Source organism: Mobula hypostoma, chromosome 7, assembly GCF_963921235.1.
Source record: "Mobula hypostoma chromosome 7, sMobHyp1.1, whole genome shotgun sequence".
Taxonomy (NCBI): domain Eukaryota; kingdom Metazoa; phylum Chordata; class Chondrichthyes; order Myliobatiformes; family Myliobatidae; genus Mobula; species Mobula hypostoma.
In genome coordinates, this window is record NC_086103.1 from 73,977,748 (window position 1) to 74,049,836 (window position 72,089).

The 72,089-nt window shown below is 42.0% G+C and overlaps 1 protein-coding gene across 1 annotated transcript; it reads right to left on the bottom strand.

The window, feature by feature from the left end:
• Positions 1–3,863: 3,863 nt before the first annotated feature.
• LOC134349386 (zinc finger protein 346-like) lies at positions 3,864–58,481 on the bottom strand. The gene is made up of 7 exons (XM_063053605.1): positions 58,284–58,481; positions 47,961–48,064; positions 46,783–46,872; positions 39,541–39,700; positions 29,091–29,306; positions 23,343–23,442; positions 3,864–5,546 (listed from the first exon to the last, which is right to left on the bottom strand). Exons 1-7 carry the CDS (start codon positions 58,366–58,368, stop codon positions 5,471–5,473), a joined length of 831 nt encoding a protein of 276 aa, XP_062909675.1. The 5' UTR covers positions 58,369–58,481; the 3' UTR covers positions 3,864–5,470.
• Between the last annotated feature and the right edge of the window lie 13,608 nt (positions 58,482–72,089).

The window sequence follows — 72,089 nt, forward strand, 5'->3', positions numbered from 1 at the left end:
CCCCCAAAACTACGGTGAAGGCATTAGGGTGCGCTGGTTCGTGTGTGTTAATCCTATTGCTCAGATCATCTAAAGCCTGATTGACATTGGCCTGAGATGGAACATATACCTCTATCAAAATGATCCCGGAAATCTCCCGTGGTAGGTAAAATGGACAACACTTAACTGCTAGATATTCCAGGTCTGGTGAGCAGAATTGGGACAGCACTGATATATTTGTGAACCAAGAAGAGTTGATCATGAGCCATTCTCCTCAATCTCTGCTTTTGATAGACTCTATAGATCTATGCTGATGATGTATAGTAAACCCGTTGATCTGAATCGCTGCTTCCAGTATGGAAGGAGTTAACCAGGATTCCTACCGTTTAACCTGAGTCCAGTATTTTCATTGGTGAAGGGCTAGTCGTGTCTATTCTGGGACAGCTCACTCACCTTTGGGCCCACTGTACACTCATCTCTCACCTGTGGTTCCAAGCATCTGTTTGCATGTGACAGTGGGCATACCCCAGTACACCACTTCAACAGGTAGGCTAAGCCAGATGAGGATAGCCTACGGGCCTCATACCCTGGTGAGATAGGGACATGACTGTCCTAGCATGTTAAGTCAGCTCCAGCAGACCGGGGGGGGGGGGGGGGGGAAGGAGTTAGAAAACAGTATAATGTATGAGGCTGCTGTTCATCAATTACAAATGAGTGTTCAACAGTATCATTAACCAACAAGCTTCCAAATCTGGGCCTTTGTACCTTCCTCTGGCAATTTTTGAGGATGTAACTGGATCCCTGACATCCTCATCAGGAGACTACAGTCAGTGTGAATTGGTAATAACATCTCCTCCTTGCTGACGATCAATACAGGCACACCTCAAAGTAAACATTACTACATTATGTATGTCACCATATACAACCCTAAGATTAATTTACTTGTGGGCATTTATAGTAAGTACGAAGAAACAAAACAGCAAGCAAATAATAATAATAAACAATAAATATTGAGAACATAAGATGAAGAGTCCTTGAAAGTGAATCCATAGGTTGTGGGAACAGTTCAGTGTTGGGCTGAATTAAGTCATCCCCTCTGGTTGAAGAGCCTGATGGTTGAGGGGTAATAACTGTACTTTAAACTTGTGGTGTTGGTCCTGAGCTATTATTCCTCCTTCCTGATGGCAGAAGCGAGAAAAGAGCATGATCTGGATAGTGGGTGGTCTCTGATGATGGATGCTGCTTTCCTGCAACAGCACTCCATGTAGCTGCGCCCAATTGTGGAGAAGGCTTTATCCGTGATGGACTAGGTTGTACCCATTACTTTTTGTAGGCTTTTCTGTTTGAGGACATTGGCGTTTCCATACCAAGCTGTGAGTCAACCTGTCAATATGTTCTTCACCACACATCTAGAAGTTAGTAAAAGTTTTAGATGATGTGCCGAATCTTTGCAAACTTCTAGGAAAGTATAAACACTGCTGTGCTTTCATTGTAATGGCACTTATGTGCTAGATCCTCTGAAATGATAACGACACCAAGGAATTTAAAGTTGCTGAACCTCTCCACCTCTGATCCCCCAATGAGGACTGGCTTATGTATCTCTGGTTTCGTCCTCCTGGTCAATGATCAGCTCTTTGGTCTTGCTGACATTTAGTGAGAGGCTGTTGTGGCACCACTCAGGCAGGTTTTCAATCCCTCTCCTATGGACTGATTGTCACCACCTTTGATCCAGTCAATGATAAATCAACAAACTTAAATATGACATGGGATCTGTACTTAGCCTCACAGTCATAAGGATCAAACAAGTACACAGCCTTGTGGTGCACCTGTGTTAATGGGAGATGTTGATGCCAATCTGAACTGACTGGACTGTGCAAGTGAGGAAATAAAAGGATTCAGTTGTGCAAGGAGGTATGAGGCCTAGATCTTGGGAGCTTATTAATTTTGAGGGAACAATATTATTGAATGCTATGCTTAGTATGGGATGCATGATTAGCCCATGCTCTACTCTCATGACAATTTGTCCTGGTCTAGCCACGAGGACACTGACCATCAGAGCACATCAGCACCTCTCCTTCCTCAAAAGGCTAAATAGATTGGGAATGTCCCCATTGACGGAGTTTGGTATGGCAACTGCTTCTGCCAAAGACCACAGGAAATTGCAGGGTTGAGAATGCAGCCCAGTCCATCATGCAAAGCAGCCACACTTCCATTGTGTTGTCTCAGGAAAGTAGCCAACCTAATCCCAGCCCAATCATTCTCTTTTCAAATCCCTCCCACTACACAAAAGATAAAGTACAATCATGCTCAAGGACAGCTTCAATCCTGCTGTTGTGATTCTTAAAAAGAGCTCCTATATGTTGAAGATAAACTCTTGATTTCTCAATCTACCTCAGTACAGTCCTTTTTATTTGCACTACACTTTTTCCATAATCATAACACTATATTCTGCATTTTCTCCCCTTCTCTCAATGGGCCAAAAGGCCTAATTCTGATCCTATGCCCTATGGTTTTATGTATGAAATGATTTTGTCTGCACACAAGAAAGCTTTTCATTCTATCTCAGTACACACAAACCACTTACCACATCTATGTCAATCAACACTTCAATACTAATTGCATTTCCCAATACTTAAACCATGGTGATTAACATGTTCACTGCTTAAATGCTAGAGAGTACCTGACCTATCAGTGCTTCAGGTCTATCCGAATTCCTGATGAGTTTGAAAAGATGGTTGATGGCAGACTCCCTACAACTTTTCGGATGATTTGTATAGCCAGCACCTACATGTGCTGATGACATCATTTTCTTCCTTTCAGATGCTTGGCATGGAAAGTTTTGGTTTTATTTTTTTGGCTGTGCTGTTTCAGGATAGAATGTGGGGGAAAAGGACATAATTGAAGATTCTGACTAATGCTTTCATTATCTATAAGGAAACACAAGTTTGGAAAAAAAAAACATATTTTGAAAAATATTAATGCCAACTTTTAACTGTTTGCCCCAAACATTTCTGCCTTATCAAAGAATTACAAGGGCAAGTAATTATTGCCAAATTCACTTAGACCCGCCTCTCCCACTTCCTATATTTTCTCCCCTCATGGAGTTCCCAGACTGAGTCAAAGAATAGGCTTCCCACCATACAACAATCGTGCTGCAATACCTCAAAATTGGATTGCTGAAGCTGTTCGAAAGTTCTCTAGTTAAAATTGACCAGTTGTTCAAAAGAATGTTAATAGCAGTTGAAGCTGTGACTTTTTGATTTACTATGACGATTTCTTAAGACTCTAGCATTGTAACTTGACAGTGTCACCAAAAAAATGGATTATCCTGACAGTTCTCTAAAGTGCCTTTTATTTCAGGATTTCCAAAGCAATTCATTTTTAAGTGCAATGATGCCTCTGGGTTAAATTTTGCATGATATTGGGAAGAACTCGTCATTCTTTGAATAACAGGTCTGTTGGATCTGTTACATCCATCCAATGGGGCCTTGACTTTAATGGTTAGATTACTGAAGATGCAGGCTGACAGTACTGTATACTAAATTCATATTTAAACCCTGGAATGGAAATTCAGCCCACAATTTTAACTCGGGTGCAACACTGCTAACAATGAATAGCAAGTGCTATGATTGAAGATTTTGTATCCATGATATGGCTTACATCTTGTAATGGATTACAGAAATTATGTCAAGCAATTTGCAGCTTGCACACCCTCAAAATTAACTTAACTTTGATGTAATGGTAATTTTAAAAAAATGTAATAAAAGGCTTTTTCAAATGTAGAATACAGAAAATTTAGAGCATTGCTGATGGTTAGAGGTTTCAAACAGAAAAACAGATATTCAGGGTAAAAGAAAACAGACCAAGATTTTGAAAGTGAAATTTGACATTTATTATATACGAGAAGAGTAAAGATACAAAATTGTCAAGGGTCACAGATTTTTCAACAAATCTCTTGAGGTCCAACTAATTATCGAGATGAAGCAAAGAAAAAAATGCAAGACTAAGTGTTTAAAAAGCTCAAATTACAGAGATGCAATAGAATAGACTGAGCTCCCGGTTCCATCCTTGCACAATATCTCTACACAATTCAGTTGTTTTCAATTACAATGACAATTAAAGCAGCTTCTCTTCTTCTGCCCAGTTTCAGCCAAATTCATTTTTTTAAAAAAGCAAATGCATACACAATAAAATATAGCATCAGAAGACAAACATTTTATGCCATTCTAAACATTTAACATTCATTACACCTGTATTAACTTCTAGTCTTCTCCCCATTTTCCCCAATATAGGTCATGCACTCTGGAAAAAATGTTCAAGTCTGGAAATGTATGAATATTTAATTTTGAGACATGTTTCAATTAGGATTGCTGAGTTCAGGGTAGTCTTGCAGGTGCTACAAAGTGGACAAAATTTATTGACAAACAAGGTAAAAGAAAGTTTTGAACTGCAGCCTTGGTTTTCTCTACAACTAAATTGCCAATTTAAAGTACAAACTCAAATCAACAGGACAATTAAAACATCAAAAATATTTTTGTTAAATGTAACATTAAATCATGAATGCTATGTTTTTTTTTACCAGATCCTTCACTGAACTATTTGCGTAAATGTAAATAGTTACTAATGAATGCATTTTCACATGTTGTTTCATCAGTTTGAAAAGATCACATTAATATTATTTACAATAATTAGCTCTATATGATCATCAGTCACACCCAGACCAGAGTGGCCATTCAAAAGTCAAACACAGCAATGAGACAGATATAGACACATTCAGGTATTTCCAGAGTAGAATTTATATTGCAATCATATACACAGCATCTACATCAGCAATTTCCAAATTGGTTTGCGGGCTCAGTAACGTGCAATAAAAGAATCTGCATTTTCAACTGCCATCAAATGGCTCCTCAATTATTCAAGGATCAGAGAAATGCTTGTTAGACACACCCAGGACAAAACTGTCAGAATTACGTTCATTAATTATGGTAGTGACAAAACTACATTCCATTGTTGAGCATATTTGTAATAATTTATAATTACAAGTCAGAGATTGTCATCTCACCTAGGCTGCAATTCAAGGGCAACCAAATTAGTTACGTTGCAATAATCTGCAACAGCACTTCTATAGCACTGGTTCATATATCATTCCCTAGAGAACTCACCAACTTAACAGGTGAGATTTAAGAAACAAAACTGTGCAAGAGGTAGGGGTACAAGTTTCTCAGTTATTAACAAACCAAGCCAATAAAGCATGACTACAGCACCACTTACTATTCTAAACCTAGTTCTCTTAGTCTGAAACCTTCAGTCACTTTAATGAACATAAAATCTGAGAACAAAATACATTGCATCCTAGAGCTCAGAATTATTGACTGTTTCAGTAAAAATGTCTTGCTTAAAATTATGCAGATCCAAACATGAACATAGGCAAACTGGCCTCCATTCTGAGTAACATTCACTGACTGACCCAGTGATGACCATGCCAACACTATTAGATGACATCTTCTTTAAATAACTCAAGGCCTTCTTCATTATCTTCTGCAGCAGTAAATTCATTAGGTTTCAAGCTTAAAAAAAAGCAAGAAGTAAACAGAGAAAAAAATTAAAATAAGCCCATGCATTCATTGTTACGGTAAACACAGAAAAGCAGCTTTTAGAATCGTTCTTGCAAAGTATTATCACACAATTCCTTTTAGGCAATAGACTAATCTAAGCTCTTGTCAAAACACTGCACGAGTCTAAATACAAATACTATGATCTTGTTAGAAAAGTCCAAATTACATATTTTGGGAAATTATCTTGTTATTGCATAATGGAATGCATATAAAACAATGGATATAAAAGTTGCTGGTGAACGCAGCAGGCCAGGCAGCATCTCTAGGAAGAGGTGCAGTCGACGTTTCAGGCCGAGACTCTTCGTCAGGACTAACTGAAGGAAGAGTGAGTAAGGGATTTGAAAGTTGGAGGGGGAGAGGGAGATCCAAAATGATAGGAGAAGACAGGAGGGGGAGGGATGGAGCCGAGAGCTGGACAGGTGATAGGCAAAAGGGGATACGAGAGGATCATGGGACAGGAGGTCCGGGAAGAAAGACAAGGGCGGGGGGTGACCCAGAGGATGGGCAAGGGGGATATTCAGAGGGACAGAGGGAGAAAAAGGAGAGTGAGAGAAAGAATGTGTGTATAAAAATAAGTAACAGATGGGGTACGAGGGGGAGGTGGGGCATTAGCGGAAGTTAGAGAAGTCGATGTTCATGCCATCAGGTTGGAGGCTACCCAGACGGAATATAAGGTGTTGTTCCTCCAACCTGAATGTGGCTTCATCTTTACAGTAGAGGAGGCCGTGGATAGACATGTCAGAATGGGAATGGGATGTGGAATTAAAATGTGTGGCCACTGGGAGATCCTGCTTTCTCTGGCGGACAGAGCGTAGGTGTTCAGCAAAGCGGTCTCCCAGTCTGCGTCGGGTCTCGCCAATATATAAAAGGCCACATCGGGAGCACTGGACGCAGTATATCACCCCAGTCGACTCACAGGTGAAGTGTTGCCTCACCTGGAAGGACTGTTTGGGGCCCTGAATGGTGGTAAGGGAGGAAGTGTAAGGGCATGTGTAGCACTTGTTCCGCTTACACAGATAAGTGCCAGGAGGGAGATCAGTGGGGAGGGATGGGGGGGACGAATGGACAAGGGAGTTGATTAGGGAGCGATCCCTGCGGAATGCAGAGAGAGAGGGGGGGAGGGAAAGATGTGCTTAGTGGTGGGATCCCGTTGGAGGTGGCGGAAGTTACGGAGAATAATATGTTGGACCCGGAGGCTGGTGGGGTGGTAGGTGAGGACCAGGGGAACCCTATTCCTAGTGGGGTGGCGGGAGGATGGAGTGAGAGCAGATGTACGTGAAATGGGGGAGATGCGTTTAAGAGCAGAGTTGATGGTGGAGGAAGGGAAGCCCCTTTCTTTAAAAAAGGAAGACATCTCCCTCGTCCGAGAATGAAAAGCCTCATCCTGTGAGCAGATGCGGCGGAGATGGAGGAATTGCGAGAAGGGGATGGCGTTTTTGCAAGAGACAGGGTGAGAAGAGGAATAGTCCAGATAGCTGTGAGAGTCAGAACAATGGAACAGTTCTTACCCATATTAGAGTGTGCCTATGAAGTTTTAAATATTCTTATCAAATTTATTTAAATGTACATATATAGAGTAATATATTATATATATATCAATATGTGCATATTAAAAGTTGGTGAAAATCTCTTCAATCTACAAGACCATAAGACATTGGAGTAGAATTCGGCTACTTGAACCATCAAATCTGCTCCTCCATTCCATGATGGTTGATTTATTATCCCTCCCAACCCCATGTTCTTGACTTCTCCCCATAACCTGACACAGTAATCAAGAACCCATCAACATTCACCTTAAATACAAGACCTTGGAGCAGAATTAGGCTATATGGCCCATCAAGTCTTCTATGTCACTCTGTCATGGCTGATATATTATCCTTCAAACTAATTCTCCTGCCTTTTTCCCATAACCTTTGACGCCTTGGTTATCAAGAACCTATCAACCTCTGTCTTAAATATACCCAACGATTTGGCCTCCACAGCCATCTGTGGCAAATAATTCCACAGATTCACCACCCTTCGGCTAAAGAAAAATTTTCCTCATCTCTGTTCTAAATGGATGTCCCTCTATTCTGAGGTTGTGCTCTCCAATCTGAGACTCTCCCACTATAGGAAATTTCCTCCCTAAATCCATTCTATCCAGACCTTTCAATATATCCCCCACCCTCAATTCCTCTGAACTCCAGCAAGTAGAGACCCACAGTCATCACACACTCCCCAAATGACAATCCTTTCATTCCTCGTGAATCTCCTCTGGACCCTCTCCAATGTCAGCATATCCTTTCTTAGAAAAGGAGTCCAAAACTTCTCACAAAGACTCCTGGCAGCATAAAGGATCAGAGGGATCTTGGGGTCCGAGTCCATAGGACATTCAAATCAGCTGTGCAGGTTGACTCTGTGGTTAAGAAGGCATACAGTGTATGGGCCTTCATTAATCGTGGAATTGAATTTAGGAGCCAAGAGGTAATGTTGCAGCAATATAGGACCCTGGTCAGACCCCACTTGGAGTAGTGTGCTCAGTTCTGGTCGCCTCACTACAGGAAGGATGTAGAAGCCATAGAAAGGATGCATAGGAGATTTACAAGGATGCTGCCTGGATTGGGGAGCATGCCTTATGAAAACAGGTTGAGTGAACTCAGCCTTTTCTCCTTGGAGCGACGGAGGATGAGAGGTGACCTGATAGTGGTGTATAAGATGATGAGAGGCATTGATCGTGTGGGTAGTCAGAGGCTTTTTCCCATGGCTGAAATGGTTGCCACAAGACGACACAGGTTTAAGGTGCTGGGGAGTAGGTACAGAGGAGATGTCAGGGGTAAGTTTTTTAAGCAGAGTGGTGAGTGCGTGGAATGGGCTGCCTACGGCGGCAGTGGAGGCGGAAACGATGGGGTCTTTTAAGAGACTCGTGGATAGGTACATGGAGCTTAGAAAAATAGAGGGCTATGGGTAAGCCTAGAAATTTCTAAGGTAGGGACACGTTCAGCACAACTTTGTGGGCCGAAGGGCCTGTATTGTACTGTAGGTTTTCTATGTTTCTAAATGTGGTCTGACTAATGCTTATAACACCTCAGCATTACCATCCTTGTTTTTATATTCTAATCCTTAATCCAGATATTAGCTTTATTAAGGTAATAAATTCTTGATTGGCTCTTGATTAGTAAGGGTATTATAGTTTATGAGGGCAAGGAAGGAGAATGGTGTTTGAGGGGGAAAATAAATCAGCCATGATCATGATCAAATGGCACAGCAGACTTGATAGGCTAAATGGCCTAATTCTGCTCCTATGTCCTATTGATAAATTAGCAACCACATGTAAAATATTTAGCCAGCAATATGCATAACCTCACTATTCCCTAAACAAAAAAAGTGAAATGAAACAGTTATTGTTGTATCCATGGAAAACTAAACAAAATTACTTCAACTATATTGGCAAAATGCTCAAAAGATGCTGGTAAACTTGCAGCTTTGCATAAGGTAATGTCAAAATCTATCCATTTGCATTAAAAAGCAGAAAAGGTACTGTTATACCCTGGTTAAACACAACTTAAAAGAAAGAAATTAATGTGCAAGGATCAAACCAATAGGGGAAAATTTCATTTAATATAGGTTAGGGGTGGGAAATGTAATAGAGAGGAGGAGAAGGAAACCCCTGAGCAATTTGAGAAGGAGAAGCTAAAGTCAGATGTATCAGTATTACAATGGGGTAAAGGGAATTACAGAGGAATGACAGGGGAGCTGGCCAAAATTGATTGGAAAAGAACACCGGCAGGGATGACAGCAGAGCAGCAATAGCTGGAATTTCTGGAAGCAATTCAGAAGGTGCAGGATATATACAACTCAAAGATGAAATAGTATTCTAAAGGCAAGATGACACAACTGCAGCTAACAAGAAGTCAAATCCAACATAAAAGGGGAAAGAGGGGGCATATAATAGAGCAAAATTAGTGGGAAGTTTACATAAAAACAACAGAAGGCACCAAAAAAAGTCATTAAGAAAGAAAAAAAAAGGAATATGAAGATAGACCAGCCAATATTACAGATGATACCAAAACATTCTTCAGATGCCTAAAGTGTAAAAGAGAGGCAAGAGTGGATATCAGATCACTGGAAAACAAATGCTGGACAGATAGTAATGGGGGACAAGGAAATGGCAGACAAACAGAATAACTACAAAGTTGGTATTTTGCATCAGGCTTCATTGTAGAAGACACTAGCAGTATGCCAGAAGTTTGAGAGCGTCAGGGGACAGAAAGTCTGAAGTTGCCATAAATAAGAAGATTCATGGGAAACTGAAAGGTCTGAAGATAGATAAATCACCTGGACCAGACAGTATACACACCAGGGTTCTGAAAGAGGTGTCCGAAGAGATTGTGGAGGCATTAGTAGGGATCTTTCAAGAATCAATTGATCCTGGCATGGTTCGGGAAGACTGGAAAATTGCAAATGTCACTCCACTCTTCAACGAGGGAGAGAGGCAGAAGAAAGGAAACTATAGGCCAGTTAGTCTGACATCAGTGGTTAGGAAGCTGTTGGGAGTCTACTGTTAAGGATGTGGTTTTGGGGCACTTGGAAGCACATGATAAAATAGGCTGTAGTCAGCTTGGTTTCCTCGAGGGAAAATCTTGCCTGACAAATCTGCTGGAATCCTTGCTGACAAATCTGCTGGAATTCAAGCAGAACCTGTGGATGTTGTGTACTTGGATTTTCAGAAGGCCTTTGACAAGGTGCCACACATGAAGCTGCTTAACAAGTTCAGAACCCATGGTATTACAGGAAAGATACTAACACGGATAAAACAGTGGCTGATTGGCAGGAGCAAAGAGTGGGAATAAAGGGAGCCTTCTCTGGTTAGCTGACGATGTCTAGTGGTGTTCCACAAGGGTCTGTGTTGGGATCGCTTTTTTTTAAACATTATATATAAATGACTTGGATGACAGAATTAATAGCTTTGTGGCCAAGACTGCAGACGATACGAAGATAGGTGGAGGGGCAGGTAGTTTTGATAAGTAGAAAGGCTGCAGAAGGACTTGGACAGATTAGGAGAGTGGAAAAAGTGGCAGATGGAATACAGTGTTGGAAAGTGTATGGTCATACACTTTGGTAGAAATGAAAGGGTTAACTATTTTCTAAACAGAGACAAATTTAAAAAATCGGAGGTGCAAAGGGAGTCTTTGTGCAGGATTCCCTGCAGGTTAATTTGCAGGTTGAGTTGGTGGTGAAGAAAGCAAATGCGATGTTAACATTCATTTCAAGGGGACGAGAATAGAAAAGCAAGGATGTAATGTTGAGGGATTACAAAGCACGGGTGAGGCCTCGCTTGGAGTATTGTGTACAGTTTTGGGCCCCTTATCTAAGAAAAGATGTGTTGACGTTGAAGAGGCTTCAAAAGAGGTTAACGAAAATGATTCCGGGATTGAAAGACATGTCTTATGAAGAGCGTTTAATGGCTCTGGGCCTGTACTCACTGGAATTTAGAAGAATGAGGGGTGACCGCATTGAAAATATTGAATGGTGAAAGGCCTTGATAGTGTGGCTGTGGAGAGGATGTTTCCTATGGTGGGGAAAGTCTAAGACCATAGGACACAGCCTCAGAATAGAAGGGCATCTTTTTAAGAATGGAGATAAGGAGGAATGCCTTTAGCCAGAGTGGTGAACCTGTGGAATTCATCGGCAATGGAGGCCAAGTCATTGCTTATATTTAAGGCAGAGGTTGATACAGATTCTTGATTCCTCAGGGCATTAAGGGATACAGGGAGAAGGCAGGAGATTGGGGCTGAGAGGGAAAACAGATCAGCCACGAAGAAATGGCACAGCAGACATGATGGGCCAAATGGCCTAATTCTGCTCTAATGATCTTAAGTGTGTACAAGAGATCTTGCTTGATCTTTCTAGTAAAAGACAATAAATTAAATGATGCATATATTCAGTGGGTTAGATTTGGAAAAATTGAACACAACCAGCATTTGGTGTAGAAAAGTTCAGGTGCATTGAAAGATAAACAAAATCAATCAGGAAAAGTAGTACATGTACAATAAAGATACTGCAAAGGTGAGACACTTTAAATCAAAGAGGCACCTAAATGAAGGGGGAAAGGGCGTACAAATCTCGCACTCCCTGGAAGACCAAAGGAATGAAGAGTGCCAGCTCCATAAAACAATTGAGTGTTCAGCTGGATACAAAGAACACAAATGAAAATTAAACAGGAAAGCAGTGAATCATGGAAAAAAATAGCAAACTTAGTAAGGAAAATAAAATGGAACAGAAGTGAAAACAGCAACAAAGATATGGTTAACTAAAGATCAATAAGAAATTTTTCTAAGGACAGCATCCATCTAAAATTCTAAAGTTAGTACTCTGCCTCAGCTTTATTAGAGAGGAGGATTTGGCTAACAATACACTGAAAGAGGATAATTCATAAATAGCACAGAATTAAATTAGTAAGATATTCACAAGTTCTTCATTACAAGAGGGAAAATTGAAAAGTCAGTTAAAACAGCATATGGTACCTTTTGGCACTGAGTACAAAGAGTCATTAAACTAAAGCTTTGTTTGAAGAATTAAAAGCCAAAGTGTAATATACTGTAGCTGCAAGACACACCAGAAGCAAAGACAAATACTTCAGTAACAGAGGCACAAGAGACTGCAGACAATGTTATCAAAACAAACTAATAAAAGAACTCAGGGTGTCAAAGCAGCATCCATGAAATGCAGAGGGATAGTTGACATTTTGGGTCAAGACCCAGCATTGTGGAATTGACTGTAGCGTGGAGAAAACCAGTATAAAAAGGTGAGTGGGAAGGGTAAGGCAGAGACTAGCAAGGAGACAGGGAGATGATGAGCACATGAAGGAGATGAAAGTGGTGGAGTCTCAACTAAACTTGCTGACTTTCCTTTTCTCTCCCCATCTGCTGCTTGACCCAGAGTTCCTAGAGCACCTTACATTTTCTTTTAAAAACACTAAAGATAGATGGACATTTGTTTATAAACAGTAAAGCCAGACGTTTAATCCTGCATTCATTCCACTTCATGAAGGATACAACAGGACATTTGTGTTGCCTCCCAGAAAGCAAAGGACTGGTTTGATAACAATAGCTCTTTTATTAGTTAATTAATTGTAAAAGCTAAGCATCATGGATAGGAATCTCCACTTTACTAAGTAAAAACAGCTTTAAGACATCTGAAGTCCAAGGTCCAAACCTAAGACACAAGGAACATATGTGGGATGTGAAGACATCGTTGAGGTTGTCCAATACGTCTAAAGGGAAACCCTACCTAACAAATCTGTTGGCATTCTTTGAGGAAATAACAGGTAGGATAGACAAAGGCAAGTCAGTGGATGTCGTGTACTTGGATTTTCAGAAGTCATTTGACAAGGTGCCATACATGAGTCTGCTAAAGAAGGTAAGAGCCCATGGTATTACAGGCAAGATAACTGCATGGATAGAAGATCGAATGACCGGCAAGAGGCAAAGAGCAGGGGGTGGGGCGGGAGGTCTTCTCTAGTTGGCTATCAGTGACTTGTGGTGCTCTGCAGGGGTTGGTGTTGGGACCATTTCTGTTTATACTATATATATATAGTATAAACAGAAATATATATATATATCAATGACCTGGATGACAGAAGTGATGGCTTAGTGGCCAGGTTTTGTGGACAATACAAAGGTAAGTGGAGGGGCAGATAGTGCTGAGGAAGCAGTGAGTCTGCAGAAGGACTTATGCTGATTAGGAGAATGGGCAAAGAAGTGGCAGATGGAATACAGGTATCCCGTGCTTTTCGAAAATTTGCTTTACGCCACTTCGCTTTTACAAAAGACCTACATTAGTACCTGTTTTCGCTAACCGAAAGAAATCCGAAGAGGATTTTCACTTTCACCAAAAAAGGCAAAAAGCAAAAATAGCGTTCAGTGTTTGTTTTGCAGCGAGTCTTTATAGAGGCAGCGCGTATCCCCAGTAGCAAGAGTGGCGCCGCCAAGCCCCTTCCCCGGGAACTACACTCAGCATCAAGCTGCCATAGCTTTGAACTGTGCCTGTGAGCATCTGTGGTTTATCTCAATTTATTTTGTGCATCCGTTAGCAAGATATGTCCTAAGGTATCAGAAAAGCCTAAGAGAGCTCGTAAGGGCATTACGCTTAGCGTAAAACTGGACGTAATTAAGCGTTTCGATTGTGGTGAACGAAATAAAGACATTGTGCGTGCGTTGAACTTGCCTGCGTTCACCATTCGTACAATTTACATGGAGAGAAAGAATCTAGAAAGTTGCTGATGTTACTACTGGTTCTGCTAGTAGCAAAGTGGTCTCTTTTAGTCAGCATCCAGTAATGGATAAAATGGAAAGTCTATTGCTTGAGTGGATTGATGGGTGTACAAAGCATGAGAATAGGGTTAAGTAAATCAGCCATGACGTGCCAAATGATCTAATTCTGCTCCCATGTCTTATGATATGATCATCTGAGTGTTTCAGTATTCTATTACTAGCAATTTCCATGCTCTGTTCTCTGAGTTCCAACACCCCTATCTGCTGTTTTCATTCACATACCTCTATTGACATCAGCTGCAATTATCAGCATATTACTCAGCCAGCATCTATGCTATCTAATCATTTATTTCTCTTGGCTTCACCTTATCACAGACATTTCGTTGTTCACCATATACATGCCATCATCACCATTGCTGTGTCATTTTAAATGCTCATTTCCTACTTGAGAAGGAACATTAACACACTTTACCTTCATAGATGCTGCCTAACCTGCTAACTTGTTTCATCATTTGTTTCTTCTTTGGATTTCATACATAAAATTTGTTTTTCTTTCATCTTCTTGGTCATCTTAAGTGAAGCACAACTGAACACAATTAAGTTTTGTATTACTGCTTTTAGACCACACGACCATGAGACATAGGAGCAGGATTAGACCATTTGCCCATCAAGACTGCTCTGCCATTCAATCATGGCTGATTTATTTTTCCTTTCCAATTCTCTTGCCTTCTCCCTGTAACCTTTGACACCCTGACTAATCAAGAACCAACCAACCTCAGCTTTAAGTATACCTAATAACTGTGCAACAAATGCACGTGGAGGCCATGAATTCTACAGATTCAACACCCTCTGGCTAAAGAAATCCCTTAACTATCCAAATGAAGAAAGAAGAAAAAAGCCCTTAACTCCGAGTGGAGTCATCAGCACGCTGTCATGACGGCGTTTTTTTTTAAAGCAGGTTTTCTTACTTTTACGAGGCCGAGGTGCTAGATCGACGCTGAACCCAGCACGGATGGAAAACGAGCAAGGGAGCCAGCAGGATTCGAACTTGGGAGCCTTTACTCCAAAGTCTAGCGCTGATGCCACAATGCTACCAGCCGGCAATCTATCTCAATGGCTGGCCTCTTATTCTGAGGCTGTGACGTCTGGTCCAAGACTCTCCACGTCCACACTTATCTAAGCCTTTTAATATTTTGTAGATTTCAATAAGATCCCCCTCATAGTTCTAAACTTCAGAGAATACAGGCTCAGAACCATCAAATGCATCTCATACGTAATCCTCTCATTCCAGAGATCATTCTTGTAAACCATCTCTGGCCACACTCCAATGCCATCTGCAAGTTAACCTTTAGGGTATCCAGTACGATGACACCCAGTCACTTTGTACCTCCCATTTACAAATTTGCTCGTCATTGAGAAAAATCTACAGCTTTATTCCTTCTGTCAAAGTGCACAGCCATACTATTCTCTTCACATACCACGAGCTCTTTCCTTGTTTAGCAGTCTCATGTGCTGCATCTTGTCAAAGGCCTTCTGAAATTCTAAGTGAACATTCATGGACTCTCTTTTGTCTATTCTGCCCATCATTTCCTCAGATAATTCCAACAAATTTATTAGGCAAGATTATCCCCTAAAAAAACAATGCTGACTTTAGCCTATTTTACCATATGCCTCCAAGTACCCCCAAACCTCATCTTTAATATTGAACTCAAACATCTTGCCAACCACTTAACTCAGGCTAACTGGCCTATAATTTAATGCCTTTTGCCTCCTTCCTTTCTTAAAGAGTGACATTTTCAATTTTCCAATCCTCTGAAACCATTTCAGAATGTAGTGATTCAGGAAAGATCACTACTAATGCCTCCACTATTTTTAATAACCTTGGGATGTAGTTCATCTGGTCCAGTCATCTTAGCTTCCCAAGTACATTCTCCTTCAGCAAGAGTAACTAAACCCACCTCTGCCCCTGACACTCAAATTTCTGGCACGCTACTGGTATCTTCCACAATGAAGAATAACACAAAACACTTATTCAGTTCTTCCGCCACTTCTTTGTTTCCCATTACTACCTCTGCAGTGTCATTTTTCAGCAGTCCAATGACCAGTCTTGCTTCTCTTTTACTCTTTATTTCAGAAAGAAACTTCAGGTATCCTTTTATATTATTGGCTAGTTTACCATCACATTTCATCTTCTCTATCCTTATTGCTTTTTTTTTGGACCATAAGACTATAAGGAACATTCTCTTCACATCCATTCTACCTATGGCTTTCAACATTCGATAGGTTTCAATGAGATTGCCCCTCATTCTTCCAAATTCCAGCCCAGATGTACAGGCCCAGAGCCATCAAAAGCTCTTCATATGATAATACAGATTCCCGAATCATTCTTGTGAACCTTCTCTGAACTCTCTTCAATGTCAATCTATCCTTTTTTTAAGATTAGGGGCCTGAAACCACTCAGAATACTCCAAGTGAGGCCCCACAAATGCCTTATAAAGCCTCAGCATTACATCCCTGTCCTCTCAAAATGAATGCCAACATTGCATATGCCTTCCTCACCATCGATTCAGGCTGCAAGTTAACCTTTAGGGAATCCTGCACGAGGACTCCTGCTCCTGGGATTTTTGAATTTTCTGCCCATTTAGAAAATAGACTACGCTTTTGTTCCTTCTACCAAAGTGCATGACCATACACTTCCCTGCAGTGTATTCTATCTGCCACTTCTTTGCACATTCTTTTAATCCAGGTCCTTCTTGCAGCCTCCCTACTTCCTCAACACCACTTGCCCCTCCATCTATCCTCATATCATCTGCAAACTTGGCTACAAAGGCATCAATTCTGTCAACCAAATCACTAACATACAACAATAAAAGCAGTCCCAACACTGATTGCTGCAAAATGCCATTAGTCACTGGCAACCAACCATAAAAAGCTCCCTTTATTCCCACTCTGCCTCTTGCCAATCAACTAATGCACTATCCATGCTAGTACCTTTCCTGTAATATAATGAGCTCTTACCTTGTTAAGCAGCCTCACGTGCAACACCTTGTCAAAGACCTTCGGAAAATCTAAGTACACAATATCCATCAATACTCCTTTGTCTATCCTGTTTGTCATTTCTTCAAATAATTCTAACAGATTTACCAGGCAAGATCTTCCTTAAAGGAAACCATGCTGACTTTGGCCTATTTTATCATATTCCAAGTACCCTGAGACCACATCCTCAACAAAAGACTCCAACATCTCCCCAGTCACTGAGGTCAGGCTAACTGGCCTACAATTTCTTTTCTTTTGCCTCCCTCCCTTCCTGAAGAGCAGAGTAACACGTGCAATTTTCCAGTCCTCTGGAACCATGCCAGAACCGAATGATTCTTGAAAAATCATTATCTATGCCTCCACAATCTCCCCAGCCACTTCTTCCAGAACCCTGGGGTGTACTCCGTCTGGTCCAGGTGACTTATCCACATTTGGACTTTTCAGCTTCTGAAGCACCTTCTCTATAGTAAAGAAATTGCACTCACTTCTGCTCCCTGACACACTCAAACTTCTGGCGTACTGCCAGTGTCTTCCATAGTGAAGACGGATGCAAAATACTTACTAAATTCACCTGCCATTTCTTTATCCCCCATTACTACCTCTCCAGCATCATTTTCCAACAGTCTGATAGCTACTCTTGCCTTTTACTCTTTATACATCTGAAAATACTTCTAGTAACCTTTTGACATAATTGGCTAGCTTACCTTCATATTTCACCTTTTCCCCTCCTTACGGCTTTTTTTAGTTGCTTTCTGATGGTTTTAAAAGCTTGCCAATTCTCTAACTTCCTACTAATTTTTGCTCTACTATATGCCCCCTCTTGTACTTTTATGTTGTTTTTGATTTCTCTTGTCAGCCACGCTTGCATCATCCTGCCTTTAGAATTCTTCTTTTTTCGGTGGTATCTATCCTATGTCTTCCAAATTGCTCCCAGAAACTGATTTATTTTGTCTTACCTTTTTCCTGAGCTCCTGTCATACATGGGCCCCTTCCACAAATTCTGAATCCCTGTCCCCTCGGTTCTCCAATTTTTTGCTATATTGTATGCCATTCCTTCTGCTTTTATGTAGTCTTTGACCTCTCTTGTCAGCCAGTTGCCTCATCCTTCCTATAGAAAGCTTTTTCTTTTTTGTGATGAACTAATCCTGTGTCTTCATGAATTATTTGCAGAAACTCCAGCCACTGCTGCTCTACTGTCATCCCTGATAGTGTCACCTTCCAATCAATTTTGGCCAGCTCCTCTGTAGTTCTCTTTACTCCACTGTAATAGCAATCCATCTGATTTTAGCTTCTACCTCCTAGTCAAAGGTTTTGAGTTTTATTTGAGCTGATAAACCAATACAGTAAACTGATAAAAAACAAATGAAATTGCAACAAAATTGAAACAGTAAGCAAGCTACTCTGTGATCCTCGGTACTTCATACAGTATAACATTTAGAAACGAATATATTAGGCTGGTTAACCACTAGTCTATCCAAATCATATAGCAGGATGATACTAGTTTACTTTCAAGAACCAACTCTTGCTTCATTATAACAAAATTGCATGTCGGCACAAATGACGTTGGGAAGAGGAGGGAAGACATTCTGCAGCGTGACTTCAGAGAACTTGGAAGAAGGCTGAAAAGCAGGACCTCCAGGGTGGTCATCTCCGGTTTGCTTCCAGTTTCTGGTGCCAGTGAGGGCAGGAACAGGGAGATAAGGGATCTGAATGTGTGGCTGAGCAGCTGATGCAGGAAGCAGGAATTTAGATTCTTAAGACCACTGAGATGTGTTTTGGGGCAAGGATGAATTGTACAAAAGGGACTGGTTACACCTTAACAGGCGGGGGACCAGCATTCTGGCAGGCAGGTTTGCCACTGTTACACGGGTTTGTTTAAACTAAGTAGTGGGGGGGAGGAGAGGAAATACAAGGATGGAGTTAAAGGGAAAGAGAGAATAAGGAAAGTTAAAAAGACAACAGAATTAACGGGACAGAAAGCTCAGGAAGGGATCAGACAGTATGGCCAAGTGCAATAGGAATCGATGTGAAAGGTGAGGGGAGTAATGGATTAAAACTATTATATATGAATGCACGAAGTACAAGAAATAAAGTGGATGAGCTTGAGGCTCAGTTGGAAATTGGCAAGTATGATGTTGTAGGAATAACAGAGACACGGCTGCAAGAGGACCAGGGCTGGGAAATGAATATTCAAGGGTATACATCCTATCAAAAGGACAGACAGGTGGGCAGAGGGGGTGGGGTGGCTCTGTTGGTGAGGAATGAAATTCAGTCCCTTGAGAGGGGCGACATAGAATCAGGAGATGTAGAGTCAGTATGGATAGAACTGAGAAATTTTAAGGGCAAAAAGACCCTAATGGGAGTTATCTACAGGCCCCCAAACAGTAGCCTGGGTATAGGGTGCAAGTTGAATCAAGAGTTAAAATTGGCACGTCGCAAAGGTAATGCTATGGCTGTTATGGGGGATTTTAACATGCAGGTAGACTGGGAAAATCAGGTTGGTACTGGACCCCAAGGAAGGGAGTTTGTGGAGTGCCTCCGAAATGGATTCTTAGAGCAGCTTGTACTGGAACCTACCAGGGAGAAGGCAATTCTGGATTTAGTGTTGCGTAATGAACTGGATTTGATAAGGGAACTCAAGGTAAAGGAGCTATTAGGAGGTAGTGACCATAATATTTTAAACTGCAATTTGAGAGGGAGAAGGGAAGATCAGAAGTGTCAGTATTGCAGTTGAATAAAGGGGACTATGGAGCCATGAGGGAGGAGCTGGCCAAAGTTGACTGGAAAGATACCCTAGCAAGGGATGACAGTGAAACAACAATGGCAGGTATTTCTGGGAATAATACAGAAGGTGCAGGATCAGTTCATTCCAAAGAGGAAGAAAGATTCTAAGGGGAGTAAGGGGTGACCGTGGCTGACAAGGAAAGTCAAGGCTGGTACAAAAATAAAAGAGAAGTATAACATAGCAAAGATGAGCGGGAAGCCAGAGGATTAGGAAACTTTTAAAGAGCAACAGAGGATAACTAAAAAGGCAATACAGCGAGAAAACATGAGGTACGAAGGCAAGAATATAAAGGAGGATAGTAAAAGCTTCTTTAAGCATGCGAAGAGGAAAAAATTAGTTAAGACCAAAGTTGGGCCCTTGAAGACAGAAACGGGTGAATTTATTACTGGGAACAAGGAAATGGCAGACGAGTTGAACAGGTACTTTGGATCTGTTTTCACTAGGGAAGACACAAACAATCTCCCAGGTATAAAAGTGGCCGGAGGACCTAGGGTAACTGAGGAACTGAAGGAGATTCACATTAGACAGAAAATGGTGTTGGATGGACTGATGGGACTGAAGGCTGATAAATCCCCAGGGCCTAATGGTCTGCACCCCAGGGTACTTAAGGTGGCTCTAGAAATCGTGGACGTATTGGTAATTATTTTCCAATGTTCTATAGATTCAGGATCAGTTCCTGAGGACTGGAGGGTAGCTAATGTTATCCCACTTTTTAAGAAAGGAGGGAGAGAGAAAACAGGGAATTATAGACCAGTTAGCCTGAGATCAGTGGTGGGGAAGATGCTGGAGTCAATTATAAACAATGAAATAGTGGCACATTTGGATAGCAGTGACAGGATCCATTCCGAGTCAAAGGGGAAATCATGCTTGACTAATCTTCTGGAATTTTTTGAGGATGTAACTATGAAAATGGACAAGGGAGAGCCAGTGGATGTAGTGTACCTGGACTTTCAGAAAGCCTTTAAGGTCCCACATAGGAGATTAGCGGGCAAAATTAGAGCACATGGTATTGGGAGTAGGGTACTGACATGGATTGTAAATTGGTTGGCAGACGGGAAACAAAGAGTAGGGATTAATGGGTCCCTTTCAGAATGGCAGGCAGTGACTAGTGGGGTACTGCAAGGCTCAGTGCTGGGACCGCAGATATTTACAATATACATTAATGATTTAGATGAAGGGATTAAAAGTAACATTAGTAAATTTGCAGATGATACAAAGCTAGGTGGCAGTATGAAATGTGCGGAGGATGTTGAGATAATGCAGGATGACTTGGACAGGTTGGGTGAGTGGGCAGATGCAGTTTAATGTGGATAAATATGAAGTTATCCGCTTTGGTGGCAAGAACAGGAAGGCAGATTAGGAAAAGGGGAAGTACAACGAGATCTTGGTGTCCTTGCTCATCTGTCACTGAAAGTAAGCATGCAGGTATAGCAGGCAGTTTAGAAAGCTAATGGCATGTTGGCCTTCATAACAAGGGGAGTTGAGTATAGGAGCAAAGAAGTCCTTCTGCAGTTGTACAGGGTCCTGGTGAGACCACACCTTGAGTATTGTGTATAGTTCTGGTCTCCAAATTTGAGGAAGGACATTCTTGCTATTGAGGGAGTGCAGCGGAGGTTCACGAGGTTAATTCCCGGGATGGCGGGTCTGTCATATGTTGAAAGATTGGAGCGACTGGGTTTGTATACACTGGAATTTAGAAAGATGAGAGGGGATCTGATTGAAACATATAAGATTATTAAGGGATTGGACACGCTAGAGGCAGGAAACATGTTCCCGATTTTGGAGGAGTCCAGAACCAGAGGCCACAATTTTGAGAATAAGGGGTAGGCCATTTAGAACGGAATTGAGGAAAAACTTTTTCACCCAGAGTTGTGGATCTGTGGAATGCTCTGCCTCAGAAGGCAGTGGAGGCCAATTCTCTGGATGCTTTCAACAAAGAGTTAGATAGAGCTCTTAAAGATAACGGAGCCAAGGGATATGGGGAGAAGGCAGGAACGGGGTACTGATTGTGGATGATCAGCCATGATCACAGTGAATGGCGGTGCTGGCTTGAAGGGCTGCATGGCCTACTCCTGCACCTATTGTCTATTGTCAAAAAGAATTAATAGTGTAAAGTTAGAAAACCTTGTCAGATAACCAGGGAGACTATCTGCATTTCCATCTCATCTCTATGTCGAATAAAAATAACATTGGTAGATCATGGTCAGATCATGAGGCTGAAGTACATATCTTTTGATAGGAACTAATTAAAATGGCCCATTTTTTAAGTTTTAGTGAAAGAAAGCCATCTGCCTTCCCAAAATATAGTATTACATTTTAGGAAATATCCTAGACATTCATGCTACAACATGTTTCACTGTTGGCACAGATCAATATGAAAAATAAAAGTAAAAATGATTTTTCAGCATAGTTAGTTAAAAACCAACCTTTAGTGAGGGTTACGATTTGGCTCTTATAAGGTTGAACTCGAGTGTAACAATGGCAAGTTATGAAACTGATTCGTAAACTAGTAGCAAAACAAGATTCAATGAAAACATTCTAATGATCATTAAACACCTCACAGGTTCACAACTGTAATGCCACCTTAACCTGTCTGGCCTACATGTTGTACAGAGCTGGAAGTCTAACCACCTTCCTTCAATCATTCCAGAATCTGCCTTAATTCCAATGTAGAATGTTCATATAATACATGGTATCAATGGGGAACCGGGCACTGGAATCTAAAAACTTTAAACTAGTACTCGATTATGTAATCATTGACAATTGAAAAGATCCACAGCAAACTTTTGGCCTGTCCCTGCAATTTGGATTATTTCAATAAATTTAGGGCTCTTTCAGTACTTCAGCTGTATGTAGTTTAATGAGAAAATCGTAAGACTTCAAAGAGGAACTTCTTCAACCCCAATACTTCAATACAGTCGACCTTCACTAATCCGGCTACCTGTAATCCAGTTCCTTCGATAATCCGGCACTAATTATGCTTAATGTGATCCTGCTGTAATTTGGCATTTTCACTAATCCGGCACTCCCCAGGTCCCAATGGTGCCGGATTAGTGAAGGTCGACCTGTACCACCTTCTAATTTGTTTGCTGCCTTCCAAAATTTAACACCTCTGCTAAGTCTACAGCCATTTTATGAGCAGGCACTCTCATTGGCCCATCCTACTTCTACAAACCTCTCCACCAAATGTACATGCTACAGGTTACTCTTCCTTTCTTTCTTCCCACCTAACTTGCAACATCAACTGCCAATCCTTTACAATCTGAAACTGTCAACCTCCACATCTGCCTCTGGAACATCCATACAATTATAAGCAAGGTCATTATCATTCACAACATGGGGATTCAACCAATAAAAAAGGATGTCATTTCTTTTCTTTCCAAAAGGTGACTTATCCAGACTAGTAGTACATAAATACAAAATTCAATACATCTCATTCATTTTAAAATGCACCTTGCAAAACCAATTCCTACACAAATCACTAATATAACATAAACTACTTTTCTGCAATTAATTAGATAATAGATGCTGATTCAATCGTCTCAAACCTAACACAAGCCAAATTAAGTTTAAATTATAACGCATTTTTGTCTGGTCCATATTGAATGTTATATGAGGGAAATAACAAAATAACCTTTCTAGGTCTGCTTAAAGAAAACAGGCAAATGTACTTACTGGTTCTGGTGTTTTGTTCCCTGGATGTGTGCCTGATATTGCTCTATTGAGTTCAGTACAATGTTACAGGTGGTACAAGGGTAGCCTTTAGCAGAAGCAGCTGTGAAAGATTATAATTTAGTTACCTACTAACATATTTAAAAAGAAACCTTAATAATGCAATTCCCTGCTTACAATTAACATTTTTTAAAGATAAAATTTTGCCTTTGTCTGGTCAGCTATTCATTTTCCTTTCCAATTTCATTCCACTGGAAAGTTCGTACCCACACTCCATAGTCAATAATGGAACAAAGTGCGCCAATGATTTAGAACATGGATTTTAAAAGTGCATATTGCACTACTTTTAGTTAAAAAGAGCACACTACTAGGAATGTCAACGGCTACATGTTATGGTTAATTATAATGAAAACACAAGGATCAATAATCATTTACAAAAAAACAGACTATTACCTTTTAAGCACAAACTCCCTAAAATCTGTGGAGTGAAAGGAGCCGGCTGGGGGGGGGGGGGCGGAAATCAGTTACCCTACTGCAAAAATATCTTATATGGCACATTTTGACAAGTTTTGCAAAATCTGCAAGTTATCAACAAATAATTCCATATAAAAAAGACAATGAGCCAATACAGGTCTACATTCAAAGATCAGGGAAGCATGGCAATGATTTATTTGGTGAGAGGGTTGTCTTAGATTTCACAGAAGATTTTAATAAAGCAGATCAACTCATTGTAAACACAATGATTTTGAATTAGTTTTATAGGAATAATATAACAAGAGTAAGCCATTCAGCCTATTTTGCCAGTCAGTTTGTTTATAGCTGGGATATCATCTCAAATCATTGTTCCCAATCTGGATCCATACAATTTACAGTGATCATTGGGAATACTTCTAGAATAATCAGTAATCCTGGTTCCTTAAAGTTATTACAGCTGCGGGAGATAAGCTCCCACTACCTATTAAATCTTTCCAACGGCATGCATCTCATATATCTCTGATAACCAAATCCTAGCCCTTCACGTGGGTTAGCTAGCAAGCCCGGCAGAACAGTTTCTACTGACAAGAGAAAGGCAGGTTACTGGCACCTTAAAACCAGTCACTTCAGGCAAATAGAACTCGTCAGCGGTGGACTGGGAACTCTTCTCATAATGTCACTGCCTTACAGTTATAGCCACTCATGCCGAAGGCTTCAGGAGTAAAAATCAAAGAAAAATCTGGAGCTGGAGTTCCTAAGGCAGTCCTATGGTGAATTCAACTCTGACTGCCAACTTCTGCGATGTTGCAGGTGCCAAACCGTGTCAGTTTCTGCTGTAGCTTTGGATTCTTCAGCTGCGTGGAGAAGGGAAGCCTGCTACATGGACAACGAGTTGCTCTCCTTATTGTACTACCCTGGCTTGTTTAGCACATGGACAGCTGGAACACAACATCTGTGGTCAACCCCAACGAACAGAGGGCTTCACTCAATAGTAACCCTAAAAGGTTGGTCAAACATTCTCCATGTTTTATTTTTCAGTTTGCAGTACAATATTCCACTCGTATTTTGTAAATAGTTTAAATGTTGATCTGCTTTCCCTCTAAACTCTTCAAACCTTAATAAAGCTCTCGTTTATCTTTCAGGCTTCAGTTCCAATACAAGGCTCAGACCCATGATATCATGGTTTACCTTTTCTTTTATAGTGCCTGAACCTTTGTGTATTTCCATAATTTCTTACTTTTATCCAATATCTATAATTCATTTACTTTACTGAATATTTACTTAACTAGTTTGTCCTCTAATTATGTTAAAATGTGTGTGACTGTTTTGGGAAAGGAGAAACTAAGCTGTGAAAACTGAAAGATACAGTACTGTGCAAACGTCTTCGGAAAATATACAGTGGTATGCAAAGTTTGGGCACCCCGGTCAAAATTTCTGTAACTGTGAATAGCTAAGCGAGTAAAAGATGACCTGATTTCCAAAAGGCATAAAGTTAAAGATGACACATTTCTTTAATATTTTAAGCAAGATAACTTTATTTCCACCCTTCACAATTTCAAAATAACAAAAAAGGAAAAGGGCCGAGCAAAAGTTTAGGCACCCTGCATGGTCAGTACGAAGTAACACCCCCTTTGGCAAGTATCACAGCTTGTAAACACTTTCTGTAGCCAGCTAAGTCTTTCAATTCTTGTTTGGGGGATTTTCGCCCATTCTTCCTTGCAGAAGTTCTTCTCTCTAGTTCTGTGAGATTCTTGGGCCATCTTGCATGCACTGTTCTTTTGAGGTCTATCCACAGATTTTCGATGATGCTTAGGTCGGGGGACTGTGAGGGCCATGGTAAAACTTTCAGCTTGTGCCTCTTGAGGTAGTCCATTGTAGATTTTGAGGCGTGTTTAGGATCATTATCCTGTTGTAGAAGCCATCCTCTTTTCATCTTCAGCTTTTTTTTAAACATACGGTGTGATGTTTGCTTCCAGAATTTGCTGGTATTTAATTGAATCCATTCTTCCCTCTACCACTGAAATGTTCCCTGTGCCACTGGCTGCAACACAAGCCCAAAGTGTGATCGATCCACCCCCCTGCTTAACAGTTGGAGATGTGTTCTTTTCATGAAATTCTGCACCCTTTTTTCTTCAAACATACCTTTGCTCATTGTGGCCAAAAAGTTCTACTTTAACTTCATCAGTCCACAGGACTTGTTTCCAAAATGCATCAGGCTTCTTTAGATGTTCCTCTGCAAACTTCTGACGCTGAATTTTGTGGTGAGGATGCAGGAAAGATTTTCTTCTGATGACTCTTCCATGAAGTTCATATTTGTGCAGGTGTCACTGCACAGTAGAACAGTGCAACACCACTCCAGAGTCTGCTAAATCTTCCTGAAGGTCTTTTGCAGTCAAACGGGGGTCTTGATTTGTCTTTCTAGCAATCCTATGAGCAGTACTCTCGGAAAGTTTCCTTGGCCTTTCAGACCTCAACTTGACCTCCACCGTTTCTGTTAACTGTCATTTCTTAATTACATTATGAACTGAGGAAACGGCTACCTGAAAACGCTTTGCTATCTTTTTATAGCCTTCGCCTGCTTTGTGGGCATCATTTATTTTAATTTTCAGAGTGCTAGGCAGCTGCTTAGAGGAGCCGATGGCTGTTGGTTGTTGGGACAAGGTTTGAGGAGTCAGGGTATTTATAAAGCTTTGACATTTGCATCACCTGGCCTTTCCTAACGATGACTGTGAACAAGCCATAGCCCTAACAAGCTAATTAAGGTCTGAGACCTTGGTAAAATTTATCTGAGAGCTCAAATCTCTTAGGGTGCCCAAACTTTTGCGTGGTGCTCCTTTCCTTTTTTTCCCCACTCTAAAATTGTACAAAACAAAAATAATACACTAATCTTGCTTAAAATGTTGAAAAGAATGTTTCATCTTTAACTTTATGGCTGTTGGAGATCAGTTCATCTTCTACTCACTATTCACAGTAACAGAAATTTTGACCAGGGGTGCCCAAACTTTTGCATACCACCGTTTATAGCTAGGATGCCTAAGACTTTTGCACAGTACTGCAGTGCCTCTCAAAGTCCAAACTAACAGGGCCCCGGTGAAGCTGTATGGGCCAATTCCCTTTTCAGTAGATGCAATAAATTGCAAAAGCATTCATAAACTCCAATTATATCACTGACTTCAGAGGATGATCGAGACAGGAGGCCATTGATGGTCTACGCTCCACATGGAGCTAAGCTCCCAAGTAATGTAGTAATTTTACGTATTGCACTGTACTGCTACAAAAAACAAATTTCATGACACATGCAACTGATGACAAACCAGATTCTGATGCAAGTCTCTATTGTAGACTGAGAGTGGGAAGGGAACAGGGGGAGGGGAATCATGCTTGGGAAAATCGGAAGGGAGAAGAGAGGGAGTAGGAATCACTGGAGAAACATCTGTAATGATCAATAAGCCAATTATTTGGAATCAAATGACCTTGTCTGATGTCTCACGGCTAAGTGTGTTTGCGCCCATGTCATCACCTGTCCCTGGCACTGCTTCTCTGCCACCTGTCTCACATGGCACTCTACCCTCACCAGTCCCAACATTCTTTGCTCCTGCCAGATTTACAAACTCACTCTCCTCGCCAAGTTAACAAATACAGTACTGTGTCTTAGGTACCCTAGCTATATACATGTGCCTAAAACTTTACTGTATTTTATGTATTTCTCAATCACTACATTTAATTACTTCTGTTCACTCAGTGAGCTTGGCATTCTACCTCATTCTAGTTAATTGAGCAGAGGTGAAAATCACTTAATTGAGGCTCTTGATGATACCTCACCGTTCAGCTGTTTGCTAGCAGCAAGTAATGGCATTCATTCAGTGAAATTAAAATTATTCATGTGCACAAATACAATTCATTTGTAGTAAAATTAGCTATAAGTAGCACAAAATAGGTTTATAACAAATTGCAGATCATTCACTAAATTGAAAAGCCTGGCATGATGTAAAGTGGGCAGCTGATGAACACTAACATTGACCTATTTCACCTCAACATGCAATTTTCTTGAACTCATTCAGTATGGCTGCCTGTTTTAATAGCTACCTGTTAATATTGATAAGATAACAGAACATGGAAAAGGCATCTATGGTTTAAAATAAATTCTGAATTTATGGCCTCTAATGATTCAGTTATTCTGTGGCTGAGTCTTAATAATTAGACTAGTAAGGTTTCAGATACAATTATAGTCAGTGTTCTTCAATATCCGCTAGGGCTATGGAAGGAGTAGCGAATAGGTAGGGTTAGGGTCCCTCATGGAAAATGCTACAACAATGTTCAATTGGTAAGGGTACTACAAGGTATCTGTGGAACTATATCCCAGCAAGAATGCTACAGGTTATGTCTCAAACAGGGCAAGACTGAACACATATTTGTACTTTTACTGCACTATTTGATGTTAATTTCTGGATTTGGTTTAAATTTCAGATAAGCATTTTAAGCAATCTCATGATCCTGCTTATCATAAAAAGTCATTAAAAAGATTGCTTTCAAACAGAAGTGTCTGCATTTTGGATTTAACAATTTGCTTCAAATTAACAGGGTACACATCCAAAGGGGATGACTGGAATGAAATCATAATCAAAAATTCATGCTAAATGACAATGGTGTTCAGTTACCCAGTATGAGCAAATCAGATTCAGATTCATAATTAAAGAGTTAAGGTATGAACAATACAGTCATTTTAGCCAGATTTCAGAAAATACATTCATTGAAGTTGACAAATTTGTGTTCTTTTGGCAACCACATTTCCATGGCACAGTTTTATTTTCCAGGCTCTCTAATAATAAGTGAATTCAAACAATATAAAAATAAAACAAGTAACATCTTCCATTTATTGTTTTCTTAGGCAAAGGAAACTAAAGATTATTAAAATATTTAAGGAAACAAAGGAGCTGAAAGATTTTTTTTTTACAATTTACATGATTTTCCATATATGGTTTCCCAAGCTGAACATTAAATTTTTCTCAGTTGTTCTACTGATTGAACTCTGTCATTGTATAGAGAATCAAATTATGAGACAAGGCATTACAATGACCAATCTTTGAAATCAAACAAAAGATTATAAATAATGATGTGCAATTAAAAATAGAACATAGCAGATGTGCAGAACCATGAACAAGTTTTACCATAGGGGGCTAACTATTTTATAAAAATTTTGTTGAGTCTATGATCCATTTCCAATTGTTAAAACAGATATGCATCATTTAGTTGGTTGTTTGCAAGTAATATACTTACAGTTACTACCAGCCTGCCCCAGTTGCTCCAGCAACTTAGCTTTTGTCTCACGCTTCTTGTGCCTTTTGCCCACATAGTGCTGTTTTGCAATAGCTGGATGATTAAAAAAGGCTTGACACAGACTACAGTACTTATCAGGGTCATTGTTCCCAGATTCAGCACTAGACTGCACAGAAGTTGGAGCATCTTCATTCTTTACCTTGGGAGCAGCTGCAACTGAAAAAATGTTCCTATTATATGCTGATCAAATGAAAACATCATTCATAAATAATGAACAGAGTTAAACCATTTTTTATTTTAACAGCTAGAAATTAAAGACAATTATTTTAATCATTAAAGATAGAGTGCTTATTGCTAAAATTGAGGAAGATGCACAAAGTTTTTCGGCAAGTTATTACAACTTCCGGTTACTGTATTTAAATATAAAGGTTGTAAAGAACTAAATTTGTCATTCAGTAACCCTCTGCTTTATAAATGTCTATATTTTTGCAATTATTCACTATCTATTGGATAGTTACACCAAGTCCCTCTTTCATTCTGGCTCTTCCCCATTTCTATTCTCCTTTAGACCCCAATTAGAATTATTCTGCAAAACTGCTGAGTTTATCAAGCCTACAAAAAACATTACATATCAACTGTCATTCTGGAAGGCAACGAGGAGAAAATTGATTCAGAATCAACTGGACATTAATTGTTAATAGCCCTATTTGAAAAAAGAATGGGAAGTCTCTCCTGGCATTCTCCCCAATGCTTCTTCTTTAACCAAGTTGGTCATTTGGTTGACACATTTAGTAGCAAACACAGCTAACATAACTGTCAAAAAAAGCAACTCTTTTAAACAACCATATATCAAATACTAAGAGACAGTTGAAGTTGAGGCACAACACATTAAATAACAGCAAGATTTTAAGTAATTTTAAATCTTTTAGTTTGGCGCTATTTTTAATCTGCAAATGACCAACAAAATTGTTTTTATTCCATTAAATTATAACGGCAGACAGGTTAATTGTTATTGTCACATATACTGAGGCAAAGTGAAAAATGTTTGTTTTCCATGTAGGACAAAGGAAAAACTGCAGAATAAAATGCTACAGTCATACAGAAAGTGCAGTTTAGGCCGATGGTAAAGTGAAAGGCCATGACAAGGTAGATTCCGTGGTCAAGAGTCCATCATAGTAAATATGGGGATCATTTAATACTCTTAAAACTGCAGTACAGAAACTGTCCTTGGAGTATTTTCAGGATTTTAATATCCTCAGCCCAATTAGAGGGGTGAGTGGGATCTTTCATCATGTTAACAACAGGAATTCTGCAGATGCTGGAAATTCAAGCAACACACATCAAAGTTGCTGGTGAACGCAGCAGGCCAGGCAGCATCTATAGGAAGAGGCGCAGTCGACGTTTCAGGCCGAGACCCTTCGTCAGGACTAACTGAAGGAAGAGTGAGTAAGGGATTTGAAAGCTGGAGGGGGAGGGGGAGATGCAAAATGATAGGAGAAGACAGGAGGGGGAGGGATGGAGCTGAGAGCTGGACAGGTGATAGGCAAAAGGGGATACGAGAGGATCATGGGACAGGAGATCCGGGAAGAAAGACGGGGGGGGGTGACCCAGAGGATGGGCAAGAGGTATATTCAGAGGGACAGAGGGAGAAAAAGGAGAGTGAGAGAAAGAATGTGTGCATAAAAAAGAGTAACAAATGGGGTACGAGGGGGAGGTGGGGCCTGGCGGAAGTTAGAGAATTCAATGTTCATGCCATCAGGTTGGAGGCTACCCAGACGGAATATAAGGTGTTGTTCCTCCAACCTGAGTGTGGCTTCATCTTTACAGTAGAGGAGGCCGTGGATAGACATGTCAGAATGGGAATGGGATGTGGAATTAAAATGTGTGGCCACTGGGAGATCCTGCTTTCTCTGGCGGACAGAGCGTAGATGTTCAGCAAAGCGGTCTCCCAGTCTGCGCCGGGTCTCACCAATATATAAAAGGCCACATCGGGAGCACCGGACGCAGTATATCACCCCAGTTGACTCACAGGTGAAGTGATGCCTCACCTGGAAGGACTGTTTGGGGCCCTGAATGGTGGTAAGGGAGGAAGTGTAAGGGCATGTGTAGCACTTGTTCCGCTTACACGGATAAGTGCCAGGAGGGAGATCAGTGGGGAGGGATGGGGGGGACGAATGGACAAGGGAGTTGTGTAGGGAGCGATCCCTGCGGAATGCAGAGAGAGGGGGGAGGGAAAGATGTGCTTAGTGGTGGGATCCCGTTGGAGGTGGCCGAAGTTACGGAGAATAATATGTTGGACCCGGAGGCTGGTGGGGTGGTAGGTGAGGACCAGGGGAACCCTATTCCTAGTGGGGTGGTGGGAGGATGGAGTGAGAGCAGATGTACGTGAAATGGGGGAGATGCGTTTAAGAGCAGAGTTGATAGTGGAGGAAGGGAAGCCCCTTTCTTTAAAAAATGAAGACATCTCCCTCGTCCTAGAATGAAAAGCCTCATCCTGAGAGTAGATGCGGCGGAGACGGAGGAATTGCGAGAAGGGGATGGCGTTTTTGCAAGAGACAGGGTGAGAAGAGGAATAGTCCAGATAGCTGTGAGAGTCAGTAGGCTTATAGTAGACATCAGTGGATAAGCTGTCTCCAGAGACAGAGACAGAAAGATCTAGAAAGGGGAGGGAGGTGTCGGAAATGGACCAGGTAAACTTGAGGGCAGGGTGAAAGTTGGAGGCAAAGTTAATAAAGTCAACGAGTTCTGCATGCGTGCAGGAAGCAGCGCCAATGCAGTCGTCGATGTAGCGAAGGAAAAGTGGGGGACAGATACCAGAATAGGCACGGAACATAGATTGTTCCACAAACCCAACAAAAAGGCAGGCACAGCTAGGACCCATAGGGGTGCCCATAGCTACACCTTTAGTTTGGAGGAAATGGGAGGAGCAAAAGGAGAAATTATTAAGAGTAAGGACTAATTCCGCTAGATGGAGCAGAGTGGTGGTAGAGGGGAACTGATTAGGTCTGGAATCCAAAAAGAAGCGGAGAGCTTTGAGACCTTCCTGATGGGGGATGGAAGTATATAGGGACTGGACATCCATGGTGAAAATAAAGCGGTGGGGGCCAGGGAACTTAAAATCATCGAAAAGTTTAAGAGCGTGAGAAGTGTCACGAACATAGGTCGGAAGGGATTGAACAAGGGGTGATAAAACAGTGTCGAGGTACGCAGGAGCAAGCTGAGACAATAGGTCGGCCAGGACAGGCAGGTTTGTGGATCTTGGGTAGGAGGTAGAAACGGGAAGTGCGAGGTGTGGGAACTATAAGGTTGGTAGCAGTGGATGGGAGATCCCCTGAGCGGATAAAGTTGTTGATAGTGTGGGAGACAATGGCCTGGTGCTCCTTAGTGGGGTCACGATCGAGGGGTAAATAAGAGGAGGTATCCGCGAGTTGTCGCTGTGCCTTGGCAAGGTAGAGGTCAGTACGCCAGACTACAACAGCACCCCCTTTATCAGCGGGTTTAATAATAATGTTAGGATTAGTGCGGAGGGAGTGGAGAGCAGAGCGTTCCAAAGGAGTGAGGTTGGAATGGGGACAAGGTGCGGTGAAGTCGAGACGGTTGATGTCCCGTCGGCAGTTGGCAATAAAGAGATCCAGAGCAGGCAGAAGACCAGAGCGGGGTGTCCATGAAGAAGAGGAGGGTTGAAGACGGGAGAAGGGGTCATCGGTGGGGGTGGAAGAGTCCTTGCCGAAGAAGTAGGCTCGGAGACGGAGACGGCGGAAGAAAAGTTCCGCATCGTGGCGAACACGGAACTCGCTGAGGTGTGGGCGAAGGGGGACAAACGTGAGGCCCTTACTGAGAACAGAGCGTTCTGCCTCCGACAGTTGAAGGTCGGAGGGGATGGTAAAGACCCGGCACGGATGAGAGCTGGGATCAGAGGAGGGAGCGGGGAGGCTGGGGGTGTCAGTGGAGAGGGGAGGGTTGGGGTGAGAGGAAGATGGAGCCTCTGAGGGCCCAGGAGTTGACGGTGGGATCTGAGGAAGACAGGGCTGCGGAGTGGTGGTGGGGGAAGGGGAGACGGGAGTCACAACAGCAGCACATAAAGACCCGGCCCGGAGTTCAAGGCTGGAGTTGCAGTTGGTGGTTGCGTAATCACTTCGAATGTGTCCATGGTCGTTGCTGGAGTCTGGGTTTTGAATATGTCCTGAGGTGTTGGAGCCGCCGAGATCAATGGCAGAGGCCGCAATTGAAAGTTCATGCCTGCTAGCGTCGGGGCCGGCAGGCTCTGGAGTCCGTAGATGTAAGATCTTGCGATCTTTGCCTAACATGACAAAGTCAAAAAAACGGCGATTGCAGGCGTGGATCCGACGGAGGATGAAATAGCGGGTAGGACCATTACAGACGGCGAAGAAAGTGTCCCGAAGGTGTGGAAGGGTCTGGGATAGGGACACCAAGTACCTCCTCATGGCGGAGAGCGTCGCCTTCAGAGCTTGACGGGAGAAGCGGCGAGAGGCAGAGTCAATAAAATGTGAGTACCTGGGATCCTCAGAAGGTCCAAATTGAGAGGCTTGGAAACGAATCCTAAAGCCAACTGGAGTAAGTTGGCGACGGAGGCACGTTCCAAGAAAGGATACATGGCTGTGATAGCGAGTTTGAGTCAAAGTGTGGTCGAAAAGTTGAAGAGCCGAAGAAATCACAGATGGGGAGCAGTGAGAGATGGTTTCACTGAACTCCCGTCGAAGAGAGGATCTAAACTTCTTTGGTGTAGGCATCCTCCGGAAGAGGCTTCGCAGTAGTGAATTTAAACGCAAACAACAGGAATTCTGCAGATGCTGGAAATTCAAGCAACACACATCAAAGTTGCTGGTGAATGCAGCAGGCCAGGCAGCATCTATAGGAAGAGGCGCAGTCGACGTTTCAGGCCGAGACCCTTCGTCAGGACTAACTGAAGGAAGAGTGAGTAAGGGATTTGAAAGCTGGAGGGGGAGGGGGAGATGCAAAATGATAGGAGAAGACAGGAGGGGGAGGGATAGAGCCGAGAGCTGGACAGGTGATAGGCAAAAGGGGATACGAGAGGATCATGGGACAGGAGGTCCGGGAAGAAAGACGGGGGGGGGGGGTGACCCAGAGGATGGGCAAGAGGTATATTCAGAGGGACAGAGGGAGAAAAAGGAGAGTGAGAGAAAGAATGTGTGCATAAAAAAGAGTAACAAATGGGGTACGAGGGGGAGGTGGGGCCTGGCGGAAGTTAGAGAATTCAATGTTCATGCCATCAGGTTGGAGGCTACCCATACGGAATATAAGGTGTTGTTCCTCCAACCTGAGTGTGGCTTCATCTTTACAGTAGAGGAGGCCGTGGATAGACATGTCAGAATGGGAATGGGATGTGGAATTAAAATGTGTGGCCACTGGAAGATCTTGCTTTCTCTGGCGGACAGAGCGTAGATGTTCAGCAAAGCGGTCTCCCAGTCTGCGTCGGGTCTCACCAATATATAAAAGGCCACATCGGGAGCACCGGACGCAGTATATCACCCCAGTTGACTCACAGGTGAAGTGATGCCTCACCTGGAAGGACTGTTTGGGGCCCTGAATGGTGGTAAGGGAGGAAGTGTAAGGGCATGTGTAGCACTTGTTCCGCTTACACGGATAAGTGCCAGGAGGGAGATCAGTGGGGAGGGATGGGGGGGACGAATGGACAAGGGAGTTGTGTAGGGAGCGATCCCTGCGGAATGCAGAGAGAGGGGGGGAGGGAAAGATGTGCTTAGTGGTGGGATCCCGTTGGAGGTGGCCGAAGTTACGGAGAATAATATGTTGGACCCGGAGGCTGGTGGGGTGGTAGGTGAGGACCAGGGGAACCCTATTCCTAGTGGGGTGGTGGGAGGATGGAGTGAGAGCAGATGTACGTGAAATGGGGGAGATGCGTTTAAGAGCAGAGTTGATAGTGGAGGAAGGGAAGCCCCTTTCTTTAAAAAATGAAGACATCTCCCTCGTCCTAGAATGAAAAGCCTCATCCTGAGAGTAGATGCGGCGGAGACGGAGGAATTGCGAGAAGGGGATGGCGTTTTTGCAAGAGACAGGGTGAGAAGAGGAATAGTCCAGATAGCTGTGAGAGTCAGTAGGCTTATAGTAGACATCAGTGGATAAGCTGTCTCCAGAGACAGAGACAGAAAGATCTAGAAAGGGGAGGGAGGTGTCGGAAATGGACCAGGTAAACTTGAGGGCAGGGTGAAAGTTGGAGGCAAAGTTAATAAAGTCAACGAGTTCTGCATGCGTGCAGGAAGCAGCGCCAATGCAGTCGTCGATGTAGCGAAGGAAAAGTGGGGGACAGATACCAGAATAGGCACGGAACATAGATTGTTCCACAAACCCAACAAAAAGGCAGGCACAGCTAGGACCCATAGGGGTGCCCATAGCTACACCTTTAGTTTGGAGGAAATGGGAGGAGCAAAAGGAGAAATTATTAAGAGTAAGGACTAATTCCGCTAGATGGAGCAGAGTGGTGGTAGAGGGGAACTGATTAGGTCTGGAATCCAAAAAGAAGCGGAGAGCTTTGAGACCTTCCTGATGGGGGATGGAAGTATATAGGGACTGGACATCCATGGTGAAAATAAAGCGGTGGGGGCCAGGGAACTTAAAATCATCGAAAAGTTTAAGAGCGTGAGAAGTGTCACGAACATAGGTCGGAAGGGATTGAACAAGGGGTGATAAAACAGTGTCGAGGTACGCAGGAGCAAGCTGAGACAATAGGTCGGCCAGGACAGGCAGGTTTGTGGATCTTGGGTAGGAGGTAGAAACGGGAAGTGCGAGGTGTGGGAACTATAAGGTTGGTAGCAGTGGATGGGAGATCCCCTGAGCGGATAAAGTTGTTGATAGTGTGGGAGACAATGGCCTGGTGCTCCTTAGTGGGGTCACGATCGAGGGGTAAATAAGAGGAGGTATCCGCGAGTTGTCGCTGTGCCTTGGCAAGGTAGAGGTCAGTACGCCAGACTACAACAGCACCCCCTTTATCAGCGGGTTTAATAATAATGTTAGGATTAGTGCGGAGGGAGTGGAGAGCAGAGCGTTCCAAAGGAGTGAGGTTGGAATGGGGACAAGGTGCGGTGAAGTCGAGACGGTTGATGTCCCGTCGGCAGTTGGCAATAAAGAGATCCAGAGCAGGCAGAAGACCAGAGCGGGGTGTCCATGAAGAAGAGGAGGGTTGAAGACGGGAGAAGGGGTCATCGGTGGGGGTGGAAGAGTCCTTGCCGAAGAAGTAGGCTCGGAGACGGAGACGGCGGAAGAAAAGTTCCGCATCGTGGCGAACACGGAACTCGCTGAGGTGTGGGCGAAGGGGGACAAACGTGAGGCCCTTACTGAGAACAGAGCGTTCTGCCTCCGACAGTTGAAGGTCGGAGGGGATGGTAAAGACCCGGCACGGATGAGAGCTGGGATCAGAGGAGGGAGCGGGGAGGCTGGGGGTGTCAGTGGAGAGGGGAGGGTTGGGGTGAGAGGAAGATGGAGCCTCTGAGGGCCCAGGAGTTGACGGTGGGATCTGAGGAAGACAGGGCTGCGGAGTGGTGGTGGGGGAAGGGGAGACGGGAGTCACAACAGCAGCACATAAAGACCCGGCCCGGAGTTCAAGGCTGGAGTTGCAGTTGGTGGTTGCGTAATCACTTCGAATGTGTCCATGGTCGTTGCTGGAGTCTGGGTTTTGAATATGTCCTGAGGTGTTGGAGCCGCCGAGATCAATGGCAGAGGCCGCAATTGAAAGTTCATGCCTGCTAGCGTCGGGGCCGGCAGGCTCTGGAGTCCGTAGATGTAAGATCTTGCGATCTTTGCCTAACATGACAAAGTCAAAAAAACGGCGATTGCAGGCGTGGATCCGACGGAGGATGAAATAGCGGGTAGGACCATTACAGACGGCGAAGAAAGTGTCCCGAAGGTGTGGAAGGGTCTGGGATAGGGACACCAAGTACCTCCTCATGGCGGAGAGCGTCGCCTTCAGAGCTTGACGGGAGAAGCGGCGAGAGGCAGAGTCAATAAAATGTGAGTACCTGGGATCCTCAGAAGGTCCAAATTGAGAGGCTTGGAAACGAATCCTAAAGCCAACTGGAGTAAGTTGGCGACGGAGGCACGTTCCAAGAAAGGATACATGGCTGTGATAGCGAGTTTGAGTCAAAGTGTGGTCGAAAAGTTGAAGAGCCGAAGAAATCACAGATGGGGAGCAGTGAGAGATGGTTTCACTGAACTCCCGTCGAAGAGAGGATCTAAACTTCTTTGGTGTAGGCATCCTCCGGAAGAGGCTTCGCAGTAGTGAATTTAAACGCAAACAACAGGAATTCTGCAGATGCTGGAAATTCAAGCAACACACATCAAAGTTGCTGGTGAATGCAGCAGGCCAGGCAGCATCTATAGGAAGAGGCGCAGTCGACGTTTCAGGCCGAGACCCTTCGTCAGGACTAACTGAAGGAAGAGTGAGTAAGGGATTTGAAAGCTGGAGGGGGAGGGGGAGATGCAAAATGATAGGAGAAGACAGGAGGGGGAGGGATAGAGCCGAGAGCTGGACAGGTGATAGGCAAAAGGGGATACGAGAGGATCATGGGACAGGAGGTCCGGGAAGAAAGACGGGGGGGGGGGGTGACCCAGAGGATGGGCAAGAGGTATATTCAGAGGGACAGAGGGAGAAAAAGGAGAGTGAGAGAAAGAATGTGTGCATAAAAAAGAGTAACAAATGGGGTACGAGGGGGAGGTGGGGCCTGGCGGAAGTTAGAGAATTCAATGTTCATGCCATCAGGTTGGAGGCTACCCATACGGAATATAAGGTGTTGTTCCTCCAACCTGAGTGTGGCTTCATCTTTACAGTAGAGGAGGCCGTGGATAGACATGTCAGAATGGGAATGGGATGTGGAATTAAAATGTGTGGCCACTGGAAGATCTTGCTTTCTCTGGCGGACAGAGCGTAGATGTTCAGCAAAGCGGTCTCCCAGTCTGCGTCGGGTCTCACCAATATATAAAAGGCCACATCGGGAGCACCGGACGCAGTATATCACCCCAGTCGACTCACAGGTGAAGTGATGCCTCACCTGGAAGGACTGTTTGGGGCCCTGAATGGTGGTAAGGGAGGAAGTGTAATCATGTTGGCTGTTTTACAAGGCAGCCAGAAGTGTAGACAGCCCATAGATTTTCGTGACGTTCAGGTCGTAAAATTTCTTTAAAATGAAAGTAGTCTATTAATTCCTTTTGCGGTAACGAGTGTCAAATCTGGCAGTGTAAACCTGGAGGGCTAGGTTGGACATTTTTGGTCCTTGTTAATTAAGACCTGCATTGAATGTTCTCAAAATCAGTAATTCAGTTGCTAACTTCAATTTAAAAATCTGTCAGTGTTTTTCCTGGACACTTAATTTTACACTCTGGTAACTGTTCACTCCGAGCTTCCTGCGTTTGCCGCCGACTATTTCAGAACATTTTCAAGTTACTTGGCAAACATAAGTTTAGTCTTTCCATTGAACTCCATTCTTTAATCAGAGCACCCAATTAATTGTACTTATTGGTACACAAATATTTGGAGGCAAATCCATTTTCTAGTAAGATATAAAAGGAATGATCATCTTAAACATCTATACTCTACCCTAGAGCTCCACATTGTGTAAACTTTTGAATGTTACTTGCTCCCTTTAATATTTTAATAATTATCTACAGAGTACACACTGTCAAACAACATAGAAATAGGTCTGAGCAATAAACACAAAATGCTGGTGGAAATCAGTATGTTCATCGACTGTACTTTTTTCCACAGATGCTGCCTGGCCTGCTGAGTTCCTCCAGCATTTTGTGTGTGTTGTTCGGATTTCCAGCATCTGCAGACTTCCTCTTGTTAGAAATAGGTCCTTTGGCTCAGCAAATCCATCATTCACACATTACACAAATCCTCCACTAATCTTATTTTATTCTGTCCACATTTGTCATCTCCCTTGATTCTACAACTGACCTACATACAAAGAGCAATTTATAATGATCAACTAAATTACCAACCCGCATATCCTTAGGATGAGAAGGAAATCCAGAGCACAAGAAAGAAGCCTACATTGCCATGGGAAGAACATGCAAAGTACCCAGTTATCATGAGAAGTCAGGTACAAACCTGAGTCACTGACGCAGTGAGGCCACTGTGCCACACATAGATTTTCATTTCACTACAAAATGACATTAGCTTAGAAACAAAACACAACTTCCTTTGGTAATACATTGAATGCTGTCATTCAGAAATGGCAGATTTAATTCCCAATCTGAAAAGATGAGCAAATTCTTAAGGAACACATTCAAAACTATTGTCAAAGCAATTCTTCACCTATACTTACCGATCTCTATTTTTTCCCTAACCTTATGACTGCAAATCAAAAGATTGCTGAAAACCAGTTTACACAAGTAGATTCCTAGAAATCAGGATCATAATCTTAATTTTTGGGCACAACAACGTATCAGGGTTACTTACCAGAAGATGCTGGGATAGTTTCATCTTGTTTTTGCTTGAGTTTCAGAGTTTTTGCATGGTTCTTTCCCTGGTAATGAGACTGGGCAACAACTGGTGATGTAAAGGTCACATTACAGAGTGGACAATATTTATTCCGATCAACTTCTCCATTGCTACTGTCCTGTGGGAAGGTTCAAAAATTACTGTTTACGTTAACTCTATTTCTAACAATGGTGCATGGCCAAGTGGTTAAGGCGTTAATCTAGTGATCTGAAGGTCACTAGTTCGAGCCTCAGCTGAGGCAGCGTGTTGTATCCTTGAGCAAGGCTCTGAACCACACATTGCTCTGCGACGACACCGGTGCCAAGATGTATGGTTCCTAATGCCCTTCCTTTGGACAACATGGGTGGCGTGGAGAGGGGAGACTTGCAGCATGGGCAACTACCGGTCTTCCATACAACCTTGCCCAGGCCTGTGCCCTGGAAACCTTCCAAGGCGCAAATTCATGGTCTCACAAGACTAACGGATGCCTATAACTTCTAACATTTATGCAAGAAATAAAATATTGCAGTGCTTTAAAGAATTGGGCAAATCAGCTAAACAGAGCAGAGGAATCTGCAGACTAGGAATTCACTGGTAAGGATGACAAAAGAAAAAGTGCTATCAAACTAAAATCTTACATTGCTTTTTTACTTAAGAAAAAAAACTTCAAATAGGTCCCAAATTTTACAGTTAATTGTTATGGCCGAAAATACGTTTACTAGTTGTAATCAAAGTGTTTATGAACATAACAATTTGAAGCGGATCTAAATCCTGTAGTCCCGAGCATCTGCTCAATAAACTCACAGATTGTGTTTATGTCAGTGCCACTTCTCTGCGCTTACTCCATATCCATTCGAATACCTAAACACTCTTAACTCTGGCTTAAGTATATATGTTGACCTAGTCTTCATGGCTCTCTTACTTGACCTTTTATTTTCAGATTATGTCCCTTTGCTCAAGAAATTTCACCCGGGGGGGGGGGGGGGGAGAGAAACACCATCTCTACCAAACATGTATCCTGTTAAGTTCCGTTAATCTCTCTCGATTTTCTAGTCTCTAGAGGGTACAGTTTTGGTCTACATAGTCTCTTCTTAGAGGACAATTACTCTACCCCAGGGATCAATTTAGTAAATCCTTGTTCCATCCCCTCTATTGCAAGTAGTTCCTTCCTTTGGTTGGATACCAGACTAAGAAATAATTCAATTGCAATCTCAACAGGGTCCCATATAATTTCAATAAGCCATTTTAAACTATGGACTTAACTCCTCTTGCAGTGAAAAAAATATTTACTTACATCAAAGGAGATAAAACTAAAGTTAAATTAAAGCAGGACTAAGACACAAGACCTATTAACCCTGTTCTGTTATTTAACAAGATCAAATTCAATTGCATTCATCGAGGTTACTATTCTGACAAAAGGTCTTTGACTTTAAGTATAATTTTCCCCCATGAATGTTGCCTGGCATGCTGAATGTTTTCTGTTTTTTTTCCTCAAACTCATTCTTCTGCTTGATTTCTAAACCTTTGCTAGCTAAAGACCTATTTATCTAGGTCTGAATCACCAAGCATTTGTAATGCCTGGTTATTGTATTTCCGCTGCTATGCTTTGAGCAGCTTTTATGCAAACGCAGTATATTCTGTTAGTTAAGCATCACAGACTACGTTTTGGCTTCAGCTGAGATAAGGAGCTGTTTGCTCAGCCTAGGAATGTTGTCAGCCAACTGGGTTTGTCTTGGTAACCTGCTGTAACATTCTGCCCAGTGGGATGCTATGGAACATTCAAGACAGCTGGTCGGGATCAGATTTCTAGGAGACAGTGGTCTAGTTTTGGATCTTCATTGGCAGATTTGGAGCAGAGCACAAGGGAAGGAATGCCACTCAAAGGAGACCCCATTGTAAGAAGTGCTTTATGCAGACAAATGGTTCCAAGGAGGAGTTAGTCAGTTCGTTCAAAATGGTTTTCAAGGGAAATTCAAACTGTGGCTGGTGTCTTTCACACAGAACTTGGGTTTAGCATGTGAGTAATCAAAGCAAAACACCCCACTACGCCAGAAATGAGCTCCAATATTTAGACCGGTTTAACTGTAGTGGGCCCTTTTTCTTTTTTCTATTAACTGTTTGTTAAAGTCAAAATATCTGTAACTATTCTTCCACTTTAATTTTATGCTAGTGTAAGGTCTCTCATTTCCTAGCAAATGATAACATTGCATGGGACAGCCTTTACAGAGCAGTCATAATATCCATTCCCTCATCAGAACATTTCAACTTTCCTGTTGGGTTGAACCTGAATCATACCAACCCTAGACATGTTGCTTATTGAAGGTGGCTTTCTCACTGTTACCCATGCAATGTTGAGTCACATGGCTCTTAATCACAGTTAGCTAATGAGCCTGGTTTATTACGAACCAAGGTGAGAGGGTTACATTCCAGAGATGGAATGCTGTAAGAATGCTCTATCAGGATGGATTAAGCAGCTTATCCTGTGTCACTTTTGTGGAAAGTGAGGTGTGTCATAATTAAGGTTATTATGGATGCCCAGAGATTAAGGTCGGATACGTTATGACTACCAGTGATGTGACTTAAGTCACTCTGCCTGTTAGGATCGGGGTACCTGGGGAGGCTGGACCTCGGCAGATCATATATTGCGAGATGGGAGGGAACACAGCTGAGGGTGAAGGTTCTAAAGACAAGTTGTTCTCTTTCCTGTGAAGTTGGAGAAAGGAGTTCTCTGATATGAAAGGTCTAGTAGGTCCTTCAGCGGTTGATTTAAACTCTGAGCTGGTTTCGGCTATTACTTCACTGGCTGATAAATGCCAAAGTGTACCAGCGGAGAACAAAAGTGATCATAAGCTGAGCATGTTCTCTAGAGTCAAGCTCACACTTGATGGAGAAGAAGAATAGCTCAGCATTTAATACTATCATTCCCACAATCCTAAACACAAAATATTCTGCAGATGTAGGGGTCAAAGCAACACTCACAACATATTGGAGGAACTCAGCAGGTCGGGCAGCATCCGTGGAAACGATCAGTCAACGTTTCGGGCCGGAACCCTTCATCAGGACTGAAGAGGGAAGGGGCAGAGGCCATATAAAGAAGGTGGGGGTAGGGTGGGAAGGAGAAGGCTGGAAGGTTCCAGGTGAAAAACCAGTAAGGGGAAAGATCAAGGGGTGCGGGAGGGGAAAGGCAGGAAAGGTGAAGAAGGAATAGGGGAAAGCACAATGGGTAGTAGAAGGAGGCGGAACCACTAAGGGAGGTAGTAGGCAGCTGGGGGAGGGGGCAGAGTGAAACTGGGATAGGGGAAGGGGAAGGGGAAGGGAGGGGGAAGGAATTACTAGAAGTTGGAGAATTCAATGTTCATACCCAGGGGCTGGAGACTACCTAGACAGTATATGATGTGTTGCTCCTCCAACATGAGTTTAGCCTCATCATGGCAGTAGAGGAGGCCGTGTATGGACATATCCGAATGGGAATGAGAAGAAAAGTTGAAGTGGGTGGCAATCAGGAGATCCTGTCTGTTGTGGCGGACGGAGTGGAGGTGCTCAACAAAGCGGTCCCTCAATCTGCATCAGGTTTCACCGATGTAGAGACTGCACCGGATGCAATAGATGACCCCAACAGACTCACAAGTGAAGTGCTGCCTCACCTGGTGGGACTGTTTGGGGCCCTGAATGGTGGCAAGAGGGGAGGTGTAGGGACAAGTGTAGCACTTACGCTTACAGGGATAAGTGCCGGGTGGGAGGTCCATGGGCAGGGACGTGTGGACCAGGGAGTCGCGGAGGGAATGATCCCTGTGGAAAGCGGAGAGGGGTGGAGAGGGAAAGATGTGCTTAGTGGTGGGGTCCTGTTGAAGGTGGCGGACGTTGTGGAGGATAATGTGCTGGATCCGGAGGATGGTGGGGTGGTAGGTGAGGACAAGGGGAACTCTGTCTCTGTTGTGGTGGCGGGAGGATGGGGTAGGGGCCGAAATGCGGGAAATGGAGGAGATGCAGGTAAGGGCATTATTGATCACGGCAAAAGGGAAACCATGATCCTTAAAGAGGACATTTCAGATGTCCTAGAACGGAAAGCAGATGCGGCGGAGAGAGGAATAGGGAATGGCATTTTTGCATGTGGCAGGGTGGGAAGAGGTATAGTCGAGGTAGTTATGAGAGTCAGTGGGCTTGTGGAAGATATCAGTGGAGAGTCTGTCTCCAGAGATGGAGACCGAGAGGTCAAGAAACGGGAGAGAAGTGTCCGAGATAGACCAAGTGAATTTGAGGGCTGGGTGGAAGTTTGAAGTAGTCGATGAAATTGAGGAGCTCAGCATGGGTGCAGGAAGCAGCCCCAAGGTAGTCGTCAATGTAGCGAAGGAAAAGTTGGGGAGCAGTACCATCACAGACTGTTCCACATAACCAACGAAGAGGCAGGCATAGCTGGGGCCCATGCGAGTGCCCATAGCTACACTCTTGGTCTGAAGAAAGTAGGAAGAGCCAAAAGTTATTAAATGTGAGTACCAGTTCCACCAACCAGAGGAATGTAGCGGTAGTGGGGAACTGGTGAGGTCTATTGTCCAGAAAGTAGCGGAGGGCTTTGAAGCCTTCTTGATGGGGAATGGAGGTGTTTAAGGATTGGACATCCATAGTGAAAATGAAGCGGTCGGGACCAGTAAACTGGAAGTTATTGAAGAGGTGGAGGGCATGGGATGTATCCCGGATGTAGGTGGGGAAGGACTGAACTATGGGTGACAAAATGGAGTCCAGGTAGGCAGATACAAGTTCAGTGGGGCACAATTCTGATTGAGACGTTGCAGAACCTGGGCCTCTGTACCTTCCTCTGCAATTGGATCTTCGACTTCCTAACCGGAAGACCACAATCTGTGCAGATTGGTGATAACATCTCCTCCTCGCTGACGATCAACACTGGTGCACCTCAGAGGTGTGTGCTTAGCCCTCTGCTCTACTCTCTATATATCCATGACTGTGTGGCTAGGCATAGTTCAAATACCATCTATAAATTTTCTGATGATACAACCATTATTGGTAGAATCTCAAATGGAGAAGAGAGGATGTACAGGAGAGAGATATCACAACTAGTGGAGTGGTGTCGCAGCAACAACCTGGCACTCAACGTCAGTAAGACGAAAGAGTTGAATGTGGACTTCCAGAAGAGCAAAACAAGGGAACACATACCAATCCTCAGAGGGATCAGAAGTGGAGAGGGTGAGCAGGTTCCTGGGTATCAAGATCTCTGAGAATCTAACCTGGTTCCAACATATCGATGCAGTTATACAGAAGGCAAGACAGTGGCTATATTTCATTAGGAGTTTGAAGAGATTTGGTATGTCAACAAATACACTCAAAAACTTCTATAGATGTACCGTGGAGAGCATTCTGACAGGCTGCATCACTGTCTGGTATGGGGAGCACTACAGCACAGGACAAAAAGAAGCTGCAATGGGTTGTAAATTTAGTCAGCTTCATCTTGGGTACTAGCCTACAAAGTACCCAGGACATCTTCAAGGAGCAGTGTCTCAAAAAGGCAGCGTCCATTATTAAGGACCTCCAGCACCCAGGGCATGCCCTTTTCTCACTGTTACCATCAGGTAGGAGGTACAGAAGCCTGAATGCACACACTCAGAGATTCAGGAACAGCTTCACCCCCCTCTGCCATCTGATTCCTAAATGGACATTGAACCCTTGGACACTACCTCACCTTTTAAATATATATTATTTCTGTTTTTTGCACGATTTTAATCTATTCAAAATACATATACTGTAATTGATCTACTTACTTATTATTATTTTATTTTGTTTTTCTTCTATATTATGTACTGCATTGAACTGCTGCTGCTAAGTTAACAAATTTCGTGTCACATGCGGTGATAATAAACCCGATTCTGAATCTGAGAATATGAGGCTTGGGCTGAGCAGACAGCTCAGATACGGTACGAATGGCAGTGTTCAGGTAATATGAAAGAACAAGTTAGTAGAGTGTTTAAAGGGTCTGGCAGTGAGGTTCCTTAAGGTAAAAAATCCTTTAGCCACATTAGCTAACTATATGCAAGCTCTGGAAAATGCTTTGGCACTTCTGAAAGTTCAGCTTATCTTATGAAGTAGTTTAGGCACACATTCCAGAAGGAAGGAGAGAAGCAGTCTGCCTACCTTTTCAAATTGGAAAAACTGCTGCACTGCTTGTGCCACAAAGGGGGCATTCAACTGTCTGAGAGTAATTGCTTGAGGGTGGAGCAAGTTATGAAAGGCACTCTGTCACCTGATGATTGCTCTATGCACTCAAACTACCCACAAGATGCTTCCTCTGCCATCTTTTACTGAGTTACTCAGAGAAGAGGAGGAAAATATGATTGAGGAGATGAATGTTTCCAAAAGTAAAGGCCCTTTGAAGTATAGAAGTGCATAGGTTTACAATCCTGAGTGAACTTTCCCCTTTCATCCTAAATGGCCTAAACTTTATCCTGTGACCTGTACCCCACACTTTAGCAGACAAAATTTCATGGAAGAATTCAACATTCATTTCAATGGGAAGAATCAATAAGCGTCAAACAAAATGATAGAATTTTAAAGGGGCACATTAAAAGGTAATTTGTGACATAGATACGATTCTCTGAACAGAGTAAAACAAGTTTAAAAAACATTTGGGATCTTGGGCTCTATGAACTGACCTCATGATATGGCCATTCAGATTACAGAAACATGCACTGACAGAATTCACAATTTACTGAGATACTGAATAAAGTCGTTCCTACAGAATACATGTGGAGCCAAAATAAATAAATGTGAAAATATTGCAATTATTTGTTTCTTTGACATAAACCTCATCCATCCTGAATTTAACATTAGGCTCAGCTGTTAATTAACAGTGGTGGTTCACTTTGTCATTGCAGATAAAATGTCCTGGGAGAAAAACATTCTTTAGGAATGCACCTCTGATTAGAGCATGAGATTCAATGGGAAATGAAGCTTGCGCTGCAGAAAAATCACAATGAAGATAGTTTTCTAAGAGAACCTCTCCATAATGTGGGGTGGGGAGCCACCTCAAGTTCTAAAGCAAGGAAATTATGATAACTTCTGGAAAAAAATAATCACAGGCTATGCCTCAGCTAGAAAACTATCTAATTCTGAGCATCACAATTAAAGATTTCAAGACAAAGGGCCAGAACAGGAATGATGAGCCTAAATGCCTCCTTCAGTGTTGCATCATTCAATTATTCATTAAAGACTTACAGAAGAATCTTTTATTATTATTTTGGCAACTGGCTCGCCATCTTGATGAAGCTCTTCATACCGACGTACTTTGTTGGCATGCTTCTTGCTCTGTAGAGATAATTATAGTGGACTTCAGTTATTGATGCCTTAACAAAGGATGCTTTCATCCCTGCTGTCAATGAACATTGAAATGGTAGAATAAGGAGTATACAAAACATACTGAAGTTAATATCGAAATCTGACTACAAGTCATGTGATATTGCAGTTGTGAAATAAATGGAAACAAACAATTGCAGAAATAACTATTAATGCAAAACCATTTCATTCTCTACTGTAAATTAATTCCAATATTGGAAGTTTATTAAAATAACATTTTAAAATGTTGCTGTCAGTCTGTTATAAACAATGCCAATCATATCTTGATAGCCCATTTCTCACAATAGTACCTAATCAATCGAGACATCAAGCATGAAGATTACTGGCCCAAATTATCAAAAGGTCCAGTAGCACACCCAAAGCAGCCACAGATCTTCAGCTATTGATTGAGGAGCCACTGCCCTGAAAACCAACAACAATCTGGCTACGAAACTCTGAGTAATCTTTTAGTAATTTATTGCAATATGGGAAATCTATTTAGTAAAATAAAATACATTGGCATGGTTTAAAAAAATAATAGTTAACCAAAAAACACAAAATTAAAAGCATTACATTGAGCAGATTTGGAAAAACAAAAGTAACGTTCCTTACTCTGTTTACTAATCCAATACTCTATAATTTCGATAGAAATCAACAAGGCTAGGTCCAACACAGGATCCTAGAGTTAAGTCCTTAGTATAACACTGGAGAATATCAGGAAACTGTATGTGGAGTCCAGCAATTGGCCTTTTCACTTTTAAATTTTACATTAAGTGTGTGGATGTATTGGGATTTTCTGGGGAAAAGAGGCATCAGGTTGATCAGTTCTTCTGCTAATTCCTAATTACTGGCTTCAGTAAACAAGATGGAAAACTGATCTATGTCTGCAGATCATGGATAAAACCAGAAGTATTTTTACTCACTAAGACCTATTCTCTATTTTAAGCATATTTTGTTCAGCCCTTGGTTTCATGCTTAACATGCACCAATCAGATGAGTTACAAACAGATAATTCACATTTAAGTCAAAAGGAAATTTAAATAGGTCTGCTATTTCATTACCTGGTAATGTGCTAGTCTCTGGGACTCTGAAATCAGCACAGCATTACACACTTTGCAGTGACTGTCTGTGAAGAGCTCACTATTTCCTTCGATGATCTTTTGTACTGTGAAAGAAAATCAAAAGAACTAAACTGAAAGAGCAGAGTGCTACTATCAAGCCATAGCTACCATCTTCTTTAAACATCCTTTAATGATTATAGAATCAAAGGAGGTTATTCAGGTCAAGTCCACATTAGCTCAATGCAAAAGCAATCCAACTAGTTTCCCTACTCCCCTCCCACCACTCTTCATAATCCACAAATTCTTCTCTTTCGTATACTTAACCAGCTCTATTTAGAACACCAAAACTTGAATCTGAATGACTTAACTATCACCCCAATAATACATTTCAGACCCTACTTGTTGCATAAGGTTTTCTTTATGGTAGCTTTTTCTGCCAAATACTTTTAATTCTACCAATTTCTAGTTTTGATCCCTTTGCCAATGGAGTACCTCCAGTCTGACTTCTGACCTTGTGTCCTTCTTGATTTTAAAGTCATCAGATTTTCTTACAAATCCTCTGTTCCAAGAAGATTCTCATCTTCTCCAATCTATCCACATAATTAAATCCTTCATTCCCTGGAATAATTTTAGCAGCTTTTTCTTTCATCTTCTCAAGCCTTTTTATCATTCCTGAACTGTGGCAGACAGATATAGGCTCAACACCCTAATCCGAGCCAAGAAAGCATTTCCTAAAAGTTCATCCCAACTTCCCTGCTTGTGATTGGTAAAAGCACAATATCCCATATATTTTCATAAACTTATTTCTCAACCTGCCCTACCTCATTCTATGAACTGTGCACTTACATCCCTGAAACTTTCTATTCTTCTACTCCTTCTAGAACAGTGGTCCCCAACCACCGGGCCGCGAGGGAATGATATGATTTGGCGATATGAAATGATATGAGTTACCCCCCCCCCCCGTCGGCCAGTCCGCAAGAATATTGTCAATATTAAACTGGTCTGTGATGCAAGAAAGGTTGGGGACCTCTGTTCTAGAACAACCTCTCTAGTTTACAATACTTGTTCACAATCTTCCTGTTGAAGTATTAGTTACATCACATCATTTTATTTCATCTGTCAACCATCTGCACATTCCATTCATCCATACAGATAAAGGTTTAAAACTTTCCTCTGCACAATTAGCTCAGCTTTTAAGTTTTGTGCAGCAGAAAGCCAAATCATTAAGCTAACCTAGGAAATTCCACTGTGTACAGCCCTCCACTTTGGAAATATCCTTTCAATACCAAGCTCTGTTTTCTGTTACATGCCAATATCATATCTATGTTGCAAATGACCCTTTTATTCTTTGGCCTGCCTGCAGTCTTGATAAATTTATAATGTGGCAGATTACCTTTGACAAATACCTTTTGAAGATTCATATAGACCACATTAACATAGCTCACACATCTGTCATTCAAAAAAACTCAATTAAACTACTTAGACATGATCTGCTTTTAAGAAATCCATGCTAGCTTTCTCTGATCAACCCACATTATTCCAAATGATTGCCAATTCTGTAGCTGATTACTATTCCTAGAACTTTACAAACCAAATTAACCCAATCGTTCTGTCTTTTCTAGATTTATCTTGTAGCCTTTATTGAACAAGAGTGCAAACATTGCAATGTTACAGTCCTCAGCATCACTCCTTAATTTTCATGGCTAGGGCCTCTGCAAGCTCTCTTTTTATTTCTCTCAGTAATCTAGGATACATCGTATTAGGAGAGTACAGAACACCTGAAGAGGGACATACACAAGTTAACTGAATGGGCTTGACTGTGGCAAATATAAGGTGAAGAAATGCAAGTATGTGTTTGCAAGAATAGAAAAGCAGAATATTACTTCAATGGTGCAAGACTGAACACTAGTAATAAAGTTAAAAAGTTCTTACTGTCTGTTTAAAAAATATAAATTGACATCCAGATACAACCAGTAGGACATTGACCATTAATAGAAGAATGAAGGACAAATACTGGGAATTTTTATTTTTTTTTGTTGTGACCACATCTGGAACAGTTTACATGATTTTAGTCTATTTAAGAAAGAATACTTGGAGACAGAAAAACAGAAGCTTCACTAGACTGATTCCAGCAATAAAATGAGGGCAAGTTGTGCAGATTAGGCCTTTACTCTGGAACTTAAAAAAATAAATAGTGATTCTTTAAAAATTTATAAGGGCACGAAAGGGTATGGCCTCGGGATGAGAGCTCATCCATTTAAAACTGAGATGGTGCCCAATTCTGTCTCTCAAAGACTGAATTATTTGAATCACCCACCCAGCGTGCTATACAGGCTAAATTATTAAGAACATCCTAGGCTAAGGACGACTTTTAGACCTGAGTGATCAAGTTATGGGCACCATGCAGGAAAGTGGAAGTTAATGTCAAAATCAGATAAGCTATGACCTTATCTGCAGGGTGTATTTATGGGACTTATCACTCCTCCTTCCCCTATTCCTTCGGTTCTCACATCAAGGACACTTACAGCAATACATCAGCACATCAGCAGGAAAATTCCAGTAATGTTTAATATACAAATTCTTATTAAATAAGAACAAATTCTGACCAATACAAGCTCGAAGCAATTACTTTGCAAATAAATGCAACTATAGATGCTGGAATCTGAAACAAAAACGAAAGACTGGAAGATTTTGGTCAGTCAAGCAGCATCTGTGGAAAGAGAAACCAGTCAATGTTTTGGGTCAGAAGTCTTTCCTAAGGGCTTGAACCCAAATGCGATAAACATTTAAAAAAACTTGTTCCATATTTTAGGAAAACTTTGATCTATTCACCATGAAGTAACACAGCAGACACCTAGTAATATGAAACAGTGCAGCCAATCTTCCGCACCACAGCTCAACATTAAGACATGAAGCTTTTTGAACTAAATTTATTATTAAAGTACATATATGCCACCACATGGAACCCTGAGATTCTTGCGGGCATACTCAGCAGATCCAATAATCATAATAAAATTAATGAAAGACTGCATACAACAGGGCAAACAACCAGTGTGCAAAAACTGTGAAAATACAAAAGAAAAATAATAATAAATAAGCAATAAATAACTAGAACATGAGATGAAATGTCCTTGAAAGTGAGTCCACAGGCTGTGGGATCATTTCAATGATGGGGCAAGTAAAGTTGAGTGAAATTATCCCCTTTGGTTCAAGAGCCTGATGGTTGAGGCAATAACTATTCCTGAACCTGGTGGTGAGAGTCCTTAGGCTCCTATACCTCCGTGCTGAAAGCAGCAGCAAGAAGAGAGCATGTCCTGGGTAGTGGGGCATGCTGCTTTCCTGTGACAACGCTTCATGTAGATGTGCTCAATGGTGAGGAGTGCTTTACCCACAATGGACTGGGCCATATCTACTACTTTCCACAGGGTTTTCCATTCACAGGTATTGGTGTTTCCATACCAGGCTGTCATACAGCCAGTCAATATCCACTACACAGCTATAGAAGATTGTCAAAAGTTTTAGCTGTCATGCCAAATCTATACAAACTCTAAGGAAGCAGAGGCTCTGCCATGCTTTCTTTGTAATTGCACTTACATGCTGGGCCCAGGACAAGTCCTCCAAAATAGTAACACCAAGAAATTTAAATTTGCTGACCTTCTCCACTTCTGATGAGGACTGGTTCATGGATCTATGGCTTCCTCCTCCTGAAGTCAATCAGCTCCTTGGTCTTGCTGACATTAAGCAAGAGGTTGTGGATTTGGTACTACTCAGCTAGCTTTTCAATCTCCCTCTTATAACACTGATTTGTCACCATATTTGATTCAGCCTACAACAGCGGTGTCATCAGCAAACTTGAATATGGTAGTGTAGCTGTGCTTAGCTACACAAGTGTAAAATGTGTAGAGCATGGGACTTAGCACACAGCCTCGTGATGCACCTGTACTTAATGGAGATCATGGAGATGGTCATTGCCAAATGGACTTCATGTTTTGACAATCAATTTGAGAATAGAAGGCATTGAGCACATCTGGAAGCAAAGCCCTATTGTGCCTATGCAACTTATTTATTGCTACTATATAACTAAACGTAAAAGCTCATTGATGCTGGCTTGTATAAATAAGTATGCTGTTTGAACGCACCACATTAGATTAGGGTACAAATAATCAAAACCTATTTCACAAAATATTAGCTATAAATTAACAGAACATTAGAGAACTGATATTTTATAAAAGATATCCAACAAGCTTTCAAAAATCAACTTCACAATACAGAAAAGCAAAGTCTCAAAATGTTCCATCAAGAATGCCCACCGTCCAGGTTATGCTCTCTTTTCACTACTGTCATGAGGAAGGTGGTGCTGAAGCCTCAAGACATGCACTAAGTTCAGAACAGTTATTACCCTTCAGCCATTAAGCCCTTGAACCAGAGGGGCCATCACTTGTCCCATCACTGAACCATTGCCACAACCTAGGGACTCACCTTCAAGGATTATTCATCTCATGCTCTCAATGTATATTGCTATTTTATTTTTCTTTCTTTTTGCATTTCCAGTTTGTCTTTTTTGCACACTGGATGTTGTCCGTCCTATTGGGAACAGTCTTTCTATTCTATTGTGTTTCTTGTATTTACTGTGATTGTCCGCAAGAAAATGAATCTCAAGAGTTGTATATGGTGACATATGTACTTTGATAATAATTTTACCTTTGAAGTTTCAAATCACAGCAAATTAAAAGTTAAATCACATTTAATAACATTTTTATACTCAGCACCATGACAAAAACTGCATGCAGAATCGAACAGAGATCTACAATGTAAAATAAAACACACAAATGAAAATAAAACTGAAAACTACAGACCCTCTCAACTAAAGTAATGTGCAGCAATTGGACTTTATGTAGAATGGACACTAGCCTCCACAGCATCAATGATATCCTCAAAAGGTGATGCCTCAAAAAGGCAGCATCCATCATTAAGGATCCCATTACCCAGGACATGCCCGCTTCTCACTACTATCGTCAGGGAGTAGGTATGGGAGCCTGAAAATAGACTCAATGTTTTAGGAATTGTTCTCCTTCGCTATCAGATTTCTGAACGTCAGTGAACCCTGCTTCACTTTTTTGCACTCTTGACCATTTACTTTCCATACACATTTCTCATTGTAATTTACAGTATATGATATGTATTCCACTGCATTGCTACCTCAAAACAACAAATTCCATGACATCTGTCAGTGATAATAAACCTGATTCTAATTCTGAAAAATACAAATCTGGCTATTAGGTTCTTTGTCACATCTCTTTTATAATGTTTTTTTTCCTCCCTTCATATGTTTTTGATTAACTGGAATCAGTATTCTTACCCTAGTGGCTTTCATTTACCAGCTAAAACTTTAAATCAATGTTTGATTAGTCAAGTATAACACAGAACGCTGGGCAAATAGCAAGAAATGTCACAAATGAGGTTGCTCACGATTCAATAAAGTGTGACACAACGTTGACTTTAAGGAAATTTTCAACAGAAAGGGTTGAACTCTAAATTAGTCATTCCCACTTTTCTTATGTGGAAGTTTTAAGTGTGTCCAGAGGACTGTTTAAACTTTTTACATATTTCTTTGTTGAATCAGTTATGGTTTGAAACAGTGTTTTCATGTTTCTTCTAGTCACAGCCGGGCTTTTCTAGTTAAAATACAGGCCTGAATGCATGACACATCAAGCTTATCATAAAGGTCTTACCTCCCCTGATGAAACAAACAAATGCTGATACTTCTCTATGCAGATTCCTATCCCAATACTCCTCTTGAATACTAGATGAACATAAAAGCAGTTTAGACGATGATTTAAGCACCAGGCCAAGTTGAGGTGGCAGTGTCCAAGCCACAGTATATTGAAGCGACTGATCCTGATGTTTGAACAACAATTTACGTGCTGGCCCAGAATGAAAAGATCAGTGTCGGAGCCCGAGGCAAGGGTCAGGCTGGTTCAGCTTGCTGCTCGACTCTGCACCGAACTAAGGGTCCAGGGACGGACTATCTTTGGGGACATTCCCGACGCGTACCAGGTGGAGCCCCGCCCCCACCTCGGTTACTCTGACCACATCTCTGTTATGCTAATCCCAGCATACAGACCGCTCGTCAAACGCTCCAGACCAGTTCAGAAGCAGGTGAATCGTAAACACAAAATAATCTGCAGATGCATCTACTACCCATTGTTTTCCCTTATTCCTTCTTCACCTTTCCTGCCTATCACCACCCCCACCCCTTTATCTTTCCCCTTACTGGTTTTTCACCTGGAACCTACCAGCCTTCTCCTTCCCACCCTCCCCCCACCTTCTTTATAGGGCCTCTGCCCCTTCCCTCTACAGTCCTGATGAAGGGCTCCGGCCCGAAACGTCGACCGATCTTTTCCATAGATGCTGCCCGACCTGCTGAGTTCCTCCAGCGTGTTGTGACAGAAGCAGGCCAGCAGGAGCCATCTCTGCTCTTCAAGACTGCTTTGAGCACACTGACTGGCACATGTTCAGGGAGGCTGCAACCAATAGAGACTCTACCAACTTAGAGGAGTACACAGCATCAGTGACTAGCTACATCAGCAAGTGCATCGATGATGTCACTGTGGCCAAGACCATCACTACACGCGCTAACCAGAAGCCATGGATGACCATGGAGGTGCGTGCACCGCTGAGGACCCATGACTCCGCCTTCAGAGCAGGCAATAAGGCAGCCCTAACAACAGCGAGGGCCAAACTGTCCCGGGCCATCAGAGAGGCAAAGCGTGCACATGCCCAGCGAATCCACAGCCACTTCCAGGACAGCAGCGACACGTGGTGCATGTGGAAGGGCATTCAGGACATCACCAATTACAAGACAACACCACCTGCTTGTGCTGGTGATGCCTCCCTCCCAAATATGTTGAATAACTTCTACACTCGTTTTGACGCAGAAAATGACGTGGCGGCGAGGAAGACCACCCATCTTCCAAATGACCAGGGGCTGTGTCTTACCATGGCCGATATGAGGGGAACCCCATGCAGGGTCAACCCACGGAAGGCTGCTGGACCAGACAATATTCCTGGCAGAGTGCTTAGAGGGTGTGCAGACCAGCTAGCTGAGGTTCTCACTGACATCTTCAACATCTCCCTGAGCAGCGCCATCGTTCTACATGCTTTAAGGCCGCCACCATCATCCCCGTGCCAAAGAAGTGTTCAGCGTCCTGCCTCAACGACTACTGTCCCGTCGCACTCACATCTATTATTATGAAGTTTTCAACAGGCTCGTCATGGGCACATCAAGACCCTGCTGCCCTCCTCACTGGACCCCCTGCAGTTCGCGTACCGTCCCAACCGTTCAACAGACGACGCCATTGCCATTACCCTCCACCTGGACAAAAAAGACATGTACGTTCGAATGCTGTTCATAGACTTCAGTTCAGCATTCAACACAATCATTCCTCAGAAACTGATTGGAAAGCTGAGCCTACTGGGCCTGAACTCCTCCCTCTGCAACTGGATCCTAGACTTCCTGACTGGGAGACCTCAGTCAGTCCGGGTCAGAAGCAACATCTCCAACACCATCACACTGAGCACGGGGGCCCCCCAGGGCTGTGTGCTCAGTCCACTGCTGTTCACTCTGCTGACCCATGACTGTGCTGCAACACACAGCTCGAACCATATCATTAAGTTTGCCGATTTCATGACTGTGGTGGGTCTCATCAGCAAGAACGATGAGTCAGCGCACAGAGAGGAGGTACAGCGGCTAACGGGCTGGTGCAGAGCCAACAACCTGTCTCTGAATGTGAACAAAACAAAAGAGATCGTTACTGACTTCAGAAGGACACGGAACGACCACTCTCTGCTGAACATCCGCCGTAGAGATTGTTAAGAGCACCAAATTTCTTGGTGTTCACCTGATGAAGAATCTCACCTGGTCCCTCAACACCAGCTCCAAAGCAAAGAAAGCCCAGCAGCGTCTCTACTTTCTGCAAAGGCTGAGAAAAGTCCATCTCCCTCCCCCCATTCTCACCACATTCTACAGAGGTTGTATTGAGAGCATCCTGAGCAGCTGCATCACTGTCTGGTTCGAAATTGCACCATCTCAGATCGCAAGACCGTACAGCAGATAGTGAGGTTAGCTGAGAAGATCAGTGGGGTCTCTCTTCCCGCCATTACAGACATTTACGCCACATGCTGCATCCGTAAAGTGAACAGCATTACACCCCACGCACCCCTCATACAAACTGTTCTCCCTCCTGCCATCTGGCAAAAGGCACCGAAGTATTCGGGCTCTCATGACCAGACTATGTAACAGTTTCTTCCCCCAAGTCATCAGACTCCTCCATACCCAAAATCCTGGACTGACACCAACCTACTGCCCTCTACTGTGCATGTTGTCTTGTTTATTATTTATTGTAATGCCTGCACTGTTTTATGCACTTTAAGCAGTCCTGGGTAGGTCTGTAGTCTAGTGTAGTTTTGTGTCGTTTTTCATAGTTCAGTGTAGTTTTTGTATTGTTCATGTAGCACCATGGTCCTGAAAAACATTGTCTCGTTTTTACTGTGTACTATACCAGCAGTTATGGTCGAAATGACAATAAAAAGTGACTTGACTTCAGTTCAGAAAGCCATTTGCTTGCATGATTAGTTTTTTCCCTCTGCACTTTGGTGTTTGACCGTCATTTTTTAAAATGGGTTCTTTTGGTTTCTTTGTTTTGTGGCTGTCTGTTAAGGAGATGAATCTCAAGGTTATACAATACACACATATGTAAATAAATGTACTTTGAACTTTGATATGGACAGTCTTAGTTATTCTATGCCCACAAAACCATATTATGCATTCTTTTTGAAAAAGACATCCTTGTAAAAATGCACAAAAAAGAAATCCAATATGTAGCAACTTTAATAAAGCTAATCAGTGGAAATCAAAAGAAAAATTCTCCAGCAGTTTTGCATATATTGAGCATAAACGAAGATGGTTACAAATGATCAAAGCCAATTATCTCAACCCATGGACATGGCATGAGATCCTCAAGGACTTTAACAATCAGTGTATATCCAAGAGACGGCTCCAGCATTAATTTATGTACTACAACATGAACCCATATTCAATAAGCTGGAGATAATATTCGGATTTGGGTTGAAAGATGGCAAAGTGCATTTATGACACTAATGCCAGCCAAGGGTCATCTTCAACTAGTGAGTCTAACCAAGTCCTCATGACACTCAATGGCATTAGCTCCCCACCTCACATGGATCACAAACAATCAGAAGCCAGAAGTGGTGCTCTCATATAAATGGTTTTGTTACAATGCATGTTAGAGGATGCATTAGTGACTGCAAAGCCTTTCCACTGTCTGCAAGGTAAGTCACAATTGTGACTCAATAAGTTCCACTTGACTACAGGCATTTGGTTCCAACACACCCAAAACCATTCACATAACTGATCAACACTCATCTATACCATCTTAAAAACATTCCTTTCTCCCATTACTGTTACACCAGGACCTACCATGAGCAAAAAAGCAAGATTTGGCAGCAGCACTCATTCCAAATTTCATTCTATGCTGAAAACTAACCTATACACAGAAAATCTGGCCACGCTCCACCTCATCTCACTGTGGGAGCATTCTTCACAAAAACTGCAGCAGGTCAAAAAGGTGGATGACCTTCTCAAGGGCAATTAAGGATATATTCACAGGCTATGTAAAAAAAAAGTCACCCTCTCAAGCATTCTTGTTTTAACAGAAGAATACTCCATGTGTTCAACCTTCTCCACTGGGTATAACTCTGTAACCTTGACACTACCGTTGTAAGCCTGCACTTTACTTTTCTCTTTATAAAGTGTTCGTTTACAAAATGTCCTGTATTAGTTTACAAAAATCACTGCCATGTGCCCATGCTAAAAGATGCAGTTTGGTTTGTAAATCTTTAATAAGTCTTTACTTTAACGTCCAGTATTTTGCCGGTGTAGTGAGTACCAGTACTCACTAGTAACAGCTACTCCTTCACTCAGAGACCGGGTCATCATCACCTCTTCATTGAAAAGCTTTGCATGATGCGGGGGGGGGGGGAGAATGGGGAGCGAAGGAGGATTAAAGGTGGGCTTCTATAGTTCTACGTTGCAAATGCCGATGTTATCGAGTTTGGACCACAAAGCAAGGATTTCTACTGAGCCGTGGCCACCGACTTCGGTTTTGCTTCAGTCTCATGTCGAACGCCCCGCCATCACCCCAGGACACCAATCACCCCGCCCCCCCCCCCAACAACCCCATCCCCCGCCCCATGGAAACCAATGATCATTTCGCAGTAAGGCTGGAGGAAGGGGACGCTTACCAGCCCCGTTGCCTGCAGAACTGTCCGCAGCCCCAGCCGGTTTGAAGCTTTCCATCAACTGAGGAATCGGTCTCTCCGCCGCCATTGCTCCCAGTCAAACAACAAACCCAACAAACGAGCGCGCGTGCAGGGCGCCGGGAAATCTCGCGAGTACGTTTTGCCTGGCGCGAGAGCCGGCGGACCTTTTCCAGAAAGTTCGTGGTTGCCCTGGGAACGGAGCGGCGTGCCGTGTGACGGAGAGACGGGAGGTGAGTGCGGCGGATCGGTTCAGGCTGTTCCGTGCGGCCGAACAGTCTCGGTGGAATAATGACCACTAGTAGTTAGCGGCTTGCCCCTTGATGACAGGCTCGAGTCCACTGGAGTTTAGAAGAGGTCATAAAATCATATTCAAAGTCCAAAGTAAATTTATTATCGAAGTACACATATGTCACCATATACAACCCTGGGATTCGTTCTCTTGTAAGCATACTCAGCAAATAACCATAACAGGGTCAATGAAAGGCCACACAACTTAGGTGTTCAACCAGAACGCAGGAGACAACAAACTGAAAATACAAAATAATAAATAAGAAATAAATAAGCAATAGATATCGAGAACATGAGATGAAGAGTCCTTGAAAGTGACTCCGTTGCTTGTGGGAATATTTCAATGATGGGGTAAGTGAAGTTGAGTGGAGTTATCCCATTCATTCAAGAACCTGATAACTGTTCCTGAACCTGGTGGTGCGAGTCTTGAGTCTGTTCTATCTTCTTCCTGATGGCAGCAGTGAGAAGAGAGTATGCCTTGGGTGGTGGGGGTCACTGATGATGGATGCTGCTTTCCTGCGACAGCATTTCATGCCCAATGGTTGGGAGGGCTTCATCCGTGGTGGACTAGGCTGTATTCACTACTTTTTGTAGGATTTACAATTCACAAGTATGGTGTTTCTGTTCCAGGTTGTGCTGCAGCCGTTCACTACACATCTTAGAAGTTTGTCAAAACTAGTGTCACGCTGAATCTCTGCAAGTTCCGAAGGAAGTAGAGATGTTGTCGATATGGTCGAGTTTGGCGCTATAAAGCAAGGGTTTCTACCGAGTCCTAGCCGCTAGCTTAAGTTTTACTTCAGTCTCGTGCTGAACACCCCTACCTCCCCTGGTATCATTCCCCCACAACATCTACCCCGCCCCCCACCGTGACGGTGGGATGGACATTTAGGGGATGCTTTATAGACATTAGGTTGGATAGATTGCAAAAATCATAATTAGACTCATTAACTTATCTGTCTTCATACATTGATCCATAGTGTTTTAAGAAAAAGATTCCAGAAATCTGTATCTAATCTTCTACTTGTGTAATTTAAGTCACAAGACTCCAATCTTTCCTATCCAATCTGATAAAAATAATATATTTAGAAATTTTTATTATTTTAAAACAAATTTTGCAAACATCTTGTTGCATTCCTCTTTCCTCCACTAATGGGGAGGAGAATTCCAGCTGCTGACTATGCCTTAGTTGGTGCCACCCTCACATTTGAGTCAAATAGTTTTAGGTTCAACTCTCAGCCCAAAGACTTGGCTATGAAGATTCAGGCTCACACCATTCTATAAATGCTGGAAATCTTAGCAACACAAAATGATTGGAGGAACTCATCAGGACAGGCAGCATCAATGGAATCAAATGACCAGTCGACGTTTCTGACCAAGACTTTTCATCAGAACTCATCCAAAACATCAGCTGTTCATTTCCCTCTATAGATGCTGAATGACCTGCTGAGTTCCTCCAACATATTGTATGTGTTGTTGAAGATTTAGATTCATAGTCCAATCGTCACAGAGGAAATTCTGCATTCTTCGAGGTCACTCATGGGAGCTTCCACAAAGTGCAATGTAATAATTATCAATTTTTTGTGGTCAAGACCCTAAACTAGGAAATAAACTTACAGCTTTTTGACTCTGATTTGTGGATGCCTCCATCTAGGACACAGGTAGCAGTCAAAATTCTTCCTATGCAGACTATTACGAGGTTTACTTATCATTTCAGTCACTAGAGGTTCAAATGATCACCAGATTATCAAGTTTAAAACAATTCATTTAAATGTATTACTAAATGTAACAATAATATTAAATCTTCTGAATAAAATATCATATGCAAGCATTGCAAATGTTGCAGCATTAAAATACTGAAGATCGCATGATGAAGAAAGGTTATTGGCTTTTCATTTCCCCTCCATAGATGCTGAATGACCTGCTGAGTTCCGTCAGCATTTTGTATGCTTTTTTAAAGATTTAGTCTCATAGTCCAATCGTCACTGAGGAAATTCTGCATTCTTCAAGGTCACTCAAGTACGAAAGAAACTATTCTAATATGAACTTCATACCATACTTTAACCCCTAACTCACAATGGTGTGACCTTACGGCCCAATACGGTGGTATCATCTGAAAATTTGGAGCAGAATCTGGATACATAATTACGAGTGTATGGTGAATAGAGTAGGGGACTGAGGACGCAGCATTGTGGGGCACCAATGTTGAGGATAGTCGTGGCAAAGCTGTTGCTGCCTGTCTTTACTGACTGATAGGAAAATACAACAGGAACAATCACGGGTTTCTGTTAATTGGAACACATCAGGACAGGTACATTTTGACCCAATTAAGCAACTGCCCCAATTAGCCGAAGTTTAATGGAAATAGTTAAAAAGGTATAAAAAAGATAAAACACCATTTAACTGGGTAACAAATTATGTATTTTAAATGAAATTCAGAACAAATTACAACACCACCAATGAATACTCTTTCGTACTCACATTTCTTGCAATATCTTCAGGTCAGACATTTCTTACAAGAATATTTAAGTAATTTTCCATATATACAAGATTCTGACCTGTTAGACATTATTTTAAAAATGAATCCTTTAGTGAAAGGTTTTATTGGGAAAATTTATAATTTACTATTACAGCAGTACAATTATCCTGTAATTAAGATTAAGCAAGATTGGGGAAGAGAGCTTAACATGACCTTGATAACAGAGGATTGGTTGCGAATTTTGAAGTTGGTTAACTCTTCTTCGATTTGTGCCAGTCACTCTTTAATTCAATTTCAAATTGTACATCATTACTATTTGACAAAGGAGAGACTGTCTAAAATATTTCCTAATGTTGATAGTCAGTGTGATAGATGTAAAACTGAGACAGCTATATTGACACATATGTTTTGGTCGTGTTCTGTATTGAAACAGTTTTGAAAATCTATTTTCTCTACAATTTCTAAAGCTTTAAAAATTAATTTACAACCTAATAAATTGACAGTTTTGTTCAGTATAATCCCTCAATATATTCATGGTATTTCTATATCAGACCAACATGTAATTGCATTTGTTACATTATTGGCCAGAAGGGCTATTTTATTGAAATGGAAAGATGCCTTTGCTCCCACTTTGATATAATGGTTCTCTCAGTTATGTTATGTTATGTCTTAGTTTGGAGAAAATCAGAAGTTGAACTTTTGATCCTCGATTTGACTTTGAGAAAAGATGGGGTTCTTTTGCCCGCTACTATCATCTGATTTGAGTTAATTAAGATGGTTCCATTCTGATTCTTGTTTAAATGGATTTGAGTTGGCAGATTGATGTTTTTCTTTTATGGAAGCTTGTGTGGCGTATAGCTCCGGGGTCGTGCTCCCAATGGGTTTTTTTTTGTTTTTTTTCTGTTAGTAGGGGTTTTTTTTTAGTTAGTAGGGGTTCTTCTTTCCTTCTTTTTTCCAAAAAAAAATAGTTTTAACATTTTATTTTTTCTTATTATTATTGATATATTGTTTAGCTTTGTTAATCAGTTATTTGATAATTTAATTGTCATTGTATATATTGACATGTTGACTTGATTATTTTAATGTTTTTTTGTTGATCTTCAATGATAATTAATAAAAAAGATTTAGAAATGAAAAATGACGCTACCAAAGAAACCCTACAACTGTGTATTAGCTCCTTATAGGTATTGACAGATGAATTCATCCAGAGTTTGCTGCTGTGTATGGGGAGTCCAGGTTGGGGTAGCACCTTCGATGAAGGGGCTTGTCATGTTCATTCTGGGGCAGCTCATTCACTTTTGGGCCCCATCGGACATTCAGCTATCAAGTGTGGGCTTCAAATAGCCCTTTGTATGCAACAGTGGCCACACCCCAGTAAACCGTTTCATCAGGCAGGCTTAACCAGGTGAGGCTAGCAGGCAGGCCTCATACCCCGGTAAAATAGGTCATGCCTATCCTAACATGTGAAATCAACTCAGGTGGACTGGATGGATGAGATCTAATGTGAGATCCAACAACCAAGAAGGGAAGATGAGACACAGAAGTCATCATGGTTATCCACTGCAACCAAAGAAGACCCTAGTTTGTGATGACTACTCGTACCACTGGACCCAAACTCCCAAGGTCAAGAAAGTGGAACTGTCCAAGTGCAACAGCTTTTCAACTTTAAAAACTCTCCCGCATAGGTTTCACTGTCATCGTTCGATATGATAGACAAATGGACAACCAAATATTTCGATATACTGCAAATAAACAAGTTTAGCGCTGACACCTGGTGCAGATAATGGACTGCTTTCATGCAATGCCTTTGACGATTGCATCCTCCAAATATTCACTTTCATCCGAACATTCGAGATGATTATCCGTACCATTAAAATCTGCCGAAGTGTCTTGGCCTGAAATGTTGACTACACTTTTTTCCTTAGATGCTGCCTGGCCTGCTGAGTTGTAGTGTGAATTTGTAGTGGCCATCTACAAGTTTGCTGATGATACAACCGTTGTTGGTAGAATCTCAGGGGCATACAGGAGTGAGATATGCCAACTAGTGGAATGGTGCTGCAGCAACAACCTGGCACTCAACGTCAGTAAGACAAAAGAACTGATTGTGGGCTTCAGGAAGGGTAAGACGAAGGAACACATACCAATCCTCATAGAGGGATCGGAAGTAGAGAGAGTGAGCAGCTTCAAGTTCCTGGGTGTCAAGATCTCTGAGGATCTAATCTGGTTCCAGCATATTGATGTACTGATAAAGAAAGCAAGACAGTGGCTATACTTTATTAGGAGTTTGAAGCGATTTGGCATGTCAACACATACGCTCAAAAACTTCTATAGTTGCACCGTGGAGAGCATTCTGACAGGCTGCATCACTGTTTGGTATGGAGGGTCTACTGCGCAGGACCGAAAGAAGCTGCAGAAGGTTGTAAGTCTAGTCAGCTCCATCTTGGGTACTAGCCTACAAAGTATTAACCATATAACAGTTACAGCATGGAAAAAGGCCATCTCAGCCCCTCTAGTCCGTGCCGAACTCTTACTCTCACCTAGTCTCACCAACCTGCACTCAGCCCATAACCCTCCATTCCTTTCCTGTCCATATAGCTATCCAATTTAACTTTAAATGACAACATCGAACCTGCCTCAACCACTTCTGCTGGAAGCTCGTTCCACACAGCTACCACTCTCTGAGTAAAGAAGTTCCCCTCGTGTTACCCCTAAACTTATGCCCTTTAACTCTCAACTCATGTCCTCTTGTTTGAATCTCCCCCACTCTCAATGGAAAAACATATCCACGTCAACTCTGTCTATCCCCCTCTTAATTTTAAATACCTCTATCAAGTCTCCCCTGAACCTTGTACGCTAAAGAATAAAGACCTAACTTGTTCAACCTTTCTCTATAACTTAGGAGATGAAACCCAGGCAACATTTTAGTAAATCTCCTCTGTACTCTCTCAATTTCATTGACATCTTTCCTATAATTCGGTGACCAGAACTGTACACAATACTCCAAATTTGGCGTCACCAATGCCTTATACAATTTCAACATTACATCCCAACTCCTATACTCAATGCACTAATTTATAAAGGCCAGCATACCAAAAGCTTTCTTCATCACCCTATCCACACGAGATTCCACCTTCGGGGAACTATGCACCATTATGCCTAGATCCCTCTGTTGTACTGCATTCTTCAATGCCCTACCATTTACCATGTATTCAGGACATCTTTAGGAAGCGGTGTCTCAGAAAGGCAGCATCCATTATTAAAGATCTCCAGCACCCAGGGCATGCACTTTTCTCGCTGTTACCATCAGGTAGGAGATACAGAAGCCTGAAGGCACACACTCAGCGATTCAGGAACAGCTTTTTCCCCTCTGTCATCCGATTCCTAAATGGACTTTGAAGCTTTGGACACTACCTCACTTTTTTTAATATACGGTATTTCTGTTTTTGCGAATTTTTTAATAATCTATTTTTGATTTGCAAGTTTATTTATTATGTTTTATTTATTTATTATTCTCTCTCTCTCTCTCTTTCTCTCTCTCTCTCTCTCTCTCTGCTAGATTATGTATTGCATTGAACTGCTGCTGCTAAGTTAACAAATTTCACGTCACATGCCGGTGATAATAAACCTGATTCTGATTCTGATTCCTCCAGCATTAGAGAAGATGGCGGCGTGATGCAGCTCGCAGCAGCCACTCCGGTGATGATGATATCTGTTATCTGTCAAGTAGGGTGCTGTGCACAATCCTGATTTGATGGAGGCAGATGTGAGAGCATGGAGGAACATCTGGTGAAACTTCTGAAATGCCGCTGCTACTGTGTGATCCAAAATCTCCGGAGGGGAAGGCCCCAAGTCCTCGGCTTTGCTTGTTGCTCAGTGGCCGAGGCGGGGTCAAAGCACTCAGCAGAGGGGCGCTCAATGATCAGTGTCGGACGGCTGGTCAGAGGCTTGAAGTTTTCGGACGTACTCAGAGTCAGCTGCGGTCGGGTGCCTACAATGCATCGGCAAGTTTGCGGCACTTGGAAGTTCATGGCAGGGAGAGTTTCTCCCTTCTACCGTCTGCGTGAGATGATGGGGCTATCGGGACTTGAGACGTTTTTTTACCGTGCCATGGGCTGCTCTTTATCAAATTACAGTATTGCTTTGCACTGTTGTAACTATATGTTATAATTATGTGGTTTTGTCAGTTTTAGTCTTGGTTTGTCCTGTGTTTCTGTGATATCTCCCTGGAGGAACATTGCATCATTTTTTAATGCATGCATTTTTAAATGACAATAAACGAGGACTGAGTGCCCTCATAATCTAATCTAATCTTATTTTGTGTGTGTTGCCATCAAATTCTTTGTAGATTTTAACTTGACGAAGTAGTGAAATTGTTTCATTTTCACTTCCTGCCATTTTTGGCATCTCCAAGTCTGAATGCTTGAAACCACAGTGAGCAAAGCAGCTCTGAATTGTCTTACAACCAACAATTAGTGACAAAAATTACTGCTTTTTGAACACACACACACAAATGACGTTATTTAAAAGTTGTTCACTGTAAGCACAATGTAGTGTCTAATGGCCACGTGATGTGACACTATTTAAAAACTGTTCAGCGACAGTGTCCTGTCCCAATTAAGGGGCATAGTGTCCCAAATAAATGAACAGAATCCTGGCAATTTTCTTGATTAGTTTTTGTTCTTTCAGAGTTGTCAAATAAACAGCTGCCCCAATTAACCAATGGGTAACTAGAATGCACTGTGTGTGTATGTAAATTTCCATGTCACTGAATATCCCTTGGAGTGCAGTTAAGTCAATCATCAAGAAATGGAAAGAATATGGCACAGCGGTAAATCTGCCTAGAGCAAAAACTGAGGTACCGTGCAAGAAAGGGACTAGCGAAGGAGGCTATCAAGAGACTCTATGACAACTCTGGAGGAATTACACGCATCAGTGGCTGACGTGGGAGAGATTGTGCATACAACAACTGTTGCCTGGGTGCTTCACCAGTCGCAGCTTTATGGGAGAGTTGAAAAAAAAAACAACTCCAATGAAATCTCAGCTAGAGTTTTCCAGAAGGCATGTGGGAGACTCTCTGAAGTCATCTGGAAGAAGGTTCTATGGTCTGATGAAGCCAAAATTGAGCTTTTTGGCCAAGAGACTAAACACTATGTTTGGTGTAAACTGAACACTGCACATCATTAAAAACATACCATCCCTACCATGAAGCATGGTAGTGGCTGTACCTTGCTGTGGGGATGCTTCATTGCAGTAGGCTCTGGAAGGCTTATGAAGGTAGAGGGTAAAATGCAGCAAAAATACAGAGAAATTCTGGAGGAAAACTTGATGCAGCCTGCAAGAGGACTGCAACTTGGAAGAACTTTTGTTTTCTAACAAGGCAATGACCCCAAGCATAAAGCCAAAGCTACACTGGCATAGCTTAACAACAGCAAAGTTAAAGTCCTGGAGTGGCCAAGTCAGACCTCAATCCAATTGAGAATTTCAGACTGGACTTGAAGAGGGCTGTTCACTCAAGATCCTCATGCAATCTGACAGAATTTAAGCAGTTTTGTAGAGCAGAATGGGGAAGTGTCCAGATGTGCAAAGCCGAGAGAGACCTACCCACACAGTCTCAAGGCTGTAATTACTACCAAAGGTGCATCTATTAAATACTGACTTGAAGGGGGTGAGTAACTGTGCAATCAACTATTTTGTATTTAATAATTGCAGTAGATTTAGATCACTTTGTAGAAATTTGTTTTCACTTTGACACAACAAATGAGACTTCTTCTGTTGATCAACGTCAAAAAGCCAAATTAAATCCACTGTGATTCAATGTTCTAAAACAATAAAACATGAAAACCTCCGGGGCGGGGGGAATACTTTTTGTAGGCATAATTTAGATAGACAGTAAGTCACAGAGGATGAACATTAATGGGCCAGCAACCTGAAGCTGATCCATCCAGAACAAAAGCTTTTTATTAGCCATCAAGGATATTTGCATGGACTTGTAAGAAAAGAACTCTTGTAGTGACCAGAATACAACTACTCAGAATACACCATAACATAGTTCTAGGCTACAATGCTAGGTCATTTAAAGGCAATGACATTGGGTATTTAACTTAATAAATGATTTTTATGGTACAAGCTGTGTCTAAATGTCTTCTCATTCAGGACAGAAAACATCTTTCATTGTAGAAGGATAAATAATATTTGTCTGGAAGCAGTTGACTTTGATGCCTAATGATGTTCCCCATAACATTTAAGGTCAATCTTGATTGTGACTAACCAGTGGGGATGCTTTTCATGTAAAATGAATTGCCTTGCTGCTGAGCAGCAAATTAGTGAGATAACCATTATTGATGCCATTGCTACCATGTAATTGTGGCAATAAATGAGCATGGCTTCTGAGGTGAACTTCATTCCTTTCTTAATCTCAATCTCACTTGGTCTGCTCTTGGTGGATTGGCCTCTGTAGTTAAAAAGTGTAGTTCATGTTATGACATGTTTCTAGTTTCTGGACACTCGTTTTTTGTTGTTATTTAGGGCTATTTTGATTGGGGCGGCCTGAAAATAATGAACTCAGCTTAATGAACATGGATTCTTTCAATTTTGTATTTTATATTCTGTGTTTCTCGCTCATTCTTTTTGCTGTTTGCACAATTTGTTTTTTTGCATGTGGATGGGTGGGGTTTGATGCTTTTCTTTGCACAGGTTCCATTTTGTTTTTGTTTCATGGCTGTCTGTGGGGAAGACAAATCTCAAAGTTGTATTCTGCATACATACTTTGATAATAAATGTACTTTGAATCTTGGAATAATCTTATAGTTATAGTGATAGCCTCCAAAGGAAGGACTCCAGCAAGATACTGAAAAATAAGAACATGATCTTGCATGGCAAGATGAAACATTCAACTTATGATTCATTAAGTAGGAGAACTTGCTTACGCATAAGATTAAAATTGACATGAACAAAATGAATAATGGTTAAAGAAGTAATTAATAAGCTTGATGGGAAGAGAGAGATTATATGTACTGGTTTTGAAGAGAATTAAGTGTGGGGCTCTACCACTGAGAATTCATAATTTCTTCCCTGATATGTATCACAGTATGGTCAATTGTTTCTATGGCTTAAAATAAATCACAGTTGTATTTCCATGAAGGGTTTCACATTGTCATGGATTTCATTAGCTTGAAATGATGGCTTTGAATGCACTTACAAACAAAAACTTGACAATCTGATTAACATACTGTTGTGTTTATTTTTAGCTGCATTGGCAAATTTCTGCTGTTGCCTTTCATGACACATCTGCATATTGGATTTCCTCCAAGTGCATTTAGTCTGGAGGTCACAATGCTTTAAAATGAAGACCCATTCATTAGGAAAATGGATTATTTAAGAAGGCACAAGTAATTGCAGCAAGGATTAATTGAATAAAGTGATAAACACTACAGTTATACTTGGATATTCTGTGTTATCTGGGCTCGCGGATGCCTGTTGGTATTTTGTGGTGGTCATAATAAATGGAATACGGAGAGGGTTACTTGGTTAGTGTTTATTTGTGGATTGGAGGACGGCAAATATTCCTCTTTTGTTCAAGGAGGATAATGCGGATAATCTTGCAATTATAGACCAGTGAATCTTACTCCAGTGGTGGGCAAACTAATGGAGAGGACTCTTAGGAACAGGATTTATGAGCAATTGGAGAAGCATAGTCTGATTAGGGATAATTAGCATGGGTTTGTGAGGGACAGGTCATGGCTCATGAACCTGAATGAGTTTTTCAAATTGACAAAACAAATTGATGAAGGTGGAGTGGTGGATATGGATTTTAGTAAAGCATTTGACAAGGTTTCCCAGAGTTCAACCTGGAAAGGTGTGAAGTATTGTGCTTGGAAGGTAGAATTTGAAAGCAGAATACAGGGTTAATGGCAGGATTCTTGGCAGTGTGAAAGAATAGAAGGGTCTTGGGGTCAACATCTATAGATCCCTCAAAATTGCCGCTCAAGTTCATGGGGTTGTTGGGAAGGTGTATGTTGCATTCACCTTCATTCATCAGGGGATTGAGTTTAAGAGCCGCAAAGTAATGTTTCAGCTCTATAAAATCCTGTTTAGATCTCACTTGGAATATTGAGCTTGGTTTTGATCTCCTCATTATAGGAAGGATTTGGAAGCTTTAGAGAGAGTGCAGAGGATATTTACCAGAATGATGCCCGGATGAGAGAGCATGGTTTATGAAGAAAGGTTGATTGAGCTAGGGCTTTTCTCTTTGGAGGAAAGAAGGATGAGAGGCAACTTGATGGAGATGTATGAGATTATAAGAGGGTGGCAATGGTAAATACCAGAGGACATCCTTCTGAAGTAAATGGAGGAAAGTATAGGGAAGATGACAGAGGTAGGCTTTTACTCAGAGCATCTTAAGTGCTTGAAGGTGCTATTATGGGTGATGGTAAAGACTGATACATTAGGGACATTCATGAGACTCTTGTATAGGCACATGGATGATAGAAAAATGAAAAGTTACGGTCTGTGTAGGAGAGAAGGAGTTGACAGATTAAGGAGTACGTTAAAAGGACAGCAGAACATCGTGGGCCAAAGTCTGTAGTGTGCTGTACTATCCTATGTTATATGTATGTGGACCATGATTGCAGAGACATCAACAATACCACCTCAACATGTGGAAATTCCTTGTGGTTAGTACAGACATTATCTCCCACCTTCATTTAATAAGAAAATAAAGTTCCCGAAGGGTCTTGACCTGAAACATCAACTGTATTGTTTTCTATAGATGCTGCCTGGCCTGCTGAGTTCCTTCAGCATCTTGTGTGTGTTGCTCGGATTTCCAGCAGCTGCAGATTTTCTTGTTTGTAATAAAGTTCCTGATGTTGAATACAAACTCCTCCCCATTTCCTTTCCCCTCCCCTTGCTCCAGTTAGTTTCTTGCGTGTGCTGCTCTTCCTTTGGCACCAGCTAATTTCATCTCTTGGCCAGGGCATGTAACACGCTGCAGACTATTATGAAGAACTTTTGAAGATTATGAAGACGATAATGGCTGTCATTATATTGTATTGGGGGAGGGGGGAGTAACTTATTCCCAAGTATTCACCCTAACAACCAGAGTGGAACAGAGTCATGGAAGCTGTCAGGGAACACGGTATTGATCACCATACATTTCTAATTGTGACCCCACAACAACTTGCACATTTGAGGAGTGGAAAGCTTTTCTATTAATAAACTGATTTAGGTCTTCTAATGAGCTCTTGCTGAAAAATTAGTTAAGTTGGTGGTTGCCTGAAACTCAGGGAAGATGACAATGCTGACAGATCCCAGCTGCTTGCCCCTCTGAGAAATCAGACAATGTTCTTCCATGATTATAGAGCCTATATGCTTCTAAAGCTGTGACGAGCATCAGACTGAAAAAAATACAGAAATCATGGGCAGCCACATAGAATGATCCAGAAAAAGAAAAATGAGTGTTCCTGTGAATATGGCCTCTAAATGAGAGTGATCCAAGCATGGACAGTGCAAGTGAACATCCCAGAAAATCTCACAGATAATGAATTAATGCAGCCTTAGAAAATCTGATCCCGTGAACACGTTGATGATTAGAGAGGTCTAGGTAAAAGCTTTTTGTGAATATGGTCTTCACAGATGGTATTTCTTTACCTCCCATTCCCTGGTCTCTAATCCTCCCTGAATTTCCCCCAACACCTGTACTGACACCTCGACTGATGAAGTGCTATGAGTTGTGAGTCATCCATTGAGTCATCCACTAAATGGGTAGCTCAGTGGTTAAATGAGCATTCACTGGTAGAGCATTGTGGACTTCAGAAAGTTCCAAGTATTCTGAAGTCGGTTCTGAAGTTATCTTGCGAATGGTTCTGATGTCAGAATTGTCTCTTTAAGATTGAAATTAAAATCAAAGTAGTCATTGTCCTCTGACTTCTATGCTGGTCATTCACTGGCTATACATGCATTGAAAATGCTCCGGAGTGCGAATCCAAGTCAGGCCACCCCCCGAGCACGCTTTCCATCCGTGCCGGGTTGAGCGTCGAGCTAGCCACTCGGCCTCGTAAAAAAAAAAGGGTCGGGTCGGGAACGTTCATATCATGACCCAGTTAATCTGAAAAGAGACCAATCCTGACACCACGCGCCAGACAAGAATGGCTGACTGTCTGGTGCGACACGGAAAAAAAACTGGCTATACGACGGGTGATTGATAAGTTTGTGGCCTAAGGTAGAAGGAGATGAGTTATTAACTTCAAACTTTCTGCATAATCACTTAAAGGGTTGAACTGCATGCGCATGTGACAAGAGCTGTATAACTCATCTCTTTCTACCTTAGGCCACGAACTTATCAATCACCCCTGTATGGACCACTTTCTGGAGGTCCAAGACACCGACTTCTATAAAGAAGGGATCGGTATGCTCTACGACCATGGACTAAATGTGTAAACGTAGGAGGAGACTATGTTGAAAAATAAATGTGCTAGGTTTTCGAAAATTGACTCCTTCTACCTTAGGCTACGAATTTATCAATCACCCCTCGTATACTGGCTATGAGAAATCAATATCGGGGGTTCTGAGTTGGATGATCAGCCATGATCATAATAAATGGTGGTGCAGGCTCGAAGGGCCGAATGGCCTACTCCTGCACCTATTTTCTATGTTTCTATTTTTCTAAAGTGCATTGTATCACAGCTGATATCATTAGACAGGTGACTGTACCTGAGAAAAGGTCATGCATACTGACATAGATTATTACTAGAAGTACCTCTTTTAGTGAGTGACTTCAACTGGATAGGGTCACTGACAGGAATTGATTTTGGGATTGTATGTTGTCACAAAAAGTAGATATATGCATTCCAATGTCTAGATAAGAACGTCAGTGATCTGGTTTTATCTGATGGTATTGCCATTGGAAGACTCCTATCACATTTACAGTTCAATGTAAAACTGCAGAGATCTGAATATGTTACAAGAAAAAGAACCCCAAGAGCTATAAAGAAATTTCTTGTGCTTGACTATTTTCAATACATGTATTT

Excerpts from the sequence above, each read along its gene's own strand:
- LOC134349386 (XM_063053605.1), bottom strand. The coding sequence starts at position 58,368 with ATGGCGGCGGAGAGACCGATTCCTCAGTTGATGGAAAGCTTCAAACCG. Across the intron at positions 48,065-58,283 it reads TTCTGCAGGCAACGGGGCTG|TACAAAAGATCATCGAAGGA; the intron begins GTAAGCGTCCCC and ends TTTCTTTCACAG. Across the intron at positions 39,701-46,782 it reads TAATAATAAAAGATTCTTCT|GACAGTAGCAATGGAGAAGT; the intron begins GTAAGTCTTTAA and ends ACCTTCCCACAG.